This window comes from Lepeophtheirus salmonis, chromosome 8, assembly GCF_016086655.4.
Source record: "Lepeophtheirus salmonis chromosome 8, UVic_Lsal_1.4, whole genome shotgun sequence".
Taxonomy (NCBI): domain Eukaryota; kingdom Metazoa; phylum Arthropoda; class Copepoda; order Siphonostomatoida; family Caligidae; genus Lepeophtheirus; species Lepeophtheirus salmonis.
This window is the reverse complement of record NC_052138.2, coordinates 18982627-19054715: the sequence shown is the minus strand read 5'-3', so window position 1 is coordinate 19054715 and position 72089 is coordinate 18982627. Positions and strand designations below refer to the sequence as shown.

The following is a 72089-nucleotide window of genomic DNA, read 5'->3' as shown; positions in this document are numbered from 1 at the left end:
ATATCTTCTCAAATATTTTTAGTTTTTTGGTGCTGATGTCTGGTCGTAATTGATTTTTTAATCAATCACAATTTATAATTAAGTTCTTCTAACAAGGCTTTGCAACAAATTGCAAGATCTCAAAGTTAATAAAAAGTAGTACCTTATTCGTGCTCAGATAGCAATAAAAATGTCGTCGAAATAATAAATGTGCAATGGGTATGATTCAATTAAAACATAATTTTTGACATAATCAAAGCTATAATAAAAATTGGAAAAATCGATCTTTAAAATTATGCAAATAATGTTTCCAAAGTATTTTTTGAACAAGTGATACTTTTTAAGAAAACTTCAATTAAATTCCTTGCTCCTGTAAGTATTTTGAAACAAACATTTTTTGAAATCATTTGAGTCAAAGGAGAGATATGCCCCACTGAAGTTTGAGGATCGGCCCAAAAGGGTCAAAATTTGAAGGACTCTCAAACGGACCTTCGTATTCCCATAAGTCTATAATTTCAGAGATAGTGTAATTTTATTAAAATAAACACCATAATCAAAAACTATCAAAATCGGCGGTAGTGAAGCTGTTAGACTGTGTACACCTGTAAGTGTGCGAAAAATATTTCTTTATGCAAATATTATAGAATATATAAAAGCATGTATTTCTTTGCGAAAAAAAGTATTACATACTCGTACTTAGATATGTACACATTAGATTGATTCTTAAAATGTGTTTTTTTTTTTTTTTTTTGGAAATGTTCAAGGGATATTGTCCAAAAATGTGCATCCCCTTAAAAAATAAATAAATTTAAAGTTTGAGGCATACTGATTAACATTTAGAGGATGTGTAGTAATAAAACAGTTTATCTGTCCTGGAGCAATGTCCTAGGACAGGGGTAACCTAACTTTTTTCACTGCGGGCCCAATAACTGAAAGAATGACGAGGACGGGCCGAATAATGCTTCTGCTTTGTAACTTGTAACACTGAATGATTCATTGTCAGCGTCTTTTTCGTAAAAAAGTTTATTTGAGTTTCTAAACCACATTTCATAAACTCATATTTCTCAGAGCGAAATTTTCCAGAAAACTGTTTTTGGCATACCCAAAAGAAGATAGAAAAAATGAATGTTGCTCCTGCCGATATATACTAAATATATATTTCTTAAAATGCATCAAATAGGACAAAAGTATTCTATAGTTATTTACAAGATAATACGCATAAAATATACTACAACAATAGTAAATTCAAGGTAATTAGCAATTAGGATCTTTTAGTATTCTAAACATAATATTCAAATTTATATTTTATCACACAGTTTTGTGTTGCATACATACGTTTTATCAAGCAAATTCAAGTACCATTGACGGGCCAGATGAACTCACATCGAGGGCCAGATCTGGCAAATAGACCTTAGTTTGATGGTCCCTGTCCTTGGTGGATGTCATAAGGAATATATATTATAGTGAAATATGCATTTTTTCACTTTAAAAATAACTTCTTCTTTTTTTATATATATATAGATATTATTTTGTATATATACAACAAAAAGTGCACGCTATACATGGTACATATATTACGATTTTTTTAACGCCCAGTTAGTGAACTGGGATATTAGACTCCCCACAATTTATAAAAAAAATATTTCATTGCATCTGCATTTTGTCGCCAATACTTTTCATTATGCCCATGTCCTTGACTCGAGATGTGCTGATAAGACCTCTTTCTCAAGCTTAAAAGTGCCATCCCAGATCTTCAAAAACATTAAATCTGTAGTATCTATTTAACTTGATAATCCCTTGATTATAATTTAGTTGTATACTTCGCAATTTTTAATCGATGTTTTGTGAATTTCATCAACTATTTTCCTTAAAAGTATTTCCTTTTTTTTCCTTTTAATTTCTTGGAATCTTTTTTTTTTTTCAATGTAGGGACTGACACAACTAGCTTTTTTATCCACTTTCAACCTCTACTGCCAAAGCAGAAAGGAAAAATTTGAAGAAAAAAAGGTATCTGGCATACTGTATCTTTCTTGTTACCAACAGTCAATGATCATTTAGGGAGTAGTTATTTATTATTATGTACATTGAATCAATCATTTTATCAACGACTGACTATGAAATGACACGAATTCTATATGAAGGCCCTTGATTAATAAAAATTAATATAAAAATCCAAATCCGATGTAATATCTTGTTTTGAGTTCAAAATACGTAGTCAGCTGTGTTACATCATACCAAGTCAACTAATGAAAACAGCTGAGAGGTAAATACATTGTATCTTTGTATTTTAAAAAGCGAGCTGCGTGAAAAGTACAACGGCAGCTTAAACAATTATAATTTTGTGGATATCATTTTATATAATACACAAAACCTCATCAAAAACTAATGGTTGTAAACTGTATTTTGAGAATTCGTGAAACGTAATGCATTTTTTATAAACCTTTTGTCAAAAAAACAAATCTAATGTTTTTTAGTATAAGAATTACAAACTATATCTGTATGAAACCCCCAACTCATATTCTTTGAATTATTTTAAAGTAAAGATTTATTTTTTCTCGATGTTTTATATTCCTACAAGTATTTTTAGCATTTAAATTGATATTTATGAGTCCAAAGTGAAGTAAAAATTGAAATAACTCAATTATTCTAACTGTTCAACTGTTTTTCATGTAATAAACTCGCTTTATTGTTGGGGTTTATGTTTTATCCAGTTCACTAACCACATTATAAAGGTTAACAAGAAATAATCTTTTACGATAAAATTATTTGAAAATTTCTGAATAACTGTTGACTATCTATAATAGTTTTTATGTATATGTAAATTGTTCTATTTTGAGTAATGTTCACTTCTTACAGGAAAAAATGGGTTTTTACACCAAATTATAAATTTTTGAAGCTTCAAAGACTGAGCACAACTTGTAAAAATTGATCAATATGGCTAAAAGGTTATATTTCTTCATTTCTATACTTCATAAGTATTTTTAAAGCATGCCCCTTCAATATTAAAAAAGGAAAACATTTTAGGGACCAGTCTAATACACAAATATTTACATACAGTCAAATTGTCTTAATACTTACTACTTTATAATATATATTCAGGAATGTAATGAGAAAATCTGGTTAAGAAAATTCGAGGCCCTTTTTTACATATTAGATACATAATATCTATGACCTCTAAAAAAAGGGTTAAGGATTAAGTTAAATCAAGTCATTCTTAAAAATATAAAGGATTATGATTTAAGCCTTAACGTTTAAAGATTTTTTGTAGGTACTTTAAAGCACTATCATTTTTTTTTAATACCAATAAAGTCATTATGGACTTACAGATTTAATTAAAGTTATCCCGTAAAAAGTCATTTAGACAACAACAAAAGAAAATATAATTAATGTGAGATGCTTCCAAGGATCTCACATTTTGACAAAGTTACTAATGAATTTGAAATATTTTTAGAGGAGATAACGAAATTATATAGTACGTAATTATTTTTATTTTGCATCTAATTGAATTAATTATACATACCTATATATCAGGTAATCAAGTTTGCAAATATTTACCTGCGGTTGCAAAATAAATTACGATTATGATATTGCTGCTTGAAGGTTATTTGAAATGATAGTCGTATGTTTGAGGAAGTTTTCAAATAATTTTTAAAAGAGATATAGTTTCTTGTAACTTTATGTATCGGTGTATAGGCATGTGTTCATGATTGGATAATATATTTCTAGACCTCTAATAAAAATTTAATTAGATAGATCAACCTTTGACATTGTATTTGTACAATTTTGAGGTACTTTTCTCCTGAATTAATTTGCATTTGGACTTTTTGTGGTAAGGACATTATTTATTGATTGTTGTTGAGTATCATTACTTTTTGAGGGAAAAGACGATTCTCAAAACCGATACATTTAAAAAAACTTAAAATGAACATATCTTAGATTGATAAAATGTTATGTTACCTTGCATTTACAATATCCTAATATCATTGTATATAACCTAAATTAATCTTTTTTGCATCCTTCAAACATTCCTGCAAAAAGGGAAAGAAAAAAGGCCAATAATTAAGCGATAAATAGCCAATGACATCATTTTCTCCAATAATGTATTTAGTAATAATCTGTTGACTGTTTACCAAGATATCTTTTGAATTCGGTAAATCATTGCTCATAATACTAATAACAGCAAAGAGCAAATAGATCAACAGTTGACAATTTTTGATGTGACTGTGACACCACGGTAATACGGCAATATTTGCTTGTATTATGAGTAAACTCAATCTTAATTGCCTCTTGCAATCTTTCCCACAAAAAGATAATGAGAAGAGGCTCAATATTTACTGGTGGTGAGCAATGATGTAATTCCTTCCAATTTATGGTCTATTACAGGACTACTCAACTAGGATGAACAAAGGTCAAGTTAAACAAACTTCAATGTATGCATATCTATGTAGCGTAATTTTTCTGACTAGCTCATATATTAGATCACTTTTTTTTTCTTCATTAAAGAAAATTACATTTTTTTTCGCTCAACACCAAGAGGAATTTATTTTAATCAAATAAAACATTATTTCTCTGGATCATATGAAATATTTCTTGGTTTTTCCTCCTTCTCGCCCCTAGGGTGCAAATTTAAAAGACCGAAATTCGTACCGTAGGTCGACATTTATGTTGTCCTATACTAATATTAAATTAGTAGCAGGTATTTACATGGTTACTGTATAATAAAATAACTATCGAGTTGATATAAATCTAATTCGTATATTACTTTTGGATAAAAAAATTAATAAAGTAAATCAAGGATCATTATACTAATGAATAGAACCGATATCAACAGCTGATAAAAAAGTGATATGCATAGGAATTTTTGATGTTGTTGAGATATCTTGGTTTTTTTTGTTTTTGTTTTTGTTTTTTGGGCTTCAGGATGTAAAAATTACATAGAGGATAGTTAATGGAAGTTTCTCAAACAGTTTTGAAAAATGAAATATTTTTGCATTTGACTAATTTAAATCAAGTTCTTTCTTTGCAAATTATTTTTGGAGGCCTTCATTCCTTGACCTCATACATTTTTTCCCCTTTTCGTCATCATAAGCACGTAATTGCCTCTAATCTAACAACTGGTACATCATACATCATATTTGATAAATGATTCTACATTTTATTCCACTCCTACCTAACCCCTACTCCTACTTCATCTTTTCAGAATGGGATGGATTATTGTTGTTTGATTTGACATATTTTAAGGCTGAATCTCTATACATACATAAATACATCAAAAAGGCATTGCATCAATGAAAGAAATATTTTTACTATCAGAGTGTGATGATGAACCCCGATTATTCAAAGTAAGGAACAAATAGGTAGTTTTTTGTTATGGACTTTCCACCTTTTAGGTACATTGCTTAAGTCAGGGATTGGCAAAGAGTCACATTCAAACAAGAACGACGATGCTGTCATTTAAGATACCATTTTGACTTTGCTGTAAAATATTATCCAATGTTCAAAATACAATTATATCTAACTATCACTAGCAGAGAGTGCTTGCATTGCAAAAAACAAAACAAAACAGTTTATGCTACCTCAGCCATTTTGTACTCGCCCATTTTTACTTGGCGCACTAAATGTATACTGAAATTCATACTTTTGATGTTTTGCAGCAAGTGAATACTTCTATAGTAAATATATTAATACCAACAAACTCAAAAATCATTATTTTTTTTATTTGGCCAGCAAATTTTTGAAACTTTGATTTGATCATTTTTAGTACGATAAGTCGGCAAAGGGCGGTGCTTTATCATTTTGTTCTGGTATGTATATACTATTATTCTTTAAAAAGAAATTTAGAAATAAACTTACTTTTTTAAAATGAAATGTTTTAATAAATTTTATAGTGCTTAGTCTTTTTAGGATTTTGTAACCTTTAAAATTGGGCATTTAATTCTATTAAAATCTTCTACTTCAATTCTGAAATTTATCGGCGATAATTTATCACTTATTTTTGCTGATTTAAGGGTGAATACAAAAAATCAATGTAATTTCACCCCCCCCCCCCTAGACTATTCCATCTAGGCGCACGTGGAGTCCAAGGCCTGCAAAAGACGCCACAACAGCAACCATGCCCTGAAGACCTCTGTCAACAAGGTATGGGTCTCCATGAGTGACCAGTACATTCAGAGGGTCTGCAGCAGCTTCTGCCACCGTTTAAAGCTCACCATCAATTCTGAGGGTAGAAACACTTACTTAAACATGTGTTCTAGGCTTCAATGAATAGTTAAAAAACTTGTTTCCTAATTCACCCAGGATCCTGCCATAGACTTATATACTTTGTGTGTTAAAATGGGTAAAGAATAGGTGTTCTAGTAGCTGAATACGTTTTATTCCGAGTAACATGCCACCATAATGGTATACCTAAACCTTTTTTTATCTAGCAGCCTTTCCTTTGAAAAAAAAAAAAAAAGCAAAATCAGTTGACAATTAGCCAATTCTTCCCAATTATGGAATTGTTCTTAAAAAGTACTGGTAATTGTCCACAGCTTAGCATGAGTTAATACAAATTTATAAAAATTAACCTTCAGAATAGTGAAAAAGGGAGGTAAAACAGAAAAATCAACAGCAAACAAAAAAATAAAATGCTAATTTTTATCTTAGTGGGGTAACGCAATACGAAATCATTAACAACACCCCTATATTTTTTGTCAGCTGACAACTTTTTACATTTCTTATTCCCTTATGAATGTTGATATAAATTGTGTGAATCTAATAGGTGGCCTGTTTTTTTGTTTTGTTTTTAATTGGTAATCTGATTAATGCATTTTTTTTTCTGAGCAGTTGACATCATTATTCAATTCCTGAGTAGTGAAATTCCTTATACAAATGTGTTCAATTATATTCAAAACCTGATTAAAAATTCGTGTGTGGTCATAAAAGACGGAAAGTAAACTTGAGGATTTGCTGTCGAGTTATAATTGTAAGTTGTTGGACTGAGAGTAGAATTGAGGATCTACATCGGAGGAATTCTTACCAATGTAATTTTTTGTTTTCCTTCTCCCTTATCAGAGCGGATTTTAGCTGATCTCAAAATATTTTTCTTATATTTTTGGGTTATCATGTTGATTTTTGGTTTCTTTTTTTAACACGCCATTTATACACACGATTTTCATCACTACTTATAACTGTAATTAAGGTTGATTGGTTGAACCCGAATTAAGTTTTGTTAAATTGTGAGCAAGTATATTTTTGAAATGGTGAATAATTCCACATTTGGTTAAAATTGGCAAACTACTATTAACTAATTTGAGGCCCCTTTTTTTTCTCTTTTTGAGAAGGGAAGGTTAAGAGAATCAGACAAGATTTTATATATTTTCAAAAGTCTTTCAATGTAGAAACATCAACTAAATCACTTTTATAATCCTTCATAGAAACTTTTTGGCGAACTATAGTTTGGCATAAATCCTCTTTAATAACGTGTTCCCATTTGGTATATATTTAATGTAGTCTAAAATAGGAAGTTTGAAGTATATTAAAAATATACTCACCTGACATTTACATATAATTTGCAAATACCGTGGCATCACATTAAAGTCTGCTATGGTTATTTTTTTTCATATGTCTCTGTCACGATTTTTTTCCTTTTACAACATGAGTAATGCATTGATGTGATGTCTTAGGGCTTTTGTAACAATAATAGCAGCCTACTGCCTTCGGGGTAAAACATGCTCCATAATCTTGGATCTTATAATTAAACCATTAAAAGATTTTTAGTTGATCAAAAAATAATAGTTATAATTGAAGGTATTGGCAATGAATTATAATGTTCATTAGACTGTTCCGTTTATGGAATATTATTTTTTCCCCCGCACAAGCACCTTTTTTGTGGGGGACGATAAAAAAATTGGTATAACCTATGGACTCCCAGGCTAAACAGTAGCAAATATTGTGCAGTTTTTAATAGTATAAGGCGTCAATTTGTGCTCAATTATTTGCGGTTCTTCTGTTTTGCAAAATATAACGTTCCTACATTTTGTTCAACAACTATCATTTCAATTACCGGGCCGTCAAATTTGAGATTGGGGCAGTTGGTACATTTACCCTTCAATATTTTTTGAAAAGAAAAATTTTACTCACCAATTAAATTCTAAAAAAAGGGAGAAATATATTTCGACACGCTAATGATTAAGAGAGCAGTGCCATAATTATGACGATGTTATTGGGAGGCCTTAATGAAATATTATTTTTTTCTATTCATACCCCTGAAGTTATTAGGCGTCGACGAACATACAAATTTGTCTATAATAAATGGAAGATAAATCTCCAACTGATATTTATTGTTACTCTCCACTTTTTGAGAATACACTCACACGTAGATACATAAACAATACTTTAACGTTATCTCCTCAATAATAATGACAGGATAATACAAAGGACTAAACGCTTCATTTCTCCTTTTTTCTTCTTCTTTATACTGTATATGATAAACATCAGGGAGCACTATATACAGTGCAACTTTGATACATGCTGTATGTTAAATGATATACTACTCCCGGATCTGCATTGATTATATTTTAGTATGCCGTCATTTGGTTCAAAGATGCTTACGAATAAACTTTGCTCTTACAACCTTATTTAAAGTTCAAGTAAATATTTATATAATGTCATTTTACGTCAGTGTACAATACCTGTCAAAATCATAAATTTCTATTAAAAATATATCCGAATAACCAGTGCTAAAAAGGTGATCAATAAAATGTAAAATGTCTTGATTACTCCGTTGCAGATCTCAATTTTCAAGGGCATCACATTTCGTTAGTAGATGTACAGGAGAGTCTGATTCTTCTCCACGCAACCTACACGAATCTTCCTCCACTTAGATTGGAGTCACTTTGGATGGCTTACTTCAAATAGACCAATTAATATTGAAAAAAAATGGAGCTCTTCCGTTTACTGTGGGCCTGACTTTTGTTAATTTTGTTGTGTTCTATTTGATGAAACAGGGAAATGAGGCAACATCTCAGCTTTGAATCAACACAGTTTAAATTGTTATATTATTAATCATTTGTCCATTTATGAGTCATTAATGACAAATTCCTTTCTGATGAGGTCAGTTTGTTTATAATTTTATGGCTATACAATTAGCCATATTACAAAGTATTTAACCCCTACTCAGACCCTAGTTAAGATTATGTATAAGGAGGGTTTAAAAATGTTCTTTATTATAATAATTATGTTAAATTATACAACCTAAGTACTTGGGGGTAGAACTAAAATGTAAAAGTGTTAGTATGAGAGGGAAAATGTCTTCATTTTCGAATATTACTTACCGTGTAATTTTCTCAACGAGTTCTGCCGTAAATAACCATCAAGCAGATTTTTTTTTTTTTTTTGCTTCTTCAAAAAATAAAATAAGAAAAAAAGAACCAGTTTTTTTAGGTATCTCTGAGTATACATCTTCGAAAAACGTATGTATGTATACATGAAAGAAAAAAGAAAACGAAAAAATATATCTCCTTATTTCATCTTAATGGCTCTATTCATTTTAGTTAATATTAAGGGAATATATTCATTATTTTGGCTCCTTCTTCCATGTACATATATTGTATATGTTTTGTACAAGTTGCAATTTTGTACAATTCGAAAAAAAAAATGTCATATATATTTTTAAATAAAGAATTTAAAGAAGTACTTTTGTTGAGGATTATGGAATATTCATGTTCCTTCGGTCAATGGTTTTTAAAAAGGTTGTACAGTGTGTACAACCTGATAACATAATAAGATCTCTGAGTAGCATCATTAGTGGTGTGGTGTGTCTGTCCTTTTTAAGAACCGAAGTCCACGGTCCGATTCCATCCAGTCTATTCTCACTTGTGGGTACTTAAAAAAAACGATCTCTTGTGACGTCATTGATGCATTTTTTTGAATGTTTATGATTCCGTTATTGCATTATAATGAAAACATGAATATACTATTTCCAGGATATGTGCAATCTTACTATGGCTCATATATCTTATTTGGGTTAGTAAACCTTTGACATTTTTATAGAAAATCCAAGGAACGATAATTAAAGACCGGTTCCAATGACTGACAATCCTAAGACTGACTGGACCGAATAAATTAGGAACGACACACCACTAAGCACCATTATGACTAGAGTTGTAACTTTAAGCACTTTTGGCATCTAAAAAAATTATATGGAATCCTAGCATTTTTTTAATGTTACTTTAATTCGTTTGATGGACTTGCACTGATTAAGTATATGTAAACATTTAAGTATATTACATTTACTCCATCTAACCTAGGAATCTTATGTGAAATCCATATACATAAAGTATATTCGTTTCTCTAGAAATGACAAGCCCGTAGACCTACGCACATTGAGTTCAAGAGAATAATTTCTCCGAGCACCTTGTCCATGAGCTACGTTGATTCCTAACCATTTGAAAATTGTTTTGGAGTATAGTAGCTTGACGCGTAAGAATTACTCCAATGGTGATCCTCAATTCTACAATATCCTTTTATAAAAAAGGGCATTCTAAATTAATTGAGGTATGCTAAAAAGGGAATGTATTTTCCTTCTAAAAAGCTAAAATATTAATAAAAGAATTATATTATATAAAGGAAAGAAAGCCCATAAATGGTCCATGCGTTTATTTTTTCCCCAGGCCATACACAAGCTAAAAGTGACCTATCAATTTGGATGATTTATCAAAAAAGTTATGTTATTATGCCATAAAAATCTACAATCTATTGAATATTAATTGCATTATTCACATCACAAATACTGTAAATTGTTTATTTAAAAATAAATATATATATACATATATTTTCATACATATCAATGAGTTTAAAAAAATCATCTTGCGAGTTTTATTCATTTGTCATAATGTATGCATTATTATTTTTTTTTTTTTTAACAAAATAAAAAAAATTAAAAAAAACTCAGTTTCAAATATACTTATTTAGGTGGGTCAATCAGTAGGTAAACTATATATCATCGAAATCATCATGAAAATCTATCGAGAGCCGGTAGTTAAAAAATTTATTTTTCAGCGCTGAAATTTTGCTCACTGTTTTTGAACAATATGTAAATGTTTTTGTTTATGCTTATTCAGTTTTGACTTTATTTTAAACTAAATACGGGATTGTTCAAAAATGCCAATCCACCCTCTACATGTACTAGCCCATTATACTTATGTACTCGGGACTTTAGAGGTTGTAAAAATTAAAACTTTCATTTTATATTTTATAAAAAAAAGATTTTTCAAATGAAGTTTGATCATAATTGGACTTAACTGTAATTAAGTGAGATGCATATTGAAGATCTTTTTTTTTAATTTTAAAATTTGCTATTTTTTCATAAATGCACAAAAATTAAATTCAAATCCCTGAAGGTCACTGTGCGAGTCTTTTATACTTTAATTGGTTGTCTGGGTACCGTTGGGACTGGGTACATGGCCCCAATAGATCAGTATATACTTATTAGTAATTAGTCTATCTAAGAATTACGTCATTTATAAAACTATATGTATGTATACACATTAAGGACCTAAATTTTGCAGTAGCACTTAATTACTATTTTATCCCCATTATTTTAAATTTACGAGGTTTCATTACACAACTAAACGAGGACTGAAACAAAAATGAACAAGTTTTGCTCTATTCCATGTCTCCAGTTGTAAAAAAGTCGGAACAGCAAGAACGAGGTATGTTTTCTCGACCGGGACGATGTCCGTGCCGAGAAGGCTGCAGGGACCGTTAATATCTCCATCCAGACTGCTTACAAAATCATTCAGTACATTACAGTCCCACACAGTCACGAAAAACCAGAACTTGGTTGACTTTTGGTCTGTTTCCATGAGGTCCACTCCAGCCTTTACCTCGCTTCTTCCACTCTTTTGACCTTACAGTTTGGAGTGTCTTGGAGAAGACTTTCTGCTGCATATCTCATTCAAATTTATATTCGCTCCGAGATGCAATTTTGAACGCCTAGTACATTAAAAACACGCCCTTCATTCTTAAGAGCTGCGGATATTTTTGCTGGTGTGCGAAGGCTGTTACAGAAGGAGGACATATTGAATAAAAAAAGTAGCTAAATATAATATTTAAGCATATCACAAATTGTTTTTTAGTTATATCTTTTTGATTACTTAAAAATCCTATTTTTCATAATTTAGTCTTGCTACTGCAAGTCTGTATATAATTCCCAAAGGGTTTTCTCTACAAGTTTAAAATTACAATTTGGACCACATACTGATTGGATCATTCCTCTAATGAGCTGGTATAATTTAGAGGATTTGATAGTGATTATCAAATAATTTAATGACTTTTTAATAATTTCCCTAGGTTAAATCAAACTAAGAGGTACACCTGATTATGAGATTTAGAACTAGGAAACGAGAAAATATTTTGAGTAGAAGGAAAGATATTTAATTATTTGAAAAGTGACATTGCATAGTTACTCATATCCCCAATATGGACGTACCCATAAATTAACTCTTTTATAAATATCTTATTTATTTGTAGACACTTTACCTCTTAAGATACAAATATATGTTTTTTAACATTCTCTGGCCATAAAAATCGATACTCATCAAATACCTTTGAATATATGATTGTATCTATAAAATCAACTGTTAAAAGACTAATTAGTTTTGCTCCTTTACATGTATAAACTACAAATATAATATGACAAAGGTGTTACTAGATAATATTTTTAAAATCTACACGAAAATAGAAAATACTTTTAAATATTTTGATACGGTACATTGGTACCCATCCCTTTTTTCATGAGATTCTGGGTATTGTTGTATAGCAATAATATTATAATTTCGTGGCTTTCGTTGAACGCATCAGTCCTCACACAGAAAAAAAAATCAATCAAAAGAAAAAACAAAGGAACAACTCTGAAGCGCAACAGCTAATTAAAATCAGTAAGACTCGATATAAATTTCTAAACATACGAATAAATCCTATACAAAGCAAAATAAAGAATAGGATATGATCTGATTTAATGTTTTAGGGCCATACTAAAAAGTATGGGCGATAAGATGTAGATTCAAAAGAAAAAGAAACATCCCAATATATATATTGGGGTGTATATAATCCCATTTCACTAACAAAGGGTAAAAGTTATATAGAAATTAAATCATTCAACATCATGAAGTTATTCAAAAAAAAATTATCAGACTTTTTTTTTTTTAAATTTCGAACTCAAACTGGATTTTTGACAAGAGCTGAATAGTAGCAGCTTATCAATGAAAAAATAGTTGTTGTTTTTCATTCAAAATTGGCTTTTCTTATATTGTTATTTCATTTATTCGCTTTATGGAATGAAGTGCACATAACACTTTTTAAGACATTGCTTAGCTTGAACGCTATTTGTTACAACAAGAAGCAATTGTAAAATTAAAAGACAAAATTATTTTTGATCCATTGTTTTGGAAATAACAAAAGTAGCGTCACATTTAGCACAATAACTCAAAAACTAAACCAGAAATTCTCATGCAATTTTTGTCAGTTGTCTTTTGAAGGTAGATACTATCTAAAAAAGAGTTTTATTAATTGAGAATAGCCCAATCTATGTTTGAAGGACGGGACTTTTTAGCCCATGTGTTTATTGTTGATAACCGTTCCTGGTTCTGAGGGGACTTGTAACATTTGACAAATTACAATTCAAATGCATTTTGTGGAAAAACTAATAATTTTGTATTAATTGATTCAAATAATAGCAGACATATGTAGGTATGTTTGGGGGGAGTGTAAGTCAACCCTGGTCCAAGTTATTGGGGTAAAAACGAAAAATGATTCAACTGTTCATGGTCTCCCTACATTATTCTTAATGTAACATCTGGATTCAAAACAAGGATTTAAAAAAACCGTAAACTATGTTCTACATACATATATTTTAATCCCCATCCATATGTAAACAAACAAATACTCAAATCTTTTTTTAATCGTTTAATTACCTATAATATTTTTAATATTCCAAAAGTCAAATGAATGATGAGAAGATAAATCAAAATGTGTGTTTGAATGGTACTAATTATATATATATATATATAATAAATACATAATAGGTGTATCTCATTAAAGAGTCTAATAAATTACCATAATTATTACGTATTATATCAGTACTTTTATTTATCCTTTGAAAAATAAGAGTCAATCCGATTAACTAAGCTACGACCTCTTTATTCAAATACAAGGATTTACACCAAATTTAAGAGACATATAAACAAAAATATATATCAAGTGGGAAGTCAATGACACCCAATCTGTTGGGCCGTCCCCCCTCCCACTAATGTTGATTTTTGATAGTTGTCACAATAAAATAAAAAAATGCTAAGTCTAAAAAATTGAAAGGTATAATTTTTAAGAAAATCAATTTTCCAATAATTTGAATGAAAAAATGATTGAAATTCATTCTCATCTAAAAAAAATTACAATAAAATTAAAAAAACTTTTTGTCTAAATTGAAAAAAGCATAGTATGAATCTACAAAAAAAGAAAAAAGCTGTAAACATGGACATTAAGAAAGCCTTCTTCGATGGTCTGAAACAAGTGACCCTTATCTACATAGGGGTCAAAAAGATAAAGATGCTTGGGCCAGACGCAGGAACGCCATCTGCCATATATGGTTTATCTTCAATAGGTTTTTAATAGGCAATTGACAGAAATGACTAAGGCATTGAGTCTCCACATCCTCTCTTTATGAGTAAATCTATGTCTTCTCTTGGTTTCCTTTAACGTTGTATAGAATACAATGCTCCCCTACAAGCATTTTAATTTATTAGTGTTATTGGCTGAAAAATATATAACTTATACCAGAGCACAGTCGAATAAACCAAAATAAGCCAAAATTTAGAGTTTGGATTCATTAATGCATACGAGTATTTCTAAATGTAAGAAAAATATCCTGCAATTAAAGGCGATTTTAATTGTATGACAGAGAGAAAAAACATCACGATATCCTACATTCATCTAATATACAAATCCAATTAGTTACAAACCCTTATATGCTGGAGCCATGGACAATTTAATTGGTTTACTCCCGATGAAAACTCTAAAGGATCTTCAATCCAGACTGGTCTCTTCCTTGTGGATCTAAAATTACTTGTAGAGGAGTGATTTTTAAACTTGCATGTATCTCAAATAAGTTTTTGTCATAACAAGCGATCGGGAATACAACCAATGACAGAGTATATTCAAAACCGATCCACAAAGATAGATAACGAAAGTAAAGGTATTGAAGTATTTTTGCAGGCATTTTAAGAATTCTAGGGAGATATCCCATCTGTTTCATGAGACTTCATCTTAAAATCACACATGTCCCCACATTCAGCCCAATTATTTTGCATTTTTCAAACTGTGATATGCACTTTTGTCGGAATCATGATTTCCAAGGTTCAATCTTATTTGTTATAGGACTAATGATTAATCAATTTATTGATAACTCAAGACATGTTAATAAATCATTATAGCTCATTGTTTTCTTCGGAAAGAAAACAAATATTCACAAACTTTTTCATAGGTATTAAAATACGATTTTGCAAAGACATAGAAAAAAATACACCTTAAAATACAAGACCAGATTTTGGGTGTATTTTTTTATTATTATTATTTTTCTTCCATGTCAGTCAAAAAAAATTAAATGCATATTTTGTACGATTAAAGGAAAGAGCCAAGTGGGGATTGTAGATTATAATTTTTCACTTGTTATAGAACGATAATAACCACACATCTGTGAGAATGATAAAAAAGAGAAATAAAAACCTTAAGAAGATTTGAGTTCCTTGTACCTTTATTGTACATACATAGGTATGTTGTTATTTTGTACGTCTTAATCAGAATGTAGTAGGGTTTCTCACTTCCCGGGAAATGGTTGTTGAGCGGGATGCCGGGAAAATAACAGGAATCAATAAGTAAATAATAAGTACTGTGAAATATAAGTATTTTTAGAAGAAAAAAGTTTTACTCCTGATATATTCTTAATTCTCTTTTTTTCCTCATTATATCATGATCACTAATAGTGCACGTATTGGTTCCATCATACAAAGAATGTTGGTGTTTCATTTGGCATGATACATATATTGCATCATTTACAAAGTATGACTTATAAGAGCTTTAAACGAATGACTCTTCATTTAAAAAGTAATCAACGTTTAATTTAATGAAATCTATATATTTAAATTAAGGTTAAATTATGAAACAACTAAATCCAGGATTTCCCGGGAATTTCCTGTAGGTGTAAAATCCCGGGAAATTGTTGTATGTGTAGTAGATATAGTATTTTCTTATTTCTCTAATGGGAAAAGAGATTACTTCCAATAGATTAGGATTAAATCAAAAGGTGGATGAGGAAGGAAGGAAGTTGATTGGAGTGGCTTATTGAATGTGTACTTATGTACGTATCTAATGATGTCTGTAATGAGATATTAACGAAATTCCTAAAGAATATAATTAACCCCTAGTGTCAAAATCAAGAAATAAGCAGAAATGTTCCATCAACCAGAATCCCCTGTTTGATTATTGAAAAAAGCCTTTACAAAAATTCACAAATTCAAAGACCATTTCCCTACTTTGATCAACAAATTTTCTCGTCTTCGAAAAGAAAGAAAGCTCCGGACGTTAAGAGTTAAAAGTTCGACGATACTAATAATAGGCGAGCCCCTAGCTGGCAGTTGGGTAAGTTAGTAAACTTAAGCTTACATGCATATTCTTATTACTTTTGATCCAGGACATTTTTAGAATAACTTTTTATTAGTTCAAAATTAGCTATGGCCCTTTCCAAATAATTTTGAAGTATGCCTTATTTTCTGATTAACAACCTCAGAGTATTTTTTAAATGCTAATTTATTTTCATCTAAAATTTAAGTATTGCCTTAGTTCTTAAATCTTTTTTTAACAAGCGTTAAGTCTTGTGTTCTTTTCAAGCCATTTCATTAAGTTACTTCAACATTCCTTGAATATTTATCTAATTTATTTATTAAACATATTAACACTATACCGAGTAGTCCATTAAAATTTGAACACTTTTAATTTTAAACTTCATCAAGATATAATTTATTAATTAACAATAGAGTTTCAACAAAATTAATACAATAAATTTATGTGTGTTGGAGCTCTTTTAATCATTAATGTAGCCGCCCTTAGCGGCAATTATGGGTTTCAGACAGCGGCAGAACGGCTGGGCCTCATCGCAGATGTAGTCCTCTGTTATGGCGTCCCAGTACTGGCTAACAGTGGATTTGAGGGCCTCGGTGTTTGGATGACGAACACTGCAGGCATTCCCCTCGACATGGCCCAAAAGGTGTAGTCGAGGAGGTTGGCATCAGACATGGGGGGGTCAAAATGTCAAAAATTAGTTCAAAAGGGCACAAAAGACAAATTCAAAAAAGTTTTGCAACAGAGGAGATGGTTTCTTTCATTGTTGGTGTCAAAAATTGCCTCTCTACCCTCACAAGGCTATTTTCGCCCACGTTTTTGATAGCCTCCTGAACAGTTTGGTGTGAAACCCCGAGATCTCTTGCATGGGCTATCGTGAAATTGACGAGATTGGCCTGGCTTGTTTTCTTTCACTTCTCGGAGTCCAGTTTGACCTTTTTGACAGAACTCTTCTTCTTCTTAAACGTTTCGGACTCGCTGACGGCGAAGAAGGTGGTCCTGGAGATACCTAACTGCTTAGTGTGCGCCAATGGACAATCATCGATCACGTTCAACTGTCATTATTTCCACTTATACGTAAGGATAGAAGTTAAGTTTTTTTTGTTTTTTTTGTAACTGATTGTTTATGCTTTAATATATCGAAATATTAATTAATTTCAAAACTCAACCTTCATTAACTATTGAAATAATAAGTTTTTAGATTTCCCCCGGAATATGCCCAAACATGGTGTCCCTTTGATGACGTCAGTAAAACGCTTTATTATAAGTTGAACTGTGGTACCGGGCATTACCCAAAGTTATTATGCATTGACTGTTGAGTCTGACGAGGTGAAATGGATAAAAATCATTAAAATAAGTCCAGAAACACCAAGAGAATAAAAGAGATCCGTCGATCAAATAATGTAAATATATATTTCAATAATATAATATCATAGTTGATGTATGTATGTATGTCCGTCCCCTTATAAAAACGCATTGGATAGGGTATTAATTTCAAAAACAGAGACAGATACACCCCTTAGACATAAAATAAAATTTGTTCTGAATTTTAAGTTACAAACTTAAGGTTTAATTTTTTTTCTTGTCAGACTAGATTCCTGGGCTCTGGACGGCAAGTTTGTTTTTCGCTAAACAAGATCGATTCCACATGTATCAAAAAAATTTTAAGGTATGGGATGTAGATTCCAAAATGCAACCAAAACAATTAAATATCCAAAAATACATATTACTGTATAAACGGAGAGAAGTAGAACGTATGCATTGAATACAAATTAAAAAACGGATTTAGGAAGAGGATTAGCGAGTTTGTCTTGGTATGTATTAATAAAACAATTTGAAATAAAATTTATAATACGGGTATATATCTAGTAGAAGTATATTATAAAAGAATAAAGATGTCGCACTGCCCTGACATTGACACTTACGTCTGTGTATTTATAGTAAAAGTTACACGGACAGTACTTATAAAACATTCACATAGATGTATTAAATAACAACGATAAAATGGAAGAAGAAGGGGGAAGGAGATCCATTGGATCAAGGAACCTAAATACACTACACCAAGCTTTGCTTTTACAATATAAATGATAACTCCCTAAAAAATTCTGAGTGTTACTCACTGTTTTCATGGGCACATTCACACGTAGTTACTCAATATTTAGATGTTCTCCCCTCAAGAATAATAATAGCCACTTGATATTTTTTTAAAGGACGTGAGTACTTTATTATAGAGATCAAAGTACTCCCTTCAGCTTTAGCAAAGCATGCTTGTTGTTAAAAATTACTCCACAATTCATATTTTAAAATATTGGTTGATATAAACGCCAACAAGATTTCATTCATTTTGACATTACGTTCTTATACAATTCTGTACATATGTATACAGCTTTCTTTTGTTTTGTTTATTTGTATGACCACACACTCGATTTTATTGTTATTTCTTAGATCAAGATTATAATACTAGAAACCTGTTGGTGAGGACTCAAGTGCTCTCGCTACAAATGGGTCAAAGAAATGAGAAATTACTACAACGACATAACATAAGTTCATAAGGCAATTTCTTGACAATTTGTCATATTTTTATAAATAAAAAAAGCATTTATTAGATTCAAATAGTCGAATGTATACATATACCTAAAATAGAGGTCTGTGATATCCTTGATATTAGAACTAAATAATTTCATAAAAACTGGGATTTATGAATTTTCTCAGGCCTGATTTTTTATAAAGGTATATGTTTACCAATGACCTTTTGAACTTATGTTATGTCATAGTCGAAATTTATCAGTTATTCTACACCTTTTGTAGCGGGTAAACTAGAGCCTTCGCTTACACGTTTTTATTTTATATGGATCAAGTACCTACACTCAAAAATTACTTACATATAGCATACAAACAAATATAGATACATACAGACGGACTTTGCTTGATTAATATAAATGTTCACCCTTAAAGTTTAAAAAAATATATATTATTTTACTTGTAAGTAAAAAATTTGTAGTTTTTAATCAAAATGGTGTTCTTTTATTTTCCACTTATTCTTTTATTTTTGAAGAAGGAGCATCTAAGTATAAAATAACAACACGTGCATGTGCTCATGAATAAAAGAGAGTAACACAGATAGTGATGCTAATCGGGAGCATTTTGGGCATGTTAAAAAAGAAGGAAACCAAAAATTAACATGGTACAATGACAAATGGAAGAATATTTTGCGGGAGAGTAGCTGAGCTTTCACGACGTTTTATTAGATCAGATGCAAGCAGTTATAGCTAAGGGGTGGGAAAACATAAAGGACATACTCAAGAATTACTCTGATGTCGATCCTCGATTCTACCCCGAGTCCAACAAGGACTTACTCTGCAACAAATCCTCAAGTTTTATCTCCGTCTTTTATGAGCACACACGAACGTTCAATTAGGTTTTGATTATAATTGAATGTAGTAAATAAGGAAGTTCAATACTCAGAGGTTAAATAATAATGGCAACAGCTTATGACAAGAAAACTCACTTTTCATTTTGGCAACTTAAAAAAAATTAGGGAACTATAAAATACACTTGATCTTCATCACTAAACATTGAAGATTTATAGGGAGTTATAAATGAGAGTCACTGTTGAATTCAGAGTAGAACTGAGGATCATCATCAGAATGATTCCTTTATAGTTGTTAGATACGGACTGAGATTTGCATTTATTCCCTTCGTTTTATAGCTACTTAGGCTAATCTAAAAACACGCCATGACAGATAAGTTACACTCCTTTCCAGCATGCTTTTGTAATGGTAAGGGTCACCATCATTTCACTTTTCTCTTTCTTTCTTTTAACATAACAGTGAACGAACTACTATATTCATCATCATTATTTCATATTATTTTTCGTCAAAAATTAACCCTAGAAAATTTCTCTAATCAACAGTTCCTCTATCCTATATTTTTACTACACCTAATATGTTACTCCCTCTCTTCAATCAGGGCGTTGTAACTTATATGATATACACTTATACTAATGTATGTATATTGTAACAAAGGCTTTTCTAATTACCCATTGTCTTAAAAAAAAACCATCTTAAAGCAGATGCAAAGCTCCAGTAAATAATAAAAATAAATAAATGAAAACAGAAGGCAATTTGATTATAATTAAATGCAATAAATTATACGTTAATCACCGTAGAATGTTTCGAGTATATTATTATTCAATTAAAATACATTTATCATCATCCATTTCAATGTGTTTTTTTGTAACTTCAGGGGTTATATATAATCATTATTTATTTATTTACTCAATGCATAATATCTTGTTTGATGCTCAATAATAAAAATATGCATTGAAAAGCGTGAGGAAGAGAAGCTCTTGTCATTAAAACCTTTTTGGGTCATGATTAACCCTTTGGGACTGTTAAAAAAAGGTATATATTTATACTGTACATATATGTTGTATTCCAGCCTATATACCTCGTTTAGAACATGTGTGTCCGGTCAACACAAAATCCATCCCAGACCATTATCAGGAAAATGAACTATTACTAATTCTATCATGTTTTACTTCGTAAATATAAATATCCCATTATTTCATTGACTTTTACGGTCAATTATGGGCTTCATATTTGAATTTATGGGATGTATTGGGAAATGTAAGACCTTGTTCAGTTTCAATATGGCCTTTCAAATGGCATCTATTTGATTTATAACTGATCGATAATTTTTATTAATCTGTTTGCAATTTGCTCCGTCTCCAAAGAATGTATCAAAATAATTCATGTACAGAGTTGGGACCCTAAACTTGCAGTAGCATTTAATTACTATTTTATATATGCTATTTTTAATTATGATGTTTCATTACGGAACCAAACGTTAGTTAAAGCAAAAATAAACATTTTCTGTTAACACAAATTTAAACCAAATGCACTTTTGAAAAAAAATCAAAAATATTTGACATCTCCTACGCCCTTATTTTTATACAGAGGTGTATAAAATATGTCATAGAAAGCAGGAGTGGCCTTTTCTAGTTATAATCTGAAAAGGGTTTTTATTTTACTTGTTATCAATACTATTTAATTTTTGAAGACAGAACATCTAAGTATAGAGTAATAACTAGTGCGAACGTTAGTCACAGTGGAAGAAGTGCTAAATGTAAGAGGGGCTCATCCTATATTGGTGATGTCGAAAAATCCATTCCAGAAATACACATTCAATCCAAAAATCGAAAAAAGACGAGGAACCCTTTTAAGTATCCACATTGGCTATTGGCAAGACCACACCGACAAATTTAAGAAGCCACCAAGGAAAACAGCAAGAGTAAAGGACTTCATAAAGAGTGTTAGGGATCCTATCCTCTCACCAAAGCAGATGTACATGAAATATCATATTATGTGTTGGGTCTTTTTCACAGGATTCATTGAGGATGAGCGGGTAATCTGCAAAGAATGTAACAAAAAAAGAAAAAATATCGCAGGTTGCGTGTTTTTTCAAAATTTGCCTATCTTGCCAAGCAGTAGGTACAATACATCAGATTAAAAATTCAAGGAAGCCTGATTACATGATGGTTTAACCTTGTAATTCTATCAACCTTGCTTAATCCAAGTTTAAAGAAAAAATATATGATCTATATTAAGCGTAACATCTCTATTTATATTTTTTTGTCCTTGGAGCGACATCTACTCATAAAAACATTTGCATTGTATACGTCGTTACCCTTATTGTATCACTCAACCTTTCCTCCGAAAAGAAACAGAAAGAAGGGTCAAAATCAGTCGATAGTTAGACAATTCTTGACAACTCAGGAATGAATTATTGTGTGATCGTTGTTGAGAGTTTGTATAGCTTAAAAGGAGCTAATTCTAAATCAATCAATCAACGTTCAAACAATTGATTAAGAGAAAATGTACTAAACATATTTTTTGTGTTAACAAAATTTACACTGTATTTTGTTGTGAGCTGTCGATGTTTTTTCCTCTTTTACTTAAATCAAGTGTTCTTAATATTTATTAGTTAGATTAGGATTAGTTCTTATTCTGCTGTGAATAATTATCAACTGTTATTAAATATTAACTCCATAGTTGGAAGAATTGGCTGATTACTAACTGATTTAGGGTAGTTTTCTGTTTCTTTTTAGATGAGAGATTGCGAAATACCGTATAGTTAACGACATGTCCAGCAATGTTATAACAATAGTTATAATAATAAATAATTATGAAGTTTTAATAATAATTTGGTTATTCATTGTTTCGGAATCGGTAAAAATATAGCCGTAACCCGATTCCTATTGCAGTAAGGTCCAAAATTCGGGTAAAATACTCATAAAATTACAAGACAAATATATTACTAAAGAGGCGTTTGCACGGGGTGAGTTGGAGGGTCTGTAGTCCCAACTCCAAATTGAGGAATTTTTGCTATTTACTATAAAATTTAATATTTCAAATTTTTGCTATTTACTATAAAATTTAATATTTCAAATTTTTGCTATTTACTATAAAATTTAATATTTCAAATTTTTGCTATTTACTATAAAATTTAATATTTCAAATTTTTGCTATTTACTAGAAAATTTAATATTTCAAATTTTTTGATAAAAAATTGAAATTTAATTTTTTCGAACAGCTGTAGATTTTTTTTTTTTTTTTTTTTTTGAGAATAACTGAAATTTTTTACAAAATATTTTTTTTTCCTATTTTTTTTCCAAAAAGCCAATCCATAAAAAAAAAGTTCATATATATTTAATCCTGTAGACGTTCCTGTTCTAAATTTGGTTAGCGATTTGGATCCGAAATTTTGAGTACCCAATATTTATGTATAAAGATCCGAACCGATCCAAATTTGTCAAAAATGTAGATACGACCTATCTTCATCTTTAATTATCTGCTATATGCGAAGTGGGATTTATGTACAGCTGATCAAATAAAACTTAATGACAGCTAAGCTGCTTTTCTACCAAATATTCTTCAAATTGTTTAGTATTAACAAATTAATTATGGGTTTCGTTTATTTTTATTTAACACTCCGGCAGGACGCATTATATGCATCATTGTTCACATACATCGTTTGACAAATTTCAAAATAATCTTTGAAACTTCCGTAATTAACTCAAGAATTAGTTAACAACTCAGAAACTAATTAAGAATCATTCCCCCAAGGGTGGATACAAGAAGCATATTGTATGTTAAGAATTTACATAGATGATAAAGCAAAAATATGAAACACACATGATATTAAAATTACTTTTCAGTCTCTCTGGGGTGTATAAAACTCCAAGGAAGTAATGAAGGCTTCATAATACACAAAGTAATCCAGACTCACTTTTTAAAAAAAATCAGCCAAGTATTCTTTTGTGTTGACGATTTACATACAAATCTACTCTCGAAGAACTGTTAAGCGCCCAAAGACATGCGATGTGTTTTTCTATGTCTTCATCATAAGCTAGTTATAAATACCTACACATATTATATTTTTTTATTCTGAAGAGTAAAAAAAAGCAAAGTGTTAATTATGGATCGTTAACCTCAAGAAAAAAAATGCAAATGTTTTTTCATCTCTATGTATCTCTTATATTCGTTTTGAAGGAAACGCACGTTTAACTCTCTTTTATAAGTATGTACATTAGACTGCTTCGTTTTCGGCTAATATTTTTCCACCCTCGCAAAAATACTTTTTCTGGTGAAGATAATCAAAAAATTACTGTAACAAAATAAAATGTCTCAGGACCATTTTAATTTAAAAAAATAAAAATAAAATTTTTTCTTCATTTCCCATTGGTCAGATGGAATTACACCAATTAGGTATCAGTAGACATTTTATTACTATAACTAATCCATTGACTTTAGAATTTGAAGTCAATATACATATTATACTATTTCTCTAGGAGCGACCAGGTTTCGAACTCACGCACATTGATTACAGGATAATAACTTCTCCCGAGTTTGTTGTTCACTGAGGTACAATGCTCAAAAAGTTTGAAATATCTCTCATGCCATTTTATAGCGTAATACAGGCCAGTTTTAGGTATATTATACCTTTCCCAAATATGATACTATTTGTCAAAAGTTATACTTTTTATTTTTTTTGTATTTGGTTTATCAGTTAAAAATATCATGAGGCTTATTTTGAATAATTTTAAACAGTCAAGGATGAGCTCAATAATTTAAGGTATCCCTATTTGATCAAACATACATAACATTGCAAAATTTAACCCCAATTTAATTGATCAAGTTGTTGAACAAAAAAGAAGAACATGTTCTTTGGTTTTATTCAAAATATCCCATTTTGACCTAATCATCTCCATTTTTCAATTAAAAATGGCCTGGCATAACATAACACAACGAAATGTAATGCTAGTTGAAGTAATAGTAATTAATGTAATAAATTAAAACGTTATGTTTGATAAACAGGGAAACTCCAAGCCATTGAACATGTATTGAAAGTATTACAAAAAAGGTACGCAATAGTTTTGACTGATAAACTTAATACTAAAGAATATAAAAAGTAATTTTTTTATTAATACCATCCTATTTGTAAAAAGTAAAAGAGGTTTAAAAATGCCAATTTTCTAACTTTTTTCTTCTAATTTAGATAACTTGTACTAGAATTGTGTCAAGCTTTATTTAGGACTTAAAAAGAGGAGTCCCAGACAGTTCATCTCAACCGGATCCAGTTCAGTCATTGATGACGTCAATCAACTTTATCTCTTCTTTTAAAACAGTTCTGCTACTGATAGTTGTAATTACTGATAGTCTTAAGAGCCGGTCCCAAAGACTAATAAGACCGGTCTTAAGACTGGGTTCGGTCAAATAAATAAGAACAGACACAACACTTGCTTGTATTATGCCAAAAATGCCCTGAGAGGCATTTAACTTAACCGAAATACATCTTTTTTATTGCCCAACAGAAAAGGTCTAAGTGTAGAGAGAACAAAATGTTACCCCAAACACGGACAGTCTAATGTATGTACATATGTATGTATATTTACCTTGATTAGAGTAGATACTTTTTTTTTGGCAGGCTCAAATAGATTTTTTTTTTTTTGAAAAATGAAAATAATAAAAACAATAATAATTTTAAAGAAAGAAAAACCAAAAACAAAACCCCACTGCTACTCACTACTTAATAGATGGTTTTGAAAATAACTTAATAATAATTTCTTCTCTTTTCTCCTTATTGTTATTAGTACGGCCTATTTTTGGCTTGGGATATTATATATATATAAACATCTTGAGACCATAGTTTGTAATAATGATATTATGAATAGTAGAATCTATGTACGTAGGCTTCAAAAATAAGACATTGTTTTAAGAAAAGTAAATATTTTGTATTTGCTTTACTAAATGCAGTTTTCACTACCAAATGCCTTTTACGAGGGGGTAGCTGATATTGGAGACTCTCAAAGGATATGGAACTTTGCTCTAGAGTGATTTAAAACCAAAACAAACAGAAGGGTTATCTACATATGTGACATGTCAACATAAAAACAGGCTTGAATGGATAAAAAAAATTACAAAAAATGAATATTTCTTTTGCTAGTCATTGGACTCCATAAAAAATTCATTTTTATAGTTTATTATGGACCCTCAGAATAGCAAATATTATTTGTCGCTATAAAATTACTATAAGGAACGTTTTCAACTTTTTATGATGCTTCTTATATAAAATTGATGGCTTTAGAAGTCACGCTTTTTTTATGAAAGATATCTAGGTTTATCAGTGTATACATAATTTTTGTTACACGTAATTAAGTAATTAAAAACCCATGACTTCTCCCAAAGGAATAAAAAAAAAAATATATTCATATAATTTAAAGAACAAAGCTTAATTGATTATTTTAGCTTGCTGATGGATTTTCTTGAAAATATTTTCAGCCTGTTTTTATGTTGACGTGTCACATATATCAGAATTAACCAGAAAAAATTATAAAATATAAACTAAGGTACATTATTTATAGGAGCGTAATTTTAGGTATACATATAAGATGAATTTATGCAGAGAAGTACATTAAAAATAGCTCGTAGAAATTTCCTACAAAATTTTAGAGACTAATTTAAGACATGTTGCTGAGTAGGGCAACAAATCAAAATAGATTAGTTTTTCATTGATATACTTGTTCGTTTAGTTTTCCCAGATTAATAAGAATATGCATTTTTTTCTTCAAGAAAACTGGTATCAGGGATATTGATACTAATGAAATAAAGAATATTGAAATACTGGTTTTATGTATATTTCTAAATTTATTTATTTTCAATCTACGATTATGAAATTTAATATTTTGAGTAACATCATTTTAAACATCATTTGAGTTAAGTTAAAGTTCCTAAAACAAATAAAAGTCGCCACAACAATAAAAAAAAGGGACTCACCATTGACATTTTAAAAAAATAAACAAGGCCTCGAAATTATTTGCTTATCGTTAAACAAAAATTGAAAATTTTCGATTTTTTTTTTCCATTTTTCCCTGATAATTTAACATCTCATCAGTAACGATCAAGGAATCAATTTCCTTCAAATTTAAGATGGAACGTCAAAAATTTCGGACCGCTATATCTCTAGAGTGATACAAAAAAAAGTTTCCTTCAATTCAACTCATCCCTTTCTAAAATTATAAACAAGTGATAAAACTCTCAAAATACTGTCAAATATATCATTTTGACTTCTAAGCATCATAAGCTTAAAAATATGTTTTTGGTCATAATGTTGACGTTCTCTTTTCTCCGTACAATTATTTTTTTAAGCCCTTAAGTGGGTTTTCTAACATCATGGGTTTATCATAAAATATTTTGTTTGTAAATATTGAAACTGCTAAACAAAAAAAAATATTCACTTTAAAAAAAAATCGATATATGGTCATTAGGAACTCTATACAAATAAAAATTATTTCCATAGGAACAAGAAACATGTTATTTGATGCTGGTATGTAAAAAAGCCCTTTCGAATACATGAACATATCATTTTTCATCGGATAAATAATAATTTTATTCTGATGCAGATATTAGACAATGTTAAACATTTTTTTTTTAATGTTCCTTTAATTGGTTAGATGGAGTTGCCCTGATTAAGTATAAGTAAACATTAAGTATTACAATTATTCCATCTAACCGAGGAATCTTTTTGGGAAATCCATATACACAAAGTATATTTCTTTCTCTAGGAATCATCGGGTCGCGAACGTACACACATCAAGTTCGAGAGAGTAACTCCCGAGCGTGTTGTCCATGAGCTATGGCGATTACATTATTAAACAATTTCTTATGCAATAATTTCTGGCAATTTCATTAGATACAACAATAAAAAGATTAAGAAAGTAACTGTTATCATCAGTTAAAATTGAATATCAAACTTGTTAAAGGAAAATTCTTTAGAGACAAGGGGCAGATACGTTGCAATTAGCAATTAAAGATACGACTAAAAATTGGTGGAGAAAAGTTATGGGAAGCCAAAGTCTAGTTAATCAAAATGGTTGAGGGAGTTGAAAAATTATTAAAGTTCCCAAAGAGGTGACTGCAAAATATTCGACCAGCTAAAGGCAACCTACCTGCAAAATTGACTGCAAAGAGTCGTCCAATATCTAAATCATCTTTCTACACATACTTGAGACAAAATTTGATTTTGTTTTTCTGTACAAACCTCGTCTGCATCACAAACTTTTGGAGGATTAAAGGGAAGCTCGACTTCAATTATATCGTGAACGTAAACACTGGACCGTGGATGACTGAAAAAGTGTCCTCTTTAGTGATGAGTGTTCATTTGAGCTATTTCATGCACCAAATCCTCTAACAGAAAATAATTGAGCTTTATTCTAGAGGAACTCAATGAAAATATGTAATTTACGTCAGAAAATAACATTAAAAATTGTTTGAAAAAAAAATTTGAGAAAAAAATTCACCCAAGACTTTGAAAAATCTTTATGAGAGAATGCCAAAACGAATTAAAAATATATAAAGCTTAAAAGTCGGCATATTTGTAAGTAAATAAATATTTGTTTTCTTTTAAATCCCTTGTTTCTGCCATTTTTTGAATCTTTTTAAAAAAACAACATCAATTTCAGGACATGCAGCACTTTCTGTAAAAGACAGCGGTTGTCGTAAAGCATGAATAATATTTAATAATAAAAAAATTATTATGTTTTAATTTTTTTTTAAACATAATTCATTCAAAAATATGCTTTGTCATTTTGATTTTTTTTTAAATGGTTATTCTTTTTATTCGTGCTATAAGACTTATCCTTTAGATTTAATATTGCATTGAAAAAAATATGTATTAATATTTCTCCAAATGTTCATTATACTTGATTTTTGTATGACTCTAGACATAATTAGGAGGACCTTTATTCAAGGTAACTTAATAATTATTTTATTATTCAAAAATCAAAATGTTGTTTATCAATTAGGATTATCTTTAATATTTATCTATATTGTTATTTCATTTTAAAATATGGGTCTGAATCGAAATTATACTCTAAAAACGTGACTTAGAAAAAGTATATTGAAGGCCAAACCTAACGCAGTTGAAAATTTTCAACATCATTTTCTTGTTTTTTGTCTTAAATAACAATATCAAATGTGGATTTTAGCCCACGGGCGTTCCAAGAGCTGAGTTTTGTTGCAAGATGCTATTTATGGTGAAAAGTTTTCTTCGAAACTTTGCATACATTTTGGGGGTATATAGTTTCAACTTCCATATTTTGATAATACCAGATGCGACACTAAAATATTAACACTTGGGACTTGACAAATTTATAAATTCTGGAGAGTTTTTTCAGGAACTGCATAAATGAACTTAAGTACATTGAACATTTCATAACACTATGTAGAAATTTCATTTGTTTATCCGATTTTAAGTTATAAAAAAAATGACGTCTGAACGTGACACTCGCGCGTAGATCCACGTACTATCCGATATAGGAAACAAAATCTAAAGGCTCACTTCTTCTCGTGGGTTAGGGCTAACTTTCTGGATGATAATGTAGCCTGCAATAAGACTGTCCACATTTGCTCAAAGATTGTTTAGCAATAACATTAATTCGCCGGACACCAACCCTTAGACACTAAAATATCATGTCTGTATATAAACACTGGGACGATATATCCAAAGAATACATAAGAAAAATCTTTAGTCTTCAGGAGGCGTCTTGGGGCCATCGTGGACGCTAGAAAGGACTACGTCTAAGATTAGAGGAGACAATTGTGCGTTTGGTCCCTTAATATTTTTATAAATTTTGTAATGTCTAAAGAAATATATTTGTTAAAGTTCAAACTATTGATTTTTCAGATTTCAATGTCGCACCCGATATCAGAATTATACAATACAACAAGATTTTTCATGTAGTTTTTAATTTACTGTTGATCAATCTACTTTTGCCTCCTGGCAATTAATATCCCAAAAACATGGATTTGACCCGATTTGCACCTATTTAGTAAAACAATTTATGTACTTAAAAAGTACATAATAAAAAAAACCTGAGTTTGTTTGTAAGACCTTTTTCTCCTAATATATGTTTAACCACAAAGGTTTTTGAGTATGTTCCTCTATGAATGTAGTATTTAATCCCCATCTATACTTCCTATACAAATTGAATTTGTATAGCACCTCCAGGCTAGATTCTAATAATAAACCCTCATAGCTATATGTAAAAGAAAAAAAACTGACATATAAACTAATATGAAGGAAGAAAGAGAGAGAGAGTGAAAAAAAAAAAAAAAGAACTTTTATATTCTCTCCGTGTTTTTTTCGTTCAAAGTTGTTATATTGTTTTTCGATGTGTTTTCACAATTTCTTTACCATACATATGTATATAACAACAACACCTTAGTATTATAGTGAAATTGATATTGAAAGAAAGTTTGAAATGAGGGAAAACTGTATAGAGAACAGACATACCTACATGTTTGAATGCCATAATATGAGGAATTGATGAATAAGGCTTTCTAACCAACTATAGTTATTGTATGTATGTATACAAGAGTAAGACCCAAAACTTGCAGTAGTATTTAATTATGATTGTATCCCTGTTATTTTTAATTACGATGTTTTATTAAGCAACCAAACAACAGTTAAAACCAAAATTAACAACTTTTGTTTCTATCCCATGTCTCTAATTGAAAAAATGTCGGAGCAACAACAAAAAAGGCAGTGAGTGTGCCATTTCCTTCGCCCCGGTGTCGGTGGCTGATTTTCAGATCAATAAAAGACTGATACATAGCTATTTATACCTAAATATGTTGGGTACTAGTAACAAATTGTCCGTCTTGTAAAGTCCTACTTGAATATTATAACATCACATTGATTATAAAGCATTAATTGGTCATAATATTTCTTTTGAATCTATTAAAATTACTATTTCAGAGTAAAATAACTATAAATATATATTACAACCATATAATGTGATACATAATATGAACTTACAGAGTGGGGACCAAAAACATTACCCTTTTATCCCGGTTGTTTTTAATTATAAGTTTTTATTTCGCAAACAACCGAAAGCTCATACAAAAATAAACAAGTTTTGTTGTCATCCATTTGTCCCAAAGTGTAAAAATACCGGAGCAACATCAAAAATGGCAGTGGGTATGCAATTTCCTCTGCACCGGTGAAATCCGGAGAAAGCTGCAGATATCTTTACCATACGAACACTCTACAATATCAAAAAGTCAATTACAGCGCCATACAGCCAATACTTCTGCAGTAATGATATGACTGGCTTCTTGCCTGCCTCTAAGTGGTCCTCCCCCAACTATGATCTAAACCTCCTGGACTTTGCAGTGTGGGTGTCTTGGAGAAGAATGTCTGCTACGCCTCTATCCAAATTTAGATTTGTTTCAAAATGCCTTCATGACACAGTGGTACGCCGTGGAATCGGCATTCATAGTCAATAGCTTCCAATCTGTTTGCCGGAGTGTCAAGGTTGATATTGCATGTGAAAGAGGACATATTGAATGAAAAAATATAGTATTAAAACATTTCACAAATCGGGGTCGCCTGCAGGGTGGCTTTTGATATTACTTTATTTTTAAAAAAAGGTCAGTGACGTAAATTAAGTACTTATTTTTGGAAAAAAAAGGTTAATCTAGGAAAAGAAGGTCATGCATACCTTATAGAAAAAATCCAAGCTCCCCCACCCAAAAAAAATATATATATATTTATCGCCCCTACAAATTCGTTTTGAGTTCTCCTTTTTTAATTCCATAAAAAAACATGTTTTTCGTAATTTAGTCATGCTAAGTTTCAAGTTGAAGTGTTTTGAGGAAATAATTGAAACACTACTTTTACAATTATAAGAATTGATAAGAATATTCAAGAAATTTGACTATAGTGATTTATATGTACTTGATTAAAAACCAAAGAAGCAAACATTTTTCTAAATCCCGGATAGTCCCATAACCACTCCCACGGAAGGTTGTAATTTTTATATAGTAATTTTAATTTTCGTTTTTATAAAGAATATTTTTTAATGAATAATATATTTATTATTTTATGTATCTTATGAAACATGAATATCATATTGTTACATGGTATATGTTCAAAAAGTGGAATCTAATAAAATCAAAAACTTATGGAGACGTTATTAAAAATTTTTAATGATTGATTCGGTCAACAACTGGTTGAAAAAAAATCTTTCTTACTTCGAATAATGAAAAAGTTGACGCAATACATCACTTATAAATTCTGTAAAATATTACAAAAAATAATCTTGACAGATTTTTGCCAATTGTTAAACTTTTGAATGTTTAAATGAAAATTTAATCTATTTTTATATAGTCTTTTCAATTTTTGTGTATAAAGAATATGCTTTAATTAGTTATATATTGATTAATTTTTGCATTCTTTGAAACAGGATTAATATATCATTTTAAATGATTAAATGCATGTCAATAAAGACCAATAAAAAAGCTATTTGTTTCAATATGGCAACATGATCGGATCAGGAGTCATTTCAAAAAAGAAATATTGCACTCTTAAAAATAAATTCTTTGAAAAAAAAGAATATACCAAATATTTATGATCTACTTATTCAATAATTTTTACTCCCTTTCTTGTACTTGCTTCGGCAGTACATATACTAAAATTGGAACGATACAGAGAAGATTAGCATGGCCCCTGCGCAAGGATGACACGCAAAATCGTGAAGCGTTCCACATTTTTTGCCACCGCAAAATTCTGATCTCTTGAATGCTAGTATTTAAATCCATGACTAAATATACAACATACTATATTTGGCCAAGAAATTAATTTCTTGTTAAGTTGATATTCTAGAACTGGGGTTCGAATCCTGATTTTTTAATTTTTTTTAAAGTTGTGACCATAAAGCAAAAAAGGTATTGAAAAATGTGGGGTTTTTTTTACCTATTAATAAATAAAGTTATAAGTGGTTCTAAATATTTGTTGTTTTTTATTTTTCTACAAAAAAATGAAGGACCTATATAAATAAATCTGTTTTATGTTTATCAAATGACGGGTTATTCTTATGACCTAGTTTTTTAAGGTCAATTTCATTTTTCAAATCCCTTTCCTTACTTTCTTTTATTTTTACAGGGGCCCCATTTGTTTTTAAACTAAATTATATTTATATTTTTTTTATATATATGAGACTCTTTCCAAATTTTTCAAAAAATTGATAATACCTGTATTAATATTTTAGTTGATTTTTCAACACTTGAGAATAATCTATTTTGTAAAAATTACTTTCTGTAATTTTTTAACAATTGTACATTTCTATGCATTTTGTCGATTTAATTATGTAAAAAGAAAGTAAACATATTGAAAAAAAACAAAAAGTAGAATTTAATTAAATCAAAACTTATGGAGACATTATTAAAAAATTTTGAATGACTCGTTCGGTCAACAACTGGTGGAACCAAAACTTTCTTACTTCGAATAATGAAAAAGTTGACTCAATATATCACCTATAAATTCTGTAGATTATCACAAAAAATAATCCTGATAGAATGTTTACATGAAAATTTAATCTATTTTTATATAGTCTTTTCAATTTTTGTGTATAAAGAATATGCTTTAATTAGTTATATATTGATTAATTTTTGTATTCTTTAAAACATGATTAACATATCATTTTAAATGATAAAATGCATGTCAATAAAGACCAATAAAAAAAGCTATTTGTTTCAATATGGCAACATGATCCGATCAGGAGTCATTTCAAAAAGAAATATTGCACTCTTAAAAATAAATTCTTTAAAAAAAAAGAATATACCAAATATTTATGATCTTCTTAATCAATAATTTTTTCTCCCTTTCTTGTACTTGCTTCGGCAGTACATATACTAAAATTGGAACGATACAGAGAAGATTAGCATGGCCCCTGCGCAAGGATGACACGCAAAATCGTGAAGCGTTCCACATTTTTTGCCACCGCAAAATTCTGATCTCTTGAATGCTAGTATTTAAATCCATGGCTAAATGTGTAACATACTATATTTGGCCAAGAAATTAATTTCTTGTTAAGTTGATATTTTAGAACTGGGGTTCAAATCCCGAATATCCATTTTTTTTAGTTTGTTTCCACAAATTAAGTATAAAGGCGTTTATTTTTTTTTTTAAGTTAAAGAGGGGGTAGAATTTTGTATTTGTGTAATTTAAACGCAAAATATTTTTCTTATCTTTTCGTGGAGTCGAAAGGTTGGACCTTCTTCTGTTTTTAAAATGTTTCTTTTTGTGTTTTGTCACAATTACTCAAACTTTGTTATATCAACTGAATCATCAAAACCTTGTTCTGGACTAAAAAATATGGATGATCACTTCTTTTGGTTATATATGTTTTTCATTTTCGGAAATTAACAATAACATTTTATGTAAATTAGAGTCTTTGTAGAACATAGAAAAATGTCAACAAATGTAAATCCATAGCTATGTAAAGACAATTAGATTTTTTGGAAAAAAATTTAATTAAATTTCAAATATAAAATTTTTCTAGCAAGAAATTGTTTAATTTAGGCGGGGGCTTCGGCTCTCTAGCCCCCCCCCCCCGTGGACACCCCTTGATATAGATACTACTTGGTATCCAAGGTAGTTTTGTACATCTATTAGATGTTCAATGTACTCTTTCATACAGTAATGGGTGTTTTAATCTTCATTTTGGGCGTGGTTTTGATATGCAACGTACCATTTTCGGCAATAGTTTCTATCATATTTTGATGATGTCCATGAACTGGGGTTTGAATCTCGAACAGCTATATTTTTTTTTCTTTTTTGAAGTTGTCATCCATAAGCAAGGTACAGAAAAGTGTGTTTTTTTAGCCCATTAATGCAGAAAGTTAACAAGTAGTCCAACATAAATGATAATTTTAGTTTTTGTTTAACTTTTAATACACATCAATATTAATTAACAAAATAATTATAGATTGTCCAGTTTTCTGGTCAATATGGAATGACTTGAACCAAATTTATAATTAAATAATTGAATCAAAAAAATATTTTTGATATTTTTATTATTTATCATAAAAATGAATTTGATGAACAATGTTTTTAAATCTGTTACACCTAAGCCATAGGAAGAGTTTTCTGGGAAGGGAGCAGTGGAGCCGGCCTCCTGATCCTCAAGATTTGTTATATATTATATGCCTAGTATGCAATTTAAACGATTTGCCGCTCTCACTTCAGTAATTAAAATTTGAAACTCTTACCCCCACCCTTGGTATAAATATCAAACTCTCCCTGTGACTTTATGGCTTTCTTTAAAACTGTTCGACAGTTTATCAAATTATATTAACAAATAATCACCAACCATAACTTGAATTTCATCTTCATTGACATTCAATGCAATATTTTGTTGATGGGCATATAGATGATTGTTTGTTTCACAACATTTTCAATGATAAGTCTAAATATAATGTACTCAGAATTAGTAAAATATATTTCATTAGCAATCAGATAAAAAAATAGAGATTTTGATATTATTTTATAGATAGAAATAAATATCTGTGAAGTGGAGAATTGAAGTGTTTTTTTTTCTTATACCTAATGTATTTGTCCTGATACTTCTTCGCCCTTAGTACCATCGATACAATCGTTAGAAACAAAATCACAATCATAATATATAAGATTTGGACAAAGTATATCTCGCTAATTGTTTGTAAGAAATATACTAATCAATATCCGATAAAAGTAAATTATGCTTATCATGGATATAGAGAAATGTCTTTTTTTAAAAGGTCAATTTTATTTTATCCAACGGCCTTCTCATTTTCTTTAAATTGGTCTAGAAAGTGAAATAACCTTTTTATTAAAGCAAGATTTTAATTTTTATCGAGTCATTAAATAAATAATATAAATTTTCCACACTGACATACCATGTTTTCCTAATCTAATCATTCCCCGGCCCAAGACAATGACACTGCCCAGACCTATATGCCAGGAAAGGCCCTCCAAATTCTAGGAGAGGACAGGGCCTTGACTAGGAGTTTTTTTACGTGTTGACTATCTGGAGATGCCATTAGATCTATTTTTGATATTTTTAATTACTTTTTTATTTATAAAAGATATAAATTTGAAATTGTTTTTAGAGCCCTCAATTGGACACTTGTCTGTGAGCATATTTAGAAAATAAATTATTGTTAAGGACATATATTTATAATATATGTTACTAGCTTTTATCATGGCTCTTAACACAGTTATATAATTATTTATAAAATAGGTTTATTTTATATATATGCCAGCAGAGGTTTCCCATGTTGCAGGGCTGAATAAAGGTGTATAGAAACAAATAATGAATGTAGAAGAATAAAAAAAGGTATGTAGAAAGATACAGAGGAAGAAGAGAAAAAAGATGAAGCAGGGAGAGATATAGAAAAAGAGAAAGAAAACTGGCTCTAAATGGCTTTTGAGGCCCAAAATAAAAAAATTGGGGGCTTCAGAAATTCAAGCTCAAGCCCCCTTCCCCCTAAAAAAGGGTTAGTGACGCCACTGGTATTCAGAAGTTAGAAAATGAAATAATTAACAATAGCCAAATAAATTGCTAGAAAGTAGGACTGGGACGTTACACTAAACATGATGTTCCGTACGAACCGTAAAACACCCTCCACGGTACGCGGTTCGGTACGGTATCATGGTAGTTTTTTTAATATATAATTTTTTTGATATTTTTTTTTTTAATAATTTATTTCTTACAAATAAATTATTCCTAAAAGTATTTCATTTGACTCAGATTCGTAGGTATCACTGAATATAATAAACACAATTGCTCCGGTTTATTTATATATGAGTATATTATATATAAACCAAATAAAGGATAATAACTTTTAAAAAGCCAAAAAAATCATAATATCAAAATATCCTATGTGATTGTATATATGTATAACGCACCGAACGTAAAAACATACCAACCCGAACTGCAGTACAGCCCCTTAGTATTCTAGCCCTACCAGATATTGAAAAGAAAATTATTCAAGGAGCTGTAGAAGAGAGGGAGGAACAGACACACGGTACATAAAATAGAAAGAGGAAACTCCTTCACACCTCACCCTCAATCATATCAATAATTAATGGAAGGGATAATATTGTTATCCGTGCATCCAACTCCTTCTCGGGAAGGCATATAACAGATCCACTTAGGCAAGATAATGTCATTTATTCCATGGATACCTCCAATATTTGATCGAAGTATTGTATGGAATCTCTCAGAGTTCCAGTCGTTTCAATTCAATTCATCACTTGGGCAAATTATCCACATTTCTTGTTCAAGCATAAATAATTGTGTTGTGTTCCCTAACAGATGTTCATATCTATAATTATAAGTCTAAATGGATTAACCCAACGATTCTACTTGAAGCAATGGCAATGTGTGGAGTTGAATACTTTTTATTAACTTGGCTACAGTTAGAATCCCAGTAAAGATTTAACAGTCAATTAGATATTGGAGGTATCTATGAAATAAAAGGCATCATATTGCAAAACTGGGCCCATTTTATTTTTTAACAGGGACCCAATAAATTTTTAAACTAGATTATATTATATATTTTTATTATATAAAGGAGACTCTTCCCCAATTCTTCAGAATCTCATGAGACCTGTATTAGTATTTTATTCGATTTTTGAATACTTGAGAATATTCTATTTCTTAAAACTTAGTTTCTGTAACTTTTTAAAAATTGTACATTTCTATGCATATCACTGATTTAATTATGTGAAATTACAGTAAACATGTTGATAAAAAACAAAAAGTGGAATCTAATAAAATCAAAAACTTATGGACACGTTATTAAAAATTTTTAATGATTGATTCGGTCAACAACTGGTTGAAAAAAAATCTTTCTTACTTCGAATAATGAAAAAGTTGACGCAATACATCACTTATAAATTCTGTAAAATATTACAAAAAAATAATCTTGACAGATTTTTGCCAATTGTTAAACTTTTGAATGTTTAAATGAAAATTTAATCTATTTTTATATAGTCTTTTCAATTTTTGTGTATAAAGAATATGCTTTAATTAGTTATATATTGATTAATTTTTGTATTCTTTGAAACATGATTAATATATCATTTTAAATGATTAAATGCATGTCAATAAAGACCAATAAAAAAAGCTATTTGTTTCAATATGGCAACATGATCCGATCAGGAGTCATTTCAAAAAAGAAATATTGCACTCTTAAAAATAAATTCTTTGAAAAAAAAGAATATACCAAATATTTATGATCTTCTTATTGAATAATTTTTTCTCCCTTTCTTGTACTTGCTTCGGCAGTACATATACTAAAATTGGAACGATACAGAGAAGATTAGCATGGCCCCTGCGCAAGGATGACACGCAAAATCGTGAAGCGTTCCACATTTTTTGCCACCGCAAAATTCTGATCTCTTGAATGCTAGTATTTAAATCCATGGCTAAATATATAACATACTATATTTGGCCAAGAAATTAATTTCTTGTTAAGTTGATATTCTAGAACTGGGGTTCGAATCCTGATTTTTTAATTTTTTTTAAAGTTGTGACCATAAAGCAAAAAAGGTATTGAAAAATGTGGGGTTTTTTTTTACCTATTAATAAATAAAGTTATAAGTGGTTCTAAATATTTGTTGCTTTTAATTTTTCTACAAAAAATGAAGGACCTATATAAATAAATCTGTTTTATGTTTATCAAATGACGGGTTTTTCTTATGACCTTGTTTTTTAAGGTCAATTTCATTTTTCAAATCCCCTTCCTTAGTTTTTTTTTATTTTTACAGGGGCCCCATAAGTTTTTAAACTAAATTATATTTATATTTTTTTTTATAATGAGACTCTTTCCAAATTTTTCAAAAAATTGATAATACCTGTATTAACATTTTAGTTGATTTTTCAACACTTGAGAATAATCTATTTTGTAAAAATTACTTTCTGTAATTTTTTAACAATTGTACATTTCTATGCATTTTGTCGATTTAATTATGTAAAAAGAAAGTAAACATATTGAAAAGAAACAAAAAGTAGAATTTAATTAAATCAAAAACTTATGGAGACATTATTAAAAAATTTTGAATGACTCGTTCGGTCAACAACTGGTGGAACCAAAACTTTCTTACTTCGAATAATGAAAAAGTTGACTCAATATATCACCTATAAATTCTGTAAAATATCACAAAAAATAATCCTGATAGAATGTTTACATGAAAATTTAATCTATTTTTATATAGTCTTTTCAATTTTTGTGTATAAAGAATATGCTTTAATTAGTTATATATTGATTAATTTTTGTATTCTTTGAAACATGATTAACATATCATTTTAAATGATTAAATGCATGTCAATAAAGACCAATAAAAAAAGCTATTTATTTCAATATGGCAACATGATCCGATCAGGAGTCATTTCAAAAAAGAAATATTGCACTCTTAAAAATAAATTCTTTTAAAAAAAAAGGATATACCAAATATTTATGATCTTCTTAATGAATAATTTTTTCTCCCTTTCTTGTACTTGCTTCGGCAGTACATATACTAAAATTGGAACGATACAGAGAAGATTAGCATGGCCCCTGCGCAAGGATGACACGCAAAATCGTGAAGCGTTCCACATTTTTTGCCACCGCAAAATTCTGATCTCTTGAATGATAGTATTTAAATCCATGGCTAAATATATAACATACTATATTTGGCCAAGAAATTAATTTCTTGTTAAGTTGATATTCTAGAACTGGGGTTCAAATCCCGAATATCTATTCTTTTTAGTTTGTGTCCACAAATTAAGTATAGAGGCGTTTATTTTTTTTTAAGTTAAAGAGGGGGTAGAATTTTGTATTTGTGTAATTTAAACGCAAAATATTTTTTTTATTTTTTGCTGGAGTGGAAAGATTGGACCTTCTTCTGTTTTCTATTATGGGTGCTACCTTTTTGTGTTTTGTCAGAATTACTCAAACTTTGTTATATCCACTGAATCATCAAAACCTTGTTCTGGACTAAAAAATATGGATGATCACTTCTTTTGGTTATATATGTTTTTCATTTTCGGAAATTAACAATAACATTTTATATAAATATGTAAATTAGAGTCTTTGTAGAACATAGAAAAATGTCAACAGATGTTTTTTTCAAAAATCCATAGCTATGTAAAGACAATTAGATTTTTTGGAAAAAAATTAAATTAAATTTCAAATACAAAAATTTTCTAGCAAGAAATTGTTTAATTTAGGCGGGGGGCTTCGGCCTCTCTAGCCCCCCCCCCCTGTGGACACCCCTTGATATGGATATTACTTGGTATCCAAGGTAGTTTTGTACATCTATTATATGTTCAATGTACTCTTTCATACAGTAATGGGTGTTTTCATCTTCATTTTGGGCGTTTTATAAACATATTTATATATATTATTAACAATGTTCAGTAGTCTTAAAAAGACTGATTGGATTTCCCTTCCTTATAAGGTCTAAGTAATAATATTAGTACTACTCTTATTTAAAATAATATTCTATTTATTGGTTTATCTCTTTTATGGTAAAGACCTTAAATAATAAGTGAGCTTGATTATCATTCGTTGTGTCTTTCTTATTTGGTTTACAAACCAAATAAGAAAGAAAAGTCTTACTTGGATTCATTTGTATAGAGAGGTGTGTCAACTCGAACAATTAAAGACTAGACTCTAATTATACTGAGAATTGTTCGATTTGCCTCAAATGATGAGCTGATTTTAAAATTCGAGAACCCCCGAGTTGATTTCATATATTTACTCAGTCTGCAAAGTGATTATTATCAATGGGCCACATCAAATATTTTTAGTTTTGTGGTGGTGCTGTCCCTAAGTGATTTTTTAATCAATTACAATTTAACCTACCGGGTATGGATTTTCAATATTTACAAATGAATGCAATAATATCAACCAGATGTTTTTCTGAGACAACATGTCCGAATTTAATTATCCTTTTTTTAAATTTTTATATTCATTCATTGAAAAACTAATTTACTCAATGTATCCTCCCTCAGTTTCGATGAAGGTCATCAGCCTCTTCTAAAAGAATGAGATTACTTTTTTATTCAATTTACGTCCATGATGTCCCAGCACTCGTCAACGGAGTTTCTGAAGGTGTCGATATTAAGGTATCTAATTTTACAGGCTATGGACTAGATGTGAGGAAAAAAGGTAAAGTCCAACGAGTTCAAGTCTGGGCTGTACGGTGGGGCCACATCTCCATGGACCAGAATTCCATGTCATTCCTCAGAACTTTATAGTGATTATTATCACTGGGTCACATCAAATGTTTTTAGTTTCGTGGTGATGCTGTCCTTAAGTGATTTTTAATTCATCACAATTTAACCTACGGGGTGTGGATCTTGAGAATTCTGGACCACTTTTGCCCTGTGTGCAGTGTGTTCCATTCTGCCATAGCACCACATTTTCGAAATGTTGTCCTTACTTAAAGCTATAGTTTCATCTTTTTACGTTACTTAATTTCCAAAATCTAGTCAAAATATTCCATATTTTGTTCCAATTTTAGCTAGAAAATGACAATATAATCGGTTAGAATTTATCAAAATTGCCGTTGTATTCCTAACATTGAAAGAAAAATAAACAAACGAAGTTAGATGTAAAGTGTTCCTACAAAGCATTCGATTATACTGGACCTCCATTCTCCCATTGTTTCCATTCCTTAGAATTAATACTATTCTGTTTGGATATCCTATTCATATGCTTTCTGATCCTTGCTTCAACTCCATGTGTTGTTCAAGGGATCTCGTCTCTTTTAATGGAGGGATCGTTCATTCAGCAGAGGTCCCTTCACATCAAGACCTTTGATAGTGACTTCTGATCTTGTGCATCATCGCTTCTGTACTCAAAAATGTATCAATTCCTTTATATCTTGTAAACAGTCATCGTGTACTTCTATAAGAACTAAGGAGCTTCATAAAAAGACAGAATAATCGACTGAAAGACCTAGTGAGGAATAGCACAGATTTATCATCCTCTACCCACAGCTTCTTCAATGAAATTATTGAGTCAATTCCTCCTTAAGTCAACTCTGATTCGTCTGCTACTCTAAGAAACCCATCATTGATAAGAGTCCTTCAGTGTCCAATCTATCACATTGATATATCTTCATTTATAAGATATAGTTTGTGATGTGCGATCTATATGGATAATTATATAACCTGAACAATTCAAGCTCACCTTCAATTTATTTATTACTTTTGAGTCTATTTTGTCATTGGAAAACAAGTGAAAGATAATTCTATACTCTTAAAGTTCATATATTTTATTTTCTCTAACGTTTTGTCTACAAAGTATATTATATTCTGTTATTTTATTACATATAAATTGTTACTGGAAACTTTTAATTGATTATATGTTAAAAAAATATAAGTGACCTCTTAACTTACGTAAAATTCAATTTGAATATCTGAATGTCGTTGCAATTCTCAAACATATAGAGTCTTGAATCCTTTTCTAAGCAGCTTCTCGCCATATTGGAATATTACTCTTGAACAGATCAAGGATCTCCAAACTAATAAATTTATTATAGATAATAACTAAATGTTTTCCAGAAGAGCTAATATTATGTGTTTTATTGAAGAAAATAAATAAAATGTAACAAAATGATGATACGATTTGGTTGGACAAATAAAATAAAAAAAAGAAGATGGTCCTCAAAATTTAATTCCCTGTTTATAAGTTATCTGTTATTTCATTTTTGTATCTTATTGATTCCTTCAATTTTATTTCGACATACTAATGCTATTTCATTATTGTGATTGTAGTAATACGAGTTATCAAAATTTTTATTTTTATCAGTTGTAGAACTACTATTGGTCTGTTACAAACTGTTCAAGCAATATTAATATAGGGATGCTTTAGAAAATTTTATTTTCTGAGTATCATTTAAATATTTGTAAAAATGTATATCTCTATAGAAATAATAGTCAAAATCACGAGACTTACTCAAGACATCATATTCAGCTATGTTAGCAAGATCGTTATATTGAGATCTATATTTATTATATTCAGGATAAATGAAAAATTAAGATCTTATTATTAGTTTGTGTTTCACATGATCATTTCATGTTTATTACATAATATCCAATTATTCCAATATAATCCAATATATTACTTATTTCTCCACTATTTTGATAACAAAAATATATATCTAGTATTTAAAAAATCATGTTTATTCCTAACTAAAGAAAATATATTGAATATATTCATGAATGACTTGGATGCGGTCGATCAAAGTTACATTGTAACTCAAAGTAGACTAGAATATTAATAAACATTTTTGCATAATAATCACTTTATAAACAATTTGGTACGTCCAAGGTATTTACCTAGGCTGAATGAGGTGTTATTCCTTCTGAATGAATATAAATGCTATCACATCCCCAATAATCATCATACCAAAATAATGCATCATAGGAGCAAAAGGGAATATCTAATACAAATCATTTAAAGTCAAAGTAAAGTTTTAAATATTTTTCACATATTTAATGTTTTTTAGTTATTCTCTATATAATCCACTAGATATTAGTTCATTCATAATAAATTGATGCTAAGATGTAAACCATTGATATATTTGAATTAGTTATTTGTAATCCATTTCCGAAGGCAAATCAAGTCAAAATCTGTACTATAGAGTTTGTACAAAGCAGAGGGATCAACGCATTTGTACTTTGAAGGATTCATAAACATAATTTATAGGAAATCCATGATAACCCAGACTTGGCGTTGCATCAAAATAAATTGTAAAGGTAGAGTGAAGTCCACAGAGTTGCAACGTGTCCATTTCAATTTAATTGAGCCATTGTTATGTCCTATCAAAATAGAAATTAAGAATTTGTACACTAATTATTGCTCATAATGTCCAAAACTTAATTTAGATATTTTTAATTAAAAAAAATAAGACTATTTGTATGATATAATCATTTATTTTTTTTCAACATTCTTTATTTGGTTTATATATTATATAGAACAAACATATATAAATAAACCGGAGGAATTGCGTAAAAAGTACATAAATAAACATTATAGTTTATACTTAATGCTCCGGGGTAGAATTTAAACTAATATTCCAAATATCAATCTTTAAAAAAACAACAACAGTAAACATGCTAATTAACGATTACGATAAATATTTCTTAAAACCCTTTTTAAAATACTTCAATGATTCCGTGAGGTTGACGGAAGATGCCGGATTTCTTCCCCTGCAAAATGCCATGACTCACAACTTCATTTAGGAATTTTCATTGTGCGAGAGACATAGCTGGATGAAGCTGCCTAGATGATACCTCTCAACTCATCCACCCGAATAGGCTGATAGTTAGTTAGTCGGCTGGCGATGAGGGCTTTACAATTTATTTTATTGTAATTTAATAATATAGGTCTTCTTCGACTATAACTAATTAATGTCATTCTTAATTTATCCAATTCCACAGCATATATAAAATCCAAGTCTTTTCGTTGGCAATTCTTGAAATAGTTAAATTTTATACAAAAAAAGATTAATAAGTATATTTTGGGAAATTTAGGTTGAATTTACAATAAAAGAGCACGGCTTTGTTGCATTTTTTTTCTGAGAACAAGCTTAATCTCCATGATTCATAAATGAGTTCAAAAAGTTCCTTAGTATCCATTTTTCGAACATATTGTATCAAGCACAAAAAAAATATTTTTGCTGTGTTTAAGTATGATATACCTAAGTGTATTATGGAGATGTAAAAACTGAATATAGTTGATTGCAGAATGTTAAAAGAGCATAGTGAAGGAATAGATAGTTACAGACTTGAGATAAATAATGAAGTACGGTGTCTCACCTTTGACCCGTAAAATCCCTTAGAGGTGGAATACAAGAAGTATACCATATAATATAGGAGTTGATTTTAATACTAAATAGATCAACTAAATTCAGATAATAATAGAAACCATAAATATATAATATTGTTTAATTGATGAGTTAAAATTCTTGGTTATGAGACAATATTCGCTAGGGCATTCGACTGAGGGTAATACCGAACAAACAGCACGCCCCACCCACTATTTTCATATTAAGTAGGGCCTGGTCTTCGAAATCCTCAGCTTGCATCCATAGTCCTGCCAAATAGTTATCGAAATACTCTTCCTCGCCAGTTTCTAACCTCTAGAATAGGATCTCCCCCTCGATCAAATAACTTTTCATCATCTCACTTCGGACTCCACTTCTCCTCTTAAGCCTTTAGGTGAGAGTAAACTTCAGTTTCAGCACATTGCAAGAGTAAGAGCTTCTTCCCCTTTTCCAACACGTTGGTTAGGACCAGTGATAAGTAGTTCTTAACATCTTACTTCGAGCCACTAAGAGATAATCCCCCATTGGGCATTACGTTGCTTGAGGAGTCGGACTCCTCCGGCATAATATGAGAGTATATTTGAAGGCTCAATATAGACATGACATACTACGTACACGAAGTAAACAGAACAGATCTCATGTCCCATCAAGAATAGAAATTAAGAAGTGCTTACTGCTAAGCATCAACATGTTAATATTTATTGTTGCTATTCGACTAATTACTAATTAGTGATGAGTGATGGATGACACAATCCTTACTTCTGATTGAAGGTAATTCTAATATATATATATATATGATACGCCAAAATGATACCGCACCAAATAGAAGCAAGCAGAAATGATCCGGGCTGAAAAGAGGATAACTCAAAAGATGTACGCAAAAAAAAGCGCGCCCAAATGAGTGGACACTATATCATAATTAAAGGTGATAATATTGTAGAGAAAAACGCGTGCAAGGAGAAGGGGAAAAAAAATACATATGGTATGATTGTTTAAAATACTGATGTGATTATCATCTGCCTGCTTTATTATGATTTTTGAGGGTATAACGAAAGTATTTATTAGCAAAATGTTTAATGAAGATATACAACAACGTTTTTTATCCGTTACAGTAGATTAGATTACAATCACACTCCATGAAATTGTAATTCATTATGAACCATATTCTCAGAATAATAACTACTGAAACGACAAAACAGAGTATTTCAAAATATATTTGAAGTTCTAAGTTTAAAAAAGAAGGCTTTCATTAAATATAATCTACATACTAAAAAATATACCATCATACATTTATGTTAAATATACAAAATTAAACAATTGGAATCATATAACTAATAACAATAAACTATATATACAGAATATTGAAATAATAGATTGATCCAAATAATATTTTCTTGTTCCGACATCGGAATCCAGTTAAATATGTCATAACTTTAGGTTGCAAAACACAAGCGAGACGTAGGGTTTAATCAAAAAGATAATCACCCCTCTTCTTCATGTGGAAGTTGCTATATACATTTGTGCACAGGATAGATATATCTCTATCGATGAAATCTAACTAATTATTAATAATAAAGTAAATGTCAAAATCATAAAATTAGACAATAAATATACTAATAAAAAACATGTTCCAAATAAATCTATATTAAAGATTTAGAGCAAAATCTAATTATGTAGTAATGCCCGGCGATATTACTCTTTATCAAAAGCATCAAAAAAGATATTTTCCCTGTTATTTATGCTTATATAACAACATACTATTATCATGAAGGATATACACAATTGCTAATTATAATGCTACACCCAATGTAACTACCCCCGTTGTTGTGACCATTTAAGCAGTTGTTTTTGCTTTTATGAGTTTTTTGAACACCATTTCTTGGAGCCTATCAACCATAGCTAAGCCTTAAGTGATAAAAAAAGTAATATTTATTGACTATGTAATATTGGAAAACCTAATTATCATACCCAAGTCTTTAAGTGAAGAAACTAGTCTCAGACAAACTAGTTGTGAACCATCCAAAGCTATTACCCCCGTTGTTGTGACCATTTAAGCAGTTGTTTTTGCTATTCAATGAGTTGTGTATCATAATTCTTGATATATTTAGCTAAAATAGAATTATATTTTATGGTTAGATTTTAAAAAAATTGATTACTTACTGTTAGATAGTACAAAATTCAGAGTTCCATTTCGAAATTAGTAAATATTTTATACTTTTTACTGATAACTTGATCGTCATTTGGTGTGGATGACTCAAAACATTTTTATATGTATTTCTATAAATGACATCAGTACCTACATCCTCCATTAATTTAATGAAGGTTCCTCGGGAAGGGATAGGTTTACCCGTATATTTTCCAGAAATATTTTTTTGAACATAGATGATTAACAATGGATAAGGTTATATTACATACAATAAGCATTCTTGTGAGATCAGAGTTAAAGTCTGACTTGATGTATTCATCGTTAACTTGATTTTATAGATGAATATCCATGCTCTTGATATGAGGATAATGAGTGGCGTGTAATTCTAGACAGGGAACTAAAGGCACATTTAAATCGACAAATCCAACAAACCATCTGTTTCTCATGCGGTAAGTATTTCCCAAATTCCTGGGCCTCCATTTTCAGAAATCCAGACAGAAGGCGACGTTATTTTAGGCATTTTATTCAGTTCTCTATCGACTATCACCATCTAATATTATATTAATATTGAATAATAAAGGCGGGAATGATAACGTTCTTGATTGATAGAAGAAGATGTATATTATTTAATCATTGATGCCATAAGCATTTCTTCTCTTCTCCTCGCACGCTTTTCTATTCTTACCAAAATTATCACCCTTAAATTCATAATTCATAAACAAAGTCTCCTGCGCATGACGTAGACCACAACTTAGAAAATTAAACGTAATATATAAAAAAATTTAAAATTAAATTGAATTTTTATATCGTCTTCAAATATCTGAGCTAGTTCCCTCCCCCATTCATCGAAATACCGATACTAAAGTTTGGACTGGAGCTTCTATAAAAATATTGATATCTTGATATCTGTATCTATTTTTTTCCTTTCTTAATTGATCGACTTTAGTCAATCCTTAACACTTTGGCTTCTCTCAAGTCGCCATAACACACATATATTATGTAGATTCCCCCCCGTAAGTTGAGGTAATCACACTCTGTTGTTCAAATCATCTTCTCCCTTCTCTTAGCTTAAGATTGTAAAAGAGGGTAACTGTCAATCCGTATTTACACTTCATCTCATCATCCTCCTTCATGTTATTGTTTGGTCTAGGAAATAATAATAATAGTAATACTAAGACACGTCAATCAATTTTTTTTCTTCCATGATTCTTCTTCTATCTTCTTCTATCGATATATTGTTATTAATACATACATACGCACTAACAAAGATTTAAGATCACTTTGGATGATTTATACGTTATTGTATGTATGTATGTAAGAGGCAAAACATGTTTGTGACGTCTGATTTCTTTTCTGTTCCTTCTTATCCTATCAATTTTATTTTTTCTTAATATATGTATGTATACGAACACTTCTTTGTTCGTTCAGAAATATCCTTCATCGGTTCTGTTGTTTGAATATATATATATATATGTATGTTTATAGTGGGTACAAGTTGCAATGGCTGTACAAACTATAACTTGTATAAGTAAATTGTACAAGTTATAATTTCTTATTTTTAAAATACATTCTTTAATTAAAACATGGGTCATTACACCTATTCAAAAATATACTTTTTTGAATATTGATATGTGTCCACATTTTCTCCCCTACTTTAATATATGAGAAACTCACTAATCATTTTTTAGGGATTTAAGTATGTCCTATAACCTGCCTCATAGGCCTTTATTTTTTTTACAAAATGCCTGTTTCGATAATTTTGTGTAGTTTTTGTACAAAAAGTATAGATAAAACACATCATTGAATGCTAAAAAAGACATTAAACTAAAATATTTCAATTTTTCAAAAATACTTTTTATATATTTTTCTATATAAGTATCAAGATAGCCCAGTACAATGAAAGTTTAGAGAAACTCTAGCTATGCGGACTACAGTACCAAAATCGTATACTCCCATCTATCAGTGTTATTTTTTCTTATATCGAACAATTTTTTTGTGCAAAAGATATTAATATATTCAAAGCTTGTACACTTACCTAAATTTTAAATTTATTCTCATTTTGCCATATTAGGTTTTGAAAGAGACTCGAATTATGGGTTTGTTAGGTTGTATGAACTTAAATATGAAAGTTAATTCTATGTCTAAATTATTTCTACCCAGTGAATACTGTGAATGGGACTAAGGGAAAAGATTAATGTACGGCTTTTTTTTTGCACTTAATTGTTATTTTTTGTATTTTTTATCAATTAAATTTTAAATTGTTTTTCAAGTAAATAATTTAGAATCATTTTTGAGAGAGAAAAAAGGATACCTCAGATAAATAATTTTTAAACTATATAAGTAAGTTGTTTTTTTTTTAAATATATAATTTAAAAAAGAAATAACCATTCAGTTTCTTTTAAAAGCGAAGGTATTTTTCCTTCGCACAGCCCACAAAAACATTTTATCTAGACCAAAGGTTAAACTGAGATATTTTACTTTAAATATATGTGTTACTACATCTTTGGCAATATATTCAAATTTTACTGCTATTGTACTCATATTTTAATCACTAAATCTTAAGTTTTTTAAATTATTTATGCCGTTATCAATACCAAATTGATAAAATGTATTTACCAGATAGTACATTTTTGTAGGAAAAATATCTTAAATTAAGTGCTAAACGGTGTTCTCGGATTTTGATCGTATCATATTGTTTACATTTCTATGATATATAACTATTCAATTAAACTAAAAGTTGATAATGTTTGATAAAATGTTGTTGTACACTAGTACATGGTGCTTTTGAAGTAAAATTTTGTTAAAACTATATATTTGTGAAAAGTTAATAATACGGATTGCACAACACTGCAACTGATAACCATTGTAAAGTAGTCACAATTTCTCTGAAAGAATGTAACAATGCATTCCAGATAGGATTGTTAAAGCCCCATAGCCTAGTTTTGGACTGAATAGATTCATAGCATATTGCAGTTAGTGTATTGTCGCCTTCTGAAATATGGAAAAATATTAACTTTAGGCAAATTTGTTCTCAGAAATCGAAATTTCTATACACGATTATCCTCAAAAATTTAAAAACCCCATTTTTTTATGTTTTGCCGGCTACTATGTTTTCCCTCAGGTTCAACAATTTGTCAAAATAAAACGCCATTAAAACAAAGTAAAAAATATCAACCAATTAAAAAAAAACACAAGTAATTGTCATTTCGTCACTTATTAGCAAGGCGCCTTTACACACTTACCAAATTTATTATATTTTTAAAATATTACAATTTTTTTTAAATATATATTTTGATCTAATTTTTTTTTTGGCATAGAGAGATACAGCTGGCATTGTGTATGCCCCTATGTATTCGCTCCAGTTCAGTCTTAGAATCAGTTCTTGAGATAGATCCTTTAGACCATTATTGTGCAAAATAAAACAAAAATATTATATCTTTGGTGAGTTTTATTACTTATTTTATTAACACATGGATGGAAAAGTCCCGGGCCTCAAAACCAGATGTCCCTATTTTTTTAATTCACCTTAATTTTAGTCAGTATTTACCCTCAAAAGACAGCTGCAAAAATTTAATGACAAACTGTTCTTCAATTTATAAGTTATTATGCTAAGTGTGACCCTACTTTTGTCGTTTCTAAAACAATGGATCAAAAAAAAATTGTGTTTAATTTTGCTCTGCTTCTTGTTGGAAAAAATAGCATTGAAACTAAGCAATGGCTTAAAAAGTGTTAAAGGACTCTGTTCCTTAAAGAGAATAAAAATAATAATATAAATATTTTTTTTTTAAATACATAAAAAAATACAAACTTGTTTTCTTTGTTAAGCCTGCGAATTTTCAGTCCATTTGTTATACAACATAATAATAAAAAATTATTAAAAAAAAGACCCCTTAATGATGTTTACAAGGGATTGATTACCTTCTTTTAGGACAGACAATTGGAAATGAATAGGACCAGACTGAAGTGGACCACAGTTCTCGTTCCTAAATAAGGACAAAACAACACTACCTACAGCTCAATCTCCTTTCTACTAGCTTGCCACTGTATGCAACCATTATTATTCAGAGTAGAAATATACACTACAATTGATCATCTCTAAACTCAAGACACTAATGTGTATTCAAATGAGTTTATAATTTATTTATTCATCTTTTATCCGTAATCGGATTTTGTATTCAATTTTAATGATTAATTATAAGGGAAAAGAATATACTTACGGAAAAGCATGTATGTACCTACTTAATTTGACAAGAAAGTTAGATTTTTTTTTAAATTAAAGAAATCCTTGCTTTATTTCCCCGGGTTTTTTTTCAGTTATCGAAAGAGTTGCTATGTTATTAATGGAATAAGAGGTAGTAAGTAGTTCCTACGTTAGGGTGAGTCGGACTTTGTACCAAAAACTTTAACCTATAAATCAATTAAAGTATATTAATAATTCCCTTACGCAAAGGGCTGATGGAAAAAGTGACGAATAACTATCAAAATCCCATTTTTGGGTTTTTAACTTTCCAATAATTTTGTTTCTAATTATTAGGTATAATAAAAAGGAATTAATTATCTTTTATTATTATTATCTCCTTGACAATTAAAACAGTCTTTAAATGACGATCGGACTCGACAATCTCCATTATTGTATGCACATTTTCGACAACTGGGCTTGCATCTATGCTTTCAAAATTACTGGTACGGAAACGAAAAAACCCAAATTGCGTGTGATTGGTTGTTTAAGTATCAAGATCAGATACACTATTCACATTTTGAGCCATCTGACTTGTGTTTTCGCCTTGTTCGAAGAAAATTATAAAATATGGCGTATTTTCTCTTTATTGTTGTTCATATTTGACGCACACTCAAACAATACTGTGTCAAAAAATCACAAAACTGTATAACTAGTTTATTGAAATAGAATCTTTCTAACGACATCAAGGATACACCAAAAATTACGACTTATTATAAAAAATGGAGGAGAGTTGCAAAAATTGTCTACAGTACTAATTTAGAGGCAGATTTGAAATTTGTCTATCCTAAATCTGTTTATGTCTATTTAAAAATTTCCCGGCACATATGGCACCATACAAAGTACAAACAAATGAATTAACACATTTTCAATTTTTCCTTAGTTCTATTCGAAACTAGACTTTATTAATGCATGACATTAATTAATTTTTTCTTTACAATTTTTGTTAATCTTTATAAAAATTGAAAACTCTATTACTTTTTGATTTCTTTTCTAAATAGGTAGATTGTACATGGTCCAGTACTTTTGATCTATTTTCTTTAAATTAACATAAAATAGTCATTTCTTAAGATTTATTAAAAAAAAACTGAGGAGTAGATATGATCTTTGAAAATATATCTCACCCAATATAGCATTTGCTTGTCTCAATAACGACCTCGATTCGGATCCTGAACCACGTTCAGGCCCAGAAAACTAGATCCCGATCTAAATTATTGCATTCCAGGACGATTGAATTGATGTGAGAAGTCTTTGTGGTGTGAGAACCTCTATTGACCGTTGAATTAAAGTAACTCTAGGCTTTAAAATCCATGAGATTCAGGCCAAGGGAGCTAGGAAGACAAATATCCTTTGCATTTAGCCGTATAAAAGCTTGTGTTCACTCTTCCTGGGTCCTTGGTCTCTCCCAGAGCCTTCTTTAACTCTTCAACTATTCTCCTGTCAATACCTGTCATCTTTGAGCCCTCAGAATTGCTAATATCTATATTGTTGTTCAACAAAAACCTCACTACCGTGCACCTGCGCTCTACTTCTAAAAATTTAACAGGGTTGAAATATTCTATTGTTGACTCCATGGCTGTGTTTTGGCTATTAATTATGTATATGTCATCACTAAAAAAAGCTTTTTGCCATTTTGTCATCTAAAACCAGAAAAGTCAGGAAATCTGAAGCTATGGCTTTCATTATTACACCCTGTATACACATACATAGCCATAATTATGTATATCATTATGATCATAGTTAGTGGTTCTTCATATTAATATCTTAGAATATAAATCATATCTCATTTAAAAACCATGCTTGGTGTCATTTTTGAACCCATGACCATTTAAACTATAAAAAAAATGACTGTGTATCTAGTGTTAAGCATTGTACGTCACAATTCTGGAATTTGTTGCTCACCAACCTCACCCTAACCTACACATGTATTGAAATCGGATATATCTACAAAGAATGAACTCCTAATTTTTATTTTATTTTATTTTCTCTTTACAAGAGGGGAAATGGATTTCAGGATTAATTTAAAGTTTATAAATTATTTCACGGAAACTTGAGTGAAAATTGCTCATTAATACATTTCTCTCTTTCTCTCTCTCACCTTCATCTCTGATATAATGTTCAAGAAACAAAACTAAAATTAAAAAAGAAAAAAGAGCAAGAAAAAAAAACTACAAACTTCTCAGATATCTTGAAAAGATAAGAAAAAGTAAAAAAAAATTATATACAACACGACTAACACAGAGAGTATAAGTGAAATGAGGGAATGGAAAATAAAATTAAAAGTAGGTATCTCGTCTTATTGATATGTTTTTATGATACTTTTTTGCTGTAAAAAGGGATCGAGTTACACATTTTCTCTTCTTCTAGATATCAAATTTGTAAGTTTTTTAATGACACATTTTAATAATATAACTCCTACATTTAAAAAAATGGCAGATGGTTAAAAACCATACATTCAAAACCTCGAGAAGTTATTACTGCGAAGAAGAATTTTTTTCAAACAGTTATCAAATTAATAAAATAAAATCAGATTCTGTAAGCTTGAAGGAATTTGGTTTATTTCATTCAATAATATCACCTCCAGTCTCAATTACAGTCCCTATACGAGGCAAAAAAAGCTTACAGACCTTCGTACCCTTGGCAAATCATGGAATTATCTGTTCACCAGACTGATGCATTCGTCTTCGGTGTTAAAGGGGGTTCAGTAAGTTTGTTGTTCGATTGCACCTCACACGAAAAAATCCATCAGATTCAGATCCGGGAGTTTGGAGACCAAGTAGTTAAAATTTTCTTGGAGTCTTTTGAGATTTTTATTAAGTATAGCAGGGAGCCGAATCCTTTAGAGGACTCACATTCCCTCCTAACCTTGCGCACGAACGTCTCACTGAGTCCCAAAGTTTGAGCGACAGTTATGTTGTCACTTTTGGCACAAATTTCAAGGAGGGCTCCCTGTCTTTTCCAAATATCTGGGACAACACATTAGTCAATTGATTCAATTTTTTCCAACTTGTACAAGTTTGAACAAGCTATCTAACAAACAAAAAATCAGCTGCCTATTTGCATTGGTGTACTAAGAGAGAAAGTCAGTGGAGGGGAACAGATACTTTGCACATCCTGTAAAGTTGTATCAGTCCTCCGCCCTTCTTTGAAATTAATTCTTTCAAGTTTGAAATTCTTTGAAATTATTACAAAAGTACCTGCACCGCTCTTTTTTATCGGTCCTTGAAAAACGACCTAAATTTTAGGACGTCCTTTAGAAGACATACGTACTTCATTTACATTAGTTAAGTACTTGAAATCCTTAGTATAGTTAGTTTAGTTATACAGTAAGAATTTTTGATACATGGAGAATAGTTTGCCACTATTATGAATCTATTTCAAATTAAAGTATTTAAAATTGGTGAACAATGATTGAGATTGACGTCACTCACTGATACATACAATTATGTGATTCGGAAAGGTTGTTCTACAGAGTAACCTTTAGATTTGATTCGAGCATGTCCTTAAAATTTAGATCGGGACAGGTTGTGACGTCAAAAATTTTGAGACTCATGTAGACCAAGACACAACCGTGGATAAGGTGCTCGGAAGAAGTATTCTCTTGAAATATATTAATTGTAGTACTATAAATTCTAATAAGAAGTAATTGGTGCAACTCGATTTACCAAATAGAAGAAAATAAATTGGGAAAATACATCCCTATTAAAAACCATACATTAAAAACCTCCACGGTGTTATTACACAAAGGACCTAATTTTTCCCATAAAAAGTAAGAAATATAAATAGAGTCGTTTATTGAATGCCCAATAAAGTCCCATTGTCAATTCTCTTCCTAGGGGGTTTGATTTGATTTATTTTTCAACTTTAGGAGAATGAGAAACAAAACAGAAATGAGGAATTCTTTAGAAAAAAAGATTTGACAAATGGTTTTAGAACCATAAATGTTTGTCTCGTTTTGTTCTTTGTACTTTCATCTAACAATGAATGAATGAACCCTATAACAAGAATAACCACTAATTAACCTTTTCATATAAATAGATATATACTTTTAAATTCAAAAATATTTATGACACAAACAAGCTCAAGATATTGAATGAAATTCAAAAAATATATATATAATATAGTGAATGATATAAAAATCAAGGATTCTCAGCGGGGTTAAAAAATACGTCCAGGTGTAAGTTATGAGGATGGATTGAAACTACCGTAAGTATTAAACATGAATTGAGTAAAAATATGATTTTACAAGAAAGGGTCAAACAATTGCGCAGGCGCTAAACGTGGTGAATTGTTTCAATAGGATCCGTACATTGTTAGTTTATGGTGATCATGGAGGGTTCAACTTTTAATTGTGTCCTAGACAAATTTGCTGATATTACCCAAGGTTAATAGAAATACAAGGTTATATTTTAATGCGTGTACGACTGATGTTTGACTTCCACCACGCTTTTAGTATTAACGTCATAGTAAATGAGTGGTTGCGTGTTTTGTCAAAATCTGTTTTTCTTGCCCAGCTGTAGATACTATACCTTACATTGAAAACTTTAGGAAGCCGATTACATGATGGTTTAACCTTGTATTTCCATTAACCTTGATATAACCTATTTTTATATTCACAAATACTCTGAATTGCGAGGTTGGTTAGTTATGTAGTTATACCGTATTGTTTAAGACTTTCAGTGCTACGGTCTATCACAGGGGTTCTCAAAGGGATTTCGTGGACCCCTAAGGGTTCATATATGGACCTAATGAGTTTGTATGCAAAATATTTCCTGAGCAATTTTTATTTTATCAAAGTATGAAATTATTAGGATTTTGAGTTCCCTAGGAAAGTTTCTGAACCGACAAAATTATCGTTTTGAATAGTTTGAGAAATTATGGTCGAACTTTTAATTATTTTCTTATTTATATGAATGATGGATTTTATTCAACTAAAAGTACCGTAAAATAGAAAATGAACAGTGGCAAAGCCTGGATCAAATCTAGACTAAACGAAGCATTGTTTTACAAATAGGCTATTATACAAAAAAAATCATATTGTCAAATAACTTGTTTTCACATGGAGACGGGAATACAAAGACTTAAGTGTATATTATTAGTCTATGTCAGTGGTTTCAAACTGTGGTTTGCAAGTTCCCTCTACTGGTATGTGAAGGAACACGTTAAATAGGTTAAAGATATGCTATTATGTAATCATAGTGTAACAATGGTGGCACTTGGAAAACTGAAAAAAAATTTAGATTATATATGCTGTAAATACAACTGGTCTAATCATTATAAAATTGGCAAATTGTTTGCAAAAAGTTGGCCTCCCTGCTCTATAAATTATACTTTGTATCATAAGATGGATAACTTTTTGAGTGACAATGAAAAGAGTGAATGGAGAAAAAAAAAAAGCTAATAACACAAATGATAACTGTAAATACTAAGTATTTTTTAACGTGCAAGTTTTTTTTGTACAGTAGGCAATGTGAACAGTGTTTTTTATCTTCCAAAACTGTTCATATTATTCTTTAATTATGAAAGGGAGAACATTTTAACAATATCTTTATGAAATTAATTCTTCTTAGAAATAGAACTAGCCGAATAAAATACTCAAAGTTATGATTTATGGAAAATGGACTATTTGGTAGTATACACATCTTTCAAACGATAGGGAAAAGTGAGACAAGTTGAAAAAATACGCAAGGAAAAGTCAAAATATAGATAAATTGGAACATGCAAATGATCAAGGTTACCAAGTTAAATTTCGAGGTTTTTACACATACAATAATGCTTTGGATTTATAACTCTACTCATGATATATTTGGTATATCTAGTACATGAAAATGAATCTCCTATATTATTATTCATTAATTGCACAAATCAACAAAGAACAGTAGATTTTTGGTTTAATACTTGATTTTATATTATTTGACGGTTTAATTAGGACTCTGTAATTAAGATTTTGTGTGGATGGTCACGTTTTTGAGATATTTTTATTATTTCAATATTTTTTAATTATAATTTTTACACTTTATGTGTGCTCTGCATCTATTTTTGCGAATGGAGCAATTTAGTAATACACTTAGTTTAATAACAATCTTATATTCTCTAAAAAGGTAAAAGTATCAATTTCAAATATAAAAGGAAATTAGTTCAACAATTATATAATGAAAATAAACAATGTTATGCACTGTCTAATATTTTCTCCATGTTTTAGACAACTTTGCTTCTCTTAGTTTTTTATTTCTTCAAAAATAAAAGTACAAATTTAAAGCATATTTAAGTAGTTGAACTTCTATTTCCAAAAATTAATATTAGTACATTTGTACAGGACCTAGCACAAAAGGCATACTATTGATTTCAACATAATAATCTATTTAAATTTATATTTACATACACACGTAAAATCTTTTTTTAATACGCTGTTTTTTAGATACCTAATATATTCCCAAAATAATTGTAATTTTTGCTGAAAAAAATATTAAATACATTTGATGATGATTCATGCTCTACTAGACTACTCAATGATAAACACATCTTGACAATTAGAGAATCAGAGACGAATTTAGGATAAAGAAATGTCAACCAGGACTTGATTAAGTACATAAGAGCTCAAACGAATGACATCCAAACTATAGACGCATTGGTATTTTCAATGTGGTCTCAGTCATTCTGTGATTGACTCATTCCCTTCGTTAAAGATGTTTTCTCTTTCTATTTTTTTATTTATGGGTTGCTTGTCATGATATTGTTACATCGTTTTTGAAAGCGGTCAAAACAACTGTTGAAGCATCCTCATTATGAAATAATTAAATTAATCAACACTTAATAATATCAATTTGTGCCAAATGTCTGGTGGTGAATTTTACAGGAAAATAATTTACTATGAATAAAAAGACCGGGAATGAATGAACTCGGAATAAAAATAAAAAGACCGGGAATGAATGAACTCGGAATAAAAATAAAATCATCTAGCACCGACTTGAACCAGCCTTTTAAAACTGGAATAACATGAATGGGAATCATAATCAAATATATTATTATTTTTTTCGGTAAAGTGTCTGTTTAATAAAGTTAACATGTGGCAAATTCTTCATTTTAACAAGTGTCCTTTCGGCAAAATGGTATTTAGAAAAGTGACGTTTGGCAATAAGGTTTTTGGTAAAGTGCACGTGCACGAAATATTGCAACAATTTTTTGTTTTTTTTAATCTTTCTCATTATTATTTGAAATTTAATTTAATTTAGAAGTCGCCTTCATTTTCAAATACTCCATAAGTTAGTTTCGATAGTTTCAAATAATTGAATTTACTTTGTTGATTTTCTATTTTATTTTGGGTAAAATTATCCCAGAATTGAATACCCTTTGATATATTCACATCTATAATGTCAGTCATTTTGTATTGAACCGTACTGAACTCAAAGGGAATTAAAACAGATAAAGGAAGAATTAATATGTAGATTTTCTTTCAACCTACAATAGGTTAAAGAACATGCTTTAATGGTTCTAAGACATATACCTCCTGGATCCCATTTACAGACAACTCTTTTGTCATTTACCCCCTGGTAAGTTATAATATAAAAAAAACTGTGAATCAGATATTGGATGAATCCATATAATTGATAGCATCCCATGCTTACATTATCTTGCTTTCAAAAGACAGATAACTTACAAGCACAGACACTAATCCTTCTCGAAATTTGTTATTCACTTATGAAGAATGTTTCGCTTTTTAATTTATTTTTCTATTTTATAACATAACATTTTCTTAGAGGGGTGTGGTAAGGTACACAGAGAGTGGTTATCTGGGGCTAATGGCAAAGAGATAAATGCACGTGGTTACGATTTTCACATGCATAAATATTGTACAGTTAGTGTGATTTTAAGATTATAGGTATAAAAAAGTTGATAAATTTTCGCAAGAATCGCGAAGAAATATCCAGAAATCGGAAATACAATGTTCTTAGAATATCAGTAAATTATCAGTTCATTTTGATTTAATCAAAATATATCGTTATTATGTGTTTATGAGTTATATATATAACTATATGTATTTGACCTTTATAATGTTTTTTAGAAAACTTACATTTTGCTAATTTGTAATAAAAAAAGTCAAAAATAATACCATTGATATATTAATCATCTATAGAATATTCAATTATTCTATTATCCTCATCACAAGTACTGTAAATCCTTCATTGCATTTTTGTTGCAATTTGTACAAAATATAAAGCTCGAAATCCTACCCGAAACTAGGAGAGTTGTAATCTAAAAGATATAGGGTATATTTAAAAGTTCTTTCTTAACATTTATACTAGTGTGGAGGCTCGGTCCAAGAACAATTTTTCCCCCATTTTGGTCTTAAGTAATTTTTTCTATTTTGACCTACACTAATATTTCAGTCTGCAACAAAAGTCAAACTGTGGACCCAAATTCAAGTCATAGACCCAAATTCAAATCTTAGATACAAATTTCCTTTTCTAAAAAAATGACTTGGGGACGGATCAAGTCCGAATTTTACAACAATACCGATCCAAACCAAACTTAAACTGAATATCTTAAAATCATAATGGTCTCAGACCTGTCTAGAAATTATATAATGAAAACCAACACTAATATGTACCAATATAAAAATTTTAAATGTTGTTTATATACATACATAGATATATCATAGCCCAAATCATAAAAGTGTAGCCTTATTTTTGTATCTTCCCCATACTTACCTACCTATTTGTTTATATACAAAGCCATAAAACTTGGAATAGCAAATGAGCTACCTACTTTTTATATTAAAGAAATTTATTAGTTGAGACTTGAAAATTGTATGCAGTGATCTTATTTTTTATTTTTTTATAGCCTAAGTGGTCTATTCCATGTATATCTACCTATGTATGTAAGTATATATCTATGTATATAAAATAATGTAATAAATACATACACACATAAAAATAATGAAACCTCTGGAGTAGACAAAAAAAAAACAATATTAGAAGATTGTGTGATACCATCACCCCAAAAAATGAGGCATAAAAAATAAGTGTTTTATGCTATAAAAATACACCACTGTAATTATGATATTTCATAATACAATGATACTTCAGATCTTTATTATTACAAATAAGTACATATCATGTGATATGTATTGTACAATGTAAATTGATGAAGATTTCTACACGTGGCAATAAATCCTTTATATCATTAAATTACATCCATAGGGCTACAAAACCTACAAAAGTATTATGAGGGCTTACTCCACGTCAAATCGCCCCTATCTCTTCCTATTAAAAAGCAAAATGACACCCTTCCTCTTCATCACAAATTTAAAGTTATACTAAGCAGTAATCAAACTAGTTTGAAATTCTTGCACGAACTATATTTGATAGATCCTGTGCAAGGACACTTTACTGAAATTTTTTTGTCAAGTGGTGTTTTGCATAAGGACACTTTTTCCGTTATGCCCAATTTACCGAATGATTATTTTTAGCAGATAAATTGTGATTTTCAATCACTTTGCTGTTACTGGCTGAATTACTAATTTCATAAGATACTTTGTTTATAGAGAATGCTGAGACCACAAGAGCTTATCGCTGTATAACTACACAAGTGGGCTTCAAAAGTTATTCTGCACATCGATGAGAAAAAGTATGCGTTGGACGCAGAAAGTAATTGGTAAAATACAAGAGTCATCGCCTGAGATCCGAATGAAGTCCCAACTGTTTTGAAATCTGGCAAATTTGAAGAACTGCACTGTGAGATATCAGATGATCATGTAATCAAGGCTGAATCAAAATTTAGCCCAAGGATAACAAAAGTTATTGAAGCTGGAGGAGGTCACATCAAATGAATCAAAACAGAAGATCACTGGCAACAACTTCACAAATTTCCATTAGATTCGATCAATAAATCATCATGCAATAAATGTTACATATTGCCAAGAATAAAGTACTGATTTAGCTTTATAATTAGTAATGATTTCCATTCATTTTACTCCAATTAAAAAAATATAATGTTAATTAATTGACCACAATTTGCAATCAAATATTTGCATTATTAATCATTAATTGATTCATTTCGGACTCCCTATTTTTGCTTAACATTTTTTCTCTTTCTAATTTATTTATGGGGCGATTGTCATTATTTTTGTTACAAGGGTTCTTATAGTGATTCGAGCACACTCTAGAAGAATCCGGATAACAAAATACATCAATGGATAATTAATTAATGAAAACTTAATTATTGCAATTCGTGTCAAATAATCAAAAATTTATGTTTTAAAATTGGGGTGAGATGAATGTGAATCATAATTACATAGTATTGTAGTATCATCAAATATATTTATAATTTTATTCGGCAATGGGTCAATACAGTAAAATGTCATTTGACAAAGTGTACTAGAACTGAAAGACCCACTGCATAAAAGTAATTGCTCACAGCCTAACAAGAGCTATTTCAAATTCAACTACTCAAATTTATTAACACTGATAAGGGGAAAAAAGTTTTAAAAAATCCACAATTTACAACAAAATACACTATATATTTTTATGAGGGGTAGTCGTTGCTTACAAAATTATCTTTTCCTCAAATTTTATCTCCTATAAACAAGAAACATATTAAACCCCGAATTTTTTTTTACCCAAAGTACTATAATGTTTATATAGTCATTTTTTTTCAATACAATGTTTGTAAAAACGACAAGAGGAAAAGTTGCTGAGGATATTTGAGTCCTGAGTTTGGCAGCTCATATTTCAAAGACAACATTGAATATCGATCTTAATCCAAATCAGCAGATTAGTAATAAAATTTGACAACTATATAGATATCTTTATCTATACCTTCCCCTAGATGAAAAAATGCCATGCAGTGCTCATGATGAATTCCACCAGACATGAGAGCAAAATCATTGCAAACATGTTGAAAGTTGCTGAATCGTTTGTATGTAAAGTGAAACGTGAGCTGATTGAGTCAAATTATGACTCTGAATCTTTGGCTATTAGAAAGAAACATTTAAAAGGTTTCACCTGAATCAAAACGATGATTTTTTTTCTCATCATTGACAACCTCCAGAAGATGCTGGACAACAATTACAGACAGTCCATGACATCCCTGGGCAGGTAGATGAACGCCCATGGGAATACCATCAGAAACTGTATGAACAAGGATATTAGGTACAAGTCATACAAGATGTAAAACAAGATACAAGATAGTAGCAAAAATGAATTACTGACAACATCTTTGACTTTACCTCCATTGATGTTTGGCCTCCTAACTCACGCGGCTGTAATCCCATGGACTTCTATGTTTGGGGTGCAGCAGAGATAGGTACCAACAGGATTAAGTCCGTCTTCAGAAAACTTCCCAAAGTTTTCTTCATCAAGCCTTGATCGAAGTTCTGACGCTGTATCGAGTCCAAGGACTGCTTCACTAAACATAATTATTTGGTGTATATTCTTGTACAAACCGGCAAAAAACTGTTTGTTAATATTTAGATTTCTGGAAAAGTTACAATGTATTTAGTTCAGTTAATAAAAATAAAAATCCAAAAATTAAATTATTTAGCTACATATTTATAGCCGTTGGGTTCAGCTAGTAATTAAGTAAAAAAGTTATACAAATTTCTAACTTATACTTACCTTTTATGTTCTATAAAGTTTGTGCTTTGCTTTTTTTTATTTATTGTGAAGCTTTATGACATTTCAAATCAGAATAATATGGAGATGAGAGTCCAAATCATCTCAATTACACATATAGTATATCCTTTGCAATCATTCAACTTATAAAGATAGCCTTTTAGGTTGCGTGTAAATGATAAAAGCTTCCGTTCTCTTCGACATATTATTTGTATTCCTCTTTGTTGGTAGAATACTGCTCACAGAGACATTTGTGAGACATTATATGAATGATACTTGATGGATGCAAAAAAAGAACTCCATATTTGTGGCTCCATTTGTCACGATACTCTTCCCTGATAATGTCAAAGAAATATAATTGGCACTTGATTAATACCTCGAAAATGAGTAAGTTGTAGTCGTCAGTGCGTTACAACTTGACTGTCCATTTTAAGAACAAAATTCCTTATACAGCATGACAATGGAGTGTCTTTGTTCTAAGTAGCAAGTAGAGTCCTCAAATAAACAATGATGATATAGGGACTGCTTAACGTCCAGCACGACTTGTCTGCAGATGCAGGTCGCTAGTATTGCAGCAAAATTCAACGATAATTATGACTAAAAACATTATTAAATGTGAAAAATCCCAGCTTTAAGCAAAGTTTTAATTGCAAGAAAATGATGCCTCAGAGTGATTTTAATTTTTCCATAGAAATCCAACCTTCTCGCAGTGTTCAAAATTTGAGATTAGGTCAGGTTTTAATTGCATAGAGGGTACTCTAGTGTTCATTCTTGTACATCAAATAGTCACTTTTATAGGGACTTTTTAAAGATGCAAGGCGCTAGTATTGCCGGAAACTCAATAGGATTTTGAACAATATTTATGACTGAAAACATTATGAAATATATAAAATCCTAGCTCAAAGGAAAGTTTATATCGCAAGAATATGATGCCACAGAGTTATTTGAATGATTCCTCAGAAATTTGACTTCCTATTTGTGTAAAATTTGATATCCTGTAAGGCTTTGATTGAATAGAGGGCGCACTGGTGTTAATTCAAACACTCCGTATAGATACACCTTGGACTTTGTATAATTACTAGCTGAGTCTGCAGACTTTACTGTTAATAGTTGGTCTGTAAATATATAAACGATCTTGAACAAAAATATAAAACCCGAAAAAATCCTCAAATTTATTGTTTTACTTCATAAATATCCTTTATACAGAGGGGTCAAGAATTAGAGTCCCATTAATTTAAATTAAATTACTCTCAACCTGTAGTTTGTATTAGAATAATATTTATTAATACTTTATCACAGGTATGATAAAAAAAAGTATTTTAAGTACATCACAAAGGTTTCTTGCGTAGAATAGTAATAACTATGAGAGACGACATATCGGTTGACAGAGTACTATATATTAATGGGTATCACGGGAACCCAAAATTGAGCTATCACGGATTCTGACCCCTCAAAAGTTGCGAATGGTAAATATAAATCCGGTTTACTGGAAAAAAAATCCCGGAGAAAAAAATTTACCCCTACCCTTTTTATCCGGAAAGGTTTCTGTATCAAGAAATATGTTTTTAAAAAAGATACTGCACGATATGTTATTTTTTGCTAAAATTAAATCCCTTACTTCTAGTGCGAGATAAGCGTTGCACGCCCCCGGATTTAGTACGATAATCGACGAAAAAGATAAAAATTACTTATGAAAATGAGAAAATTCTGCCAATATCTTTTTTTTTTATTCTATATAAGTTACTATATAACAATGTGGATAGCATGAATGCTAAATGTTTGTAAAGTAATTTCTACATTTGGAACAAAGAAATCAAAATTTTACATTCTTTATTATTACCTGTTTGTTTTTTTGAAAAATAGACTTATTAACATATTTCTTTTATAAAACAACTTCAAATCGAACCATTGTTCAAGAGTACTTAATTATAAATGCAATGCAAGTGATTTTTCACAAATTAGTATTCAAACAGAAACAACAATGGCTACAAGAAGTTTAACTCTGCATTTCCTTTTTGGTCAGCCCAGTGATTTAAATCCAGCAATTCTCCCATCTATAGAGGATGTCTATAAATCCATTTTAATTGTAAAACAAGACTTAAATCAAACTCGTCCTGGTAAATGGTTTAAAAGAGAGGCTTATTTAACAACTGCTGATTTAGTTTTGTCAATATGGGAGCAATTCAGCATTCCTGCAATGAACAAATAATTTGTTGGTGGTAAAATTCTAAAAATAAACGAAAAAGTTGACAGGATTTCTAAAAATGGGTTGAAAACTGATAATCCTTTGGTCAAAAAGTTCGTTAATGAATGTGAGGAAATGTTTGATATGGCTTCATGTCAATGCTATGATAATAAAATTCCAAGAGATAAATGCAAATGTCAAAGAAAGATCCCCCTTCAAGAGTGGCAAGCATATATTGATAAAAAAAAGGGTGGGGATGTTAGGACCTATCAATTGTGTTACTACCAGAAAGAATTTGGATACAGTCAGCAGGAGAAAAATGACAAATTGAGCGTGAAAATAACGAAGAGAAACGGCTAATAGACCAAAATTCTTATAATCAGTCCTAAACAAATTTTACAGATGTGGAAGATTTCCCTATGCCTGAAAATGCTGATGAGAACTTGGACTTTGAAGAAAAATCTGTGAGGCAATTCAAAGAATCTGACCATAATAGGGGAGTTACCCTAATCTTTCAATAATGGAGGACAGATTTCGGTTGTCAGATACAGCAGTAGCTGCTATATGTAATTAATTCTCTTCTAGAAGATATGGAATTAATTGTGCCTTCAAATATACTGGATAAGCAAAAAGTTAAAAGGGAAAGACAGAAGTACAGGAAAATTCATGCAAAATCTTCAAAAGAAGAATCAATGGAAATCAAATACATTGGTTTTGATGGCAAGATCGACTTTAACAAAATGGTTAAAATTGTTGAACATCAAGAGAGAAGTTTCTACAAAAAAATACATTTTGCACAGAAAAAGAGGAGCATATAGTCATTATTAAAGGTACTCTAACATGAAATTGTTTTTATGTTTATTCGTATAAAATATATAGGGGTGGGGAATTGTAACTTTCATGATTTGAAACTAAAAATTTAAATTAACAAGAATAAACTTTCTTATTCTTTTTTGAAATTTAAAATTATACAAACAAATTAATGTTGGTCTTTCCCCCATTTAGGAACCCCATCATGAATACATTGACCATGTTTCACCAGGAAGTGGGAAAGCAGAGGATCAAGCTATATAAATACTATCAGTTCTAGAAGACCATGAAGGCTTAGAATTCATAGTTGCTATAATATGTGATGGTTGCAACACAAATGTAGGAATTTGGTCTGACATTGTAAGGAGGCTTGAACTTTCCCTCCAAAGACCCCTACAATGGCTGGTGTGTCAACTTCACAGGAATGAATTGACATTGAAGGAGGCATTCAAACAAATTGATGATGGTCAGCAAGGACCTAGTATTTTTAGGGGCTCAATTGGAAAATCAATAAATGAAGATTAATAAAAAATATCAGTCGTCAATTTCAGCCCTGTTGTAGGAAAAGGTAAGAAAATTAATGAAGATATTTTTGCAGATTTTAGTAATCACTAGCTCAACCTTTACAACATTGTTTTGGCAATTCAGTCTGGAAAAATTCTCCAGGTTCCCTCTTAAATCACCAGGAACCTTGCAGGAGGCTAGATGGCTTACCAAAACTAATCACATTTTGTAACATTATATATCGAATAAAAAGCCTAGCAAAAACCTCTTAAAATTGTTAGCATTTACCTTAAACTATTACGCTCCAATATGGTTTGCAATTAAATGTCAACCGAATTGCTATGATGGTTCGAAGCATTTGCAGCTTGCAATTTCACTATTAAGAGGTATTGATCAAGATCTGGCCCCTATTGTACTAAAAATTCTATCCCGAAATTCTTTCTTCGCTCATCATGAAAATATACATATTGTTAGCAGCATTGGTAGATGAAGATTCAGAAGTTCGTAAATAGGTAATGAACAAAGTCTTGAATACAAAAATTTCATATGAACCCCATAGGCAATTCATAATAAAATAATCTATGAATCAAATTATTTTTATGAATATGGTTGATTGGGTTAAGATAGTAATTTCAGTCCCTCCAATCTTACAATATTGGTCAGATAAAGAACTTATGAAAGCAAAGAATGAGCCTTTGAAATTAGAGAAATATCCACGCCATTACCAATCTGTAGAAAGGGCAGTGAAACTAGTTTCAGAGGCTTCTTGTAAAGTTTACAGATACAACCAAAGACACGGATACATTTTGTCAACTTTAAAATCAAGAGATAAACTAAGGAAATTTAAAACTAAGTGTCATTACCTCTTTGATATATTTACATATAATATGTTTAAAAATAGCATTGAGCAAAGATTGAGGATAATTATCCCCATGATTACTTACTAACTTATATAGAATTAAAAAAAATATTGGCCGAATTTTCTCCTTTTCATACGTAATTTTTATCTTTTTCGTCTATTATCGCACTAAATCCGGGGGTACGCAACGTTTATCTTGCAGTAGAAGTAAGGGATTTAACTTTAGTAAAACGGATTTCTATTTACCATTCGCAACTTTTGAGGGTCAGAATGTGTGATAGCTCAATTTTAGATACGTTTGAATTTTTAAATAGGGAGGACTAATTAATAATGAGAGCTTTAATATCTTTTAGGTTGTGTAGGTCTTTATTTAGGACTAAAATCTTCAGTCCCGTCCAGTTCAGTCTAGATTCAATCCAGTTGAATCCTCTATATAAGTTCGGTCCTTGATGGAGTCACTCAACTTTATTTTTTCTCCTTTTAATCAGTTTTAGTACTGGCAGTCCGAAAACTGATTGGACCAGTTCTAAGGGTAGAATGGACAGAATAAATGTAAACTGACACAACACTAGTTACCAACACAAACTTTTTTTTTGATTTACACTCGCGAGTATTTGAACAATCTTCACCTCGTTAAACATGACTAACGCTTCCTCTTTTTATAATCAATTCCATGCAACAAATAAGAAAAACATTCCCTTTGACAAACACAGAGACAATGTCTAATTAAAATTTATTTCTTCAATAATATGCAGAGCGCCTATTAGATATGGCGCCTCATTCACAGCTGGATATTGACACAACTTGGCTGAATGCTCTTCTTGTCCACCACTACTACCCCTTTTATCTATGGAAATGAGAAAAGGGGAAGAGGTAGTCTATACTATAAGAAAACTCTGCTTATACTTATATATATACCAAACATACTTATCTTGACCTAATTTGGTAAGAAAAATGTATAATCATTTTTGTTCAGAATAACTTGGCTTCTTTTACTCACAAACTGCTTTAATAATAATATATACAAAATTTAATTAATTTTTTTATTCTTCTTTTTTTATATGAGTATATTATTATTATGAAGTATAACATTGCTTCAAGTTTGCCGAAACTTGATTACAATACAGATTTTTAATTGTGCATACATAAAGAATGAAAAAAATAAATATATTTAGAAGAAAGAAAAAAGACGTCTTAGTAACGAGCAATGGACAAGAGAGAAGGGATCAATAAGCATACATTCCTTAGACGCTAGAGAGATGCTATCTAGTCAAGATCCTAAAAAAAAAACTTGTTAAGTTTTTGTTATTTTTGGTAAACGTTAAGGACTTTTTACAAAGAGACAAAAATAATAATTAATGAAATTATTTTACCAAATATTTTTATGTACCCATGACTGTAGATATATTTAAAGTTGTAAATTCGAAGCACCGCCAATATATATAGGTATACAGTATGTATAAATATCCCTTAGACACATTTATTATGTACACGAATAAGTTAATAACTCATTTTACATAACTTTTCGTTTATCATAATTTAATCTACTGATATACAGGTTTGTTCTCGATTAATGAAATACACAACTTAAGATTAAACATTGTTACGTTTTGTGTTTAGACAATAAAACCACAATATAATAGTGGATATATTTAATGCCAGAATATTTTAAAATTTCATTCGAAATGGGCTCCATTTGTCCAAACTACGACCGTAAACCTCATGACAGTACTAGCTCACATGACACGCACCATGTCCTCCGGATCATACTTCCAGCCAGCCTCAGATGCAGCCATTAGCTTACCCTTATTGGTACTTGAAACAGCATTGGTCTATTTTTTCATCATCCCCTTCATTGTAAAGTCCAGGAGATTGCAATCAAATGAGGAAGGAAGCCAAAAATGCACACGTACTTTCAAGGTTAACCGTTTTGATATTATTGTTTTGATTGAAATAAAATTGTGAGTTTGAAAACAAAACTGTGTGCGGAATATTTTTCGATTGAGTCTAACAACCAAAAAAAAATCACTACTAAATGATTTAGATTGCATTTATTTGATTGTTTCACTAATTTAGACCAACCACGTAGAGATATTACTCTTCAAAAATTTAACTCTCTGCACCAATACATGTTTCCATCCTTTTCCTTAGCGTTTGTCACACTAACCGACACTGACGTTTTGGGCCAGTGCGCCTCCGCATAGATGGTTAAGCTAGGGGTATTTTTGTTGGGGGTAGCACAGGCTATTTCTCAATGGCGTTTCACACATAGTAGTCAAGAGGTTTCATGTTTGGAGATGATGAGGGCCAAAGTTCCTTTGACCAAAATCCCCCTGAGCCAAATTTTATTTTTAAGTAGGATCCATTCGATGTGAGGTACGAAATCCCATCTTGATTTCATACCGAATTACCAGCCATAAGGGAGCTATTAAGAATAAGAAAAATATTGTGGGCTAAAATACTTTTGTATTGTATGCTATTCATTTTGCCATTTACCCAAACTGAAGGAAAGACTTTTCCATGACTTTCAATTACACCAAACCTAATGTGGAATTGATGATAATTTTATCAATTAGGGAGAATAGTCTTGTGTTGCTCTTTAGTTGTGTGAATACTGCAGTCCTTTCAGGTCAGTGTCGGTGCCTACTTCGTATTACGATACGTCATCATTCTGGAAGTCGGTCCTCTAAAAGAAACATAAACAATTAAATTTGACATGAATAATAAACATGGATTTTATAATAGGTACTACAAGTGTCATTAGAGTTTCTAAAAGATTTTGAGGAATTTTTTTTAACTTTGTTTCTTTAAAACTAAATCAACCAAAATATATTTTTATTTATTATAGGATATCTGACGTCAGTGAAAACGATTTATTCATATGAGTTAGTTCAATTTAAAGACAGTACTATTCCTTTAAAAAATAGATAAAAAATAATCATACCTGTCCATCAAAAAAATAAAGAGCTACATGGAAATCTCTGCAATATACTTACTTATGTAGAGAGAACGTAATATATATATATATTTATACTTAGAAAGTTGTAATTCATCATTTGTGGTGGAGAGATAAATGGTTGTATATCATGTACACTATACACCATTTGTCACAAGAGGAAATAGTTTATTTCCATTCTATATAAGTGTATGATACGTATAGATATGTAAATTTAAATATGGTTATAATTAGACTGTCAACTATTTTTAGTCCAATTTGAATAACAAAGATCTCAAAAAATGAGAAGGAATGAGGTAAAAAGAATCATTCACAGGTGACCAGAAACAATTTAATAATCTGAATATGAAATAAAGTACAGTAAGTCTTTGTATTGCGAGAGACTTGATTTGTGAATGATTCGAAAAAAAATTATCAATTTAGAAACAAATCAAAAATTAAAAGGATTTGCAAATAATGTGTACAAGTAATTCTAATTATAGTATGGTTTTCACTTCAGTACTATTTTAGAGATAAATTCATTCATTTATACCAAAATCATAAGATATCAGATTTCAGTCATATTTACGCAAATAAGAAGTTATTTTGCTTTAAAATAACATATAATGAGTAGTCTGTTAAATTATCTAGAAAATACATATAAATCACGGTCCATTTTTTGTGCTGGAACAGCAAAATGCTGGGGACCCTGGATCTCAGTATACAGAAAAACAGTCTCCAGTAGCCGTTTATGTCAAAAAAAAATTAGGATATAAACAGTACAGTATATTCATGAACCATTTATCATGACTGTTTGAGATATTGCTGTATAATAAGTGGTGTTGTAAATCCGAAGCATTTATTAACGTGCGCTTTTGGTGCTATTGGCAATCAAAACAGTGTTTTCTATATTTTCTGAGGCTAATATCACTTTTTTTAATTCTTGAGGACATAAAATTTCAGTATTTCATTAGTCTAAATTTTATTTTATATTTAAGTCGATTTTTAACATGGTCCATTTATTTAAAAAAACGGACATTTTATGAACTTTTTGGTCTAAGACACCATGTACTTGTTTTTAATAACTACATATGACTTGAATTACTTCCAAAGCATACTGTTTTTATCCCTCTTGACAAAAAGAACAACCTATCTACCTATTAGTCTAGGATACTAATGCATTAACTTTTTAGAACTATGTGACAAGGTATGTTAATAATTAGCGAATTAAATACATATATATAAGAAGCAAATCCATTTTGATTTATTAACACGCTTTTGACAAGGATATTGCTCGTAATCCAAAGTATTACTGTATTTATATATTAAATAAATATTGTTACAACCATTGATAGAAGTGGGGGACCTATTTTGTGTTACAAAGAGACAAAACCATCACAATAGAATGGTTGTTAGATCACAAAAAAATGTTTCCCTTCTCTTATCTAGAATTGAGATCAACAAAATTATTTCTACTTCATGGCATCCCGTGTGGTCTATGAACTGTCTCTCTCTCTTTAACAAAGTTGACAAATGAAGAAACGAATGCATACCAGGACCTTTTGAGGGGGGGGGGTCAGTTAGAATTACTCAGATACATGGTGGTACAAAAGAAGTGGGGCTCACAAAAAAAAACATGTTTTTGATAAGTATCTTTGCCTTAAATTTTTCTCATTATTTCAAAAGGTGTCTAAGGAATGTTTGAAGGAGAAGATCTGTAAGTACACATAATATAAAAAATAGGTTTTTTATGAGTATTTTGGTGTTTTTTCTCTACTCAAATTGTACTGATGACTAAAATCTGCTTTGGAGGTAGGATTTTATGGAATCTGGAGATATTAGGTAAATTAGACTGTCTCGTTTTAAGGTTAATATTGATTTTCCCCTTGCACAAAGACTTTTTTTGGCTGGAAACAATTGAAAAACTTACTTTGGTCAAGCTTGAGGCCTCCCAAATTAT

The 72089-nt window shown here is 30.2% G+C and overlaps 1 long non-coding RNA gene and 4 other non-coding genes across 5 annotated transcripts; 4 read left to right on the top strand and 1 right to left on the bottom strand.

The window, feature by feature from the left end:
- Window positions 1–32641: 32641 nt before the first annotated feature.
- LOC121123816 (U6 spliceosomal RNA) lies at window positions 32642–32748 on the top strand. The gene has a single exon (XR_005866137.1). It is a non-coding gene; the product is annotated as a U6 spliceosomal RNA (small nuclear RNA).
- A 1115-nt stretch (window positions 32749–33863) lies between these two features.
- LOC121123815 (U6 spliceosomal RNA) lies at window positions 33864–33970 on the top strand. The gene has a single exon (XR_005866136.1). It is a non-coding gene; the product is annotated as a U6 spliceosomal RNA (small nuclear RNA).
- Window positions 33971–38292: 4322 nt separating this feature from the next.
- LOC121123814 (U6 spliceosomal RNA) lies at window positions 38293–38399 on the top strand. Its single transcript, XR_005866135.1, has one exon. It is a non-coding gene; the product is annotated as a U6 spliceosomal RNA (small nuclear RNA).
- Window positions 38400–39516: 1117 nt separating this feature from the next.
- LOC121123813 (U6 spliceosomal RNA) lies at window positions 39517–39623 on the top strand. The gene has a single exon (XR_005866134.1). It is a non-coding gene; the product is annotated as a U6 spliceosomal RNA (small nuclear RNA).
- A 6931-nt stretch (window positions 39624–46554) lies between these two features.
- On the bottom strand, window positions 46555–47181 carry LOC139906228 (uncharacterized). The gene is made up of 3 exons (XR_011781591.1): window positions 47002–47181; window positions 46810–46949; window positions 46555–46746 (listed from the first exon to the last, which is right to left on the bottom strand). It is a non-coding gene; the product is annotated as an uncharacterized lncRNA (long non-coding RNA).
- Between the last annotated feature and the right edge of the window lie 24908 nt (window positions 47182–72089).